This window comes from Acinonyx jubatus, chromosome A1 (assembly GCF_027475565.1).
Source record: "Acinonyx jubatus isolate Ajub_Pintada_27869175 chromosome A1, VMU_Ajub_asm_v1.0, whole genome shotgun sequence".
Lineage (NCBI taxonomy): Eukaryota > Metazoa > Chordata > Mammalia > Carnivora > Felidae > Acinonyx > Acinonyx jubatus.
In genome coordinates this window covers 9,573,867-9,644,949 of record NC_069380.1, presented here as the reverse complement: position 1 = coordinate 9,644,949, position 71,083 = coordinate 9,573,867, and the positions used below count along the sequence as shown (strand labels likewise).

Here is a 71,083-nt window from a genome sequence, read left to right as displayed (position 1 = left end):
GACCCGCTCACAAAGGAATCAAATACCGGAATGAGGAATTCGGATGGACCTTAATCTTTTTCACATGCCCACCTACCTGGGGAGATAAAGACAGTATCTTCCGGGGTATAGTGGAGGGTTTTCAAACTAGGGGTTTTGACCAGCATTGGGTTTTTTGGGTTTGTTTTTGGTTTTGTGTTGTTTAATGAAAGAGAAAATTTCACAATGCTTTGCAGATAGCAGGTAGAAGTCTGGTTGCAGTTGCATGCGTGTGTGTGTGCTGGGTCACAGCGTGAAATGCAATCAAAAAGCGTGAAAGACACTGGTGTAGAAGAAACTGCACGGTTCTGTTACAGATCTAAAGTACTGGGAAGCCCTAACATTGAGCCACATCAGACTGCACCACAGTATTGTGAAGTCCTCAGGCTGTGGTGACACAGATGTCTCCCCATGCTCCAATCCCAGCTCCTCCCCGCAGGGGACATTACAAGGGGTACTGGCTCCAAGAGCCTTTGCTCCGCCTCACTCCTCGCTTCTGTTGAAGCCTTCACTCGACCCCCCTGAAGGTGGATCCATGCAGTATGTAGCAGAAAGAGTACATGTTTTAGTCTCAGCGGATCTGGGCTAGTTCAGCCACTTACTAACAAAGTTGTGAAGCCATTCTGAGCCCCAGTCGCCTCTTCTGGAAAAATGGGGAGAAATAATACCTATCGCATAGGGTTGTAGGGAAGATTTGATGTCCCCGTCAAACAAGCTCTATGTCTTCCACTTCTGGGAGGGTATCTATGTAAGTCTTCACATGCCAGGATTCATATGAGTGGATGGTTGCTGGCAGTCTTTCTTACAGAACCAAAACTTGGGAAGCATGTAAATCCGTAATAGGGGATTGGTTTTTTTTATTATGGTATATCAATAGAACAGAATACTGTGTAGCTACTAAAAAGAGTAAGGTAGAGGCCCCTGGGTGGCTCAGTCGGTTGAGCATCCGACTTCGGCTCAGGTCATGATCTTGCAGCTCCTGAGTTCAAGCCCTGCATCGAGCTCTGTGCTGACAGCTCAGAGCCTGGAGCCTGCTTCCGATTCTGTCTCTGTCTCTCTCTCTGCCCTTCCCCTGCCCACACACTGTCTCTCTCTCTGCCTCTCTCTCAATTGTAAATAAACATTAAAAAAAAAAAAAAACTTAAAAAAAAATAAAAAGAATGAGGTAGGCCTAGATATGCTGATATAGAAAGATATCTGCAGCACTATTAAGTGGGAAAAAAATAAGTTGTAAAACCATGATCCCGTTTTAAGAATACATAGATTTTTGGATATGTGTCAAGAAATGGCTATAGGAGTTTCTTGAAGTCAGAGTTCCGAAGAACTTTAAATGTCTGTTTTATCAGTTTTTCTGTTTTTACACTGGGCATGTGTGAATTTTATATTTAGAAAAAAATTAGCTTTTATACATATATAAAAAATTATATATGTATAATATATGCATTCACATGCTCGTATTACCTGGCGTAGTAATTCTGAGCAGATACCTAGACATTCTTTGTAGTTAGCAGTTATCGTATTTGCTTTCAGCGTAGGTGTTCTGAATCTTCAAATCAAATATTTCTGTAGCAGTGGAACCATTGTGCCTGGGGGTTCTCGGTGAAAATATACCCATTTTTCCTTCCTGGTAGACTGATTATTCTAGTTGAGGCCTGTTCTCTTTTCTCCTTTACTCAGTGGGCTCGGGGCACCCCTCGCAGCATGTGCCGTCATTCATTTTAATTTTTAAAATTATAATAGCAATTTAAGCTCATCTTAAATATTTAAACAATACTGCAGTTTATAAAGTAAACACTGAAAGTCCCCATTCTTCAGTCCCGCTACTCAAGAATGGAGATAGTTCAGTGTATGGTCTTTAGAACTTCTGTGCGTATGCAAACGTCCGTGTGTATTTTCGTTACACAAATGAGATCATATCATGTATACCAATAAGTATCCTCCCATATCCTAGATTAGGTTGTAATTACAGTGCATCCTTTCGAAGAAGCACCTAATAGTACCCTTCGTAGGTATATCGTAATTTATTTCACCATTCCTTCTATTGTTCTATTTCTGGCCATTGCTAGCAGTGCTCCAAAAATATTTTTACATGTATCATTGCCCACTTCGGTGAGCAGATCTGTAGGATAAATTCTAACAAGTGCAATTAGTGTTGTTCAGAAGATCCCTACATGAGTAATAATTGTTGTCGCGTTGCCCTAAGTTACACTTGTCCCAGCAGTGACTATATGAATTCCTTTCCCCCCCCCCACACCTCCTCACCAGTATTGTCATTATTGTCATCCTAAAGTCCTCACCAGCCCGATGTATGAAAAATGGATCTGACTGTTTCATTTGAATTTCCTTGGAGTGAAATTGAACATCTCTGTTGCCACACCTGTTGGGAGATGTCACACGTGTCTGCAGATCCAGTGGGAAGTTTGGTCTGGAGTCTGTGTTCTTGGTTCAATGGTGGTACTCTTCTATTAATATGCTTAGAAATGTGGCCCAGGGTAGAGCATTAGGAAGAACAGACGGAGCAGATGGTATGATCTAGTATATCCATGGTTTCCTATTTGGACATCCATGGCAGTGGGGGAGGACAGGTTGGATGGTGGCATATTTCTATGCATAGAAATAATAACCGGGCGGCTGCTGATTGAGCAGTCCCCAGTCCCTGACCTGGCTGAAATATTCCAGTTCAACCTTTTCTGAAACTACAGAAATCTCGTCCATTACTCTCTGTGTCCTCTTGCCCACAGAAATCTGGCACGGTGTTGATTCAGCCTCTGGAAGAGCCAACACCAGTTTATCAAACCTGCATCCCCTCACCTAGCAGTGCCTCATATGCCTCAGGGATTTCACAAAACTTCCTTTTAGAATCACTGCCTGAACTGGTCACGTTTTAAACCTCTGTAAAGGAACGTGTTAACGCGGCAAAATGTAGGCAGAGCGTTCGATGCAGAGAGTGTTCAGATATCTTTACCATCAGCTTTTTGGTGATCGCTCGGTCCCCTCTTATCCCCTTATTGGTTTCTCCATCTTAGGATCCAGAGGGACCTACTTGCGGAAAGGACATGATTCTTTCTGACTACTCAGGACCTCCCAAAACATTGCAGTCTCACGCAGATCTTAGTTAAGGAATTTTGTGCTTTGTTTTGTTTTGCAGCTTCCTGAGGTAAGCCCAGTGGTTCTCCTCTGTTGTTGTTTTTTTTAATTTTGTTTTAATGTTTATTTATTTTTGAGAGAGAGAGAGAGAGAGAGTACAAGCAGGGGAGGAGCAGAGAAGGAGGGAGACACAGAATCCGAAGCAGGCTCCAGGCTCTGAGCTGGCAGCACAGAGCCCGACGCGGGGCTCGAACTCACGAGCTGCGAGGTCATGACCTGAGCCGAAGTCGGATGCTCAACCAACTGAGCCGCCCAGGCGCCCCTCTCCTCTGTTTTTATACCTATCAGCTTTTCCCCCACGCACTTCATGTCTTAAGATTTCATGTCTTCCAAACACACTGCACTCACAATTAATTCATTATTCTTTTTTTTTTTTTTTCTTAAGTCAAGCAGATATATAATGTAACTGCACATAGGGCTTCTGGTCAACCCGCGACAACCAGTGTTAACTCACACAAGAGTCAACTCAACCAAAAGCAAGGGAAGGTGATAGTTCAGTACTTCTGTAGGTAGACTTGAGCTTACCCTCCCCCACCACACTCGTTATCTTCTTTGTTTTCCTAAAAAGGGAAAGATTCTGGGCTGAGAACGCCTTAAGTTACCCCCTTCTAAAAGATAACTCCCTTCCTTTATCCCACCCCTCTGACTTTCCTAACTAGTATGTGGTTGACCGTGAAAGAGGGTGAGTGGTTCACGATCACCCACTTCACCCCTGCACCAAAACAAGACAGCGCACATTTACATTTCGCTGGCAAAGGAAGCCCCGCGTGGAAAGTTTTATGTAGAAAACAGCCTTGGAGGTGAGTGATGTGTCACCGGCCCTGCAGCACACTGAGTTCCCTGTTTGGGATCAGGTTGTGAAGACCACATGCGGATGAGGTGCCGTAAAAGTGTCTGCCTTCTCCAGTTCAGTTTTCCCAGAGTACATAAATCCACTGACAGTTTTCTTTAAACAGTTGTTCTCAGCTTCAAATAAAATTTGAAAATAATTAACACCTGGTTTGCTTTTTAAAAAGTCTGATGTGTAAAGTCGGGCACGGGGAGGGTGTAGGTTTGGGGGTTATGGAAGGCATTGTAATATCGGGAGAGAACACAAGTTTCTCGTGATTAGGCATGTTTGACTTTGAACCGTGGCTTCACCAAATATTTGGCTATGTGACCTTGGGAAGGTTACTTTTAAATCTCGATTTGCGTATCTGTAAGTAGGGATACTATTTCCTTGAAGTCTCGTTTCTTTGAGCCTTGAATAACGGAAATGAAGAGGCACAGCATAGTGCCAGAAAAGGCAGTGGTCGGAGCTCAGTGAAGGACGGTCACCTATCCATTCCCATCTCTCTGTATGACTCATAGAATCAGAGCCTCCTTTTTTTTCCATTTAACTTGAACTCCGTTAACTGACAGTGTAGTGTTGGCTTCAGGAGTAGAACCCAGTGATTCATCTCTTAAGTATAATGCCCAGTGCTCATCCCGAAAAGTGCCCTCCATAATGCCCATCACCCGTTCAGCCCATCCCCTCACCCACCTCCCCTCCAGAAACCCTTAGTTTGTTCTCTGTTTTTTAAGAGTCTCTCATGGTTTGTCTCCCTCTCTGTTTTAATCTTATTTTTCCTTCCCTTCCCCTGTGTTCATCTGTTTTGTTTCTTACACTCCACATCTGAGTGAAGTCGTATGATAATCGTCTTTCTCTGACTTATTTCACTTAGCATAATATGCTCTGGTTCCATCCGTGTTGCTGCAAATGGCAAAATTTCATTCTTTTTCATCACCAAGTAGTACGCCATTATCCATTCATCCGTGGATGGACATTTGGGCTCTTTCCATACTTTGGCTATTGTTGATAGCGTTGCTATAAACATTGGGGTGCATGTGCCCCTTCGAATCAGCATTTTTGTATCCTTTGGATAAGTCCCTGGTAGTGCAATTGCTGGGTCGTAGCGTAGTTCTATTTTTAATTTTTTGAGGAACCGCCATACTGTTTTCCAGAGTGGCCGCCCCATTCGCATTCCCACCAGCAGCGCAAGAGGGGTCCCCTTTCGGAATCAGAGCCTTCTGTTCCGTGTGCATTTAAGGGAACCCTGGATGCCACGTGGTGATGCCGACTGAGGAAGCCACAGTCCATGAGGGGACAAGGGGGTAGAAGACAGGCCATGCCATCGTACCCCTAGAAGCAAGTCCCCTGAGCCACTGCAGACTAGCAGACCTCTGAGGGGGGTCAGAAGAGGCTCAGTGGTGGGAGCTCTTGCCGTATTCAGGCTCTCCTCACCCCATCACACTGCCACGTCACGTGGCGTCTGGCCGTCCCCTACAGGGAGGGGGAAGCAGTGCCTCCTGGGATTAATTCAAGGGCCAGGTGAGAGTAGGTTGAAGGCTCTGTCCATCGTCCTGCCTCTGGCCGGCGCCTTTCTCCCCGAAGTCTCTCTCAGAGCCCAGGCTTCAGTTCTGGCAAACAAGGACCAATGGACCTACCTGCTGGGTCCCAGCAGTTACCTCCCCAGGCAGGGTCCTGCCTCCCTTCTGAGAGAAATACTCCTCTCAGCTCTCTCTCCTACCGTCCCCCGGAGAGCGAGGAGACTCAGCACCGGACCCACAGCCACTATAGACCCTACTGTGGTGAGGATTCTTGAGCTGCCCAGTACCTCGGCTGCTTGCCGACGTGCAAGCCCTCGGCCACCCTCTTGACCTAGCTGGCCCGGAAGCCTGCACGGCTCTGGGATGCACAGAAAAAGACCCTCAGCAGGACGTGCTGGAAACATCGAGATAAGCGATGAGTGACTTCTGGGAGCACAGACCTCAGGCTGACTGTGACCTGAGAAGCTGAGACAAAACAGCACCCAAGTATTTCAAAATCGCTAAGACGACGGTGGAACACAGCAAGAGAATGAAGGTGCTCGATCCTTTGACCTGGCCCCGCCACGGGAAGGCAGTGTGGTACAGCCGGGGGTGGGAACGCAGGCCCTTTGGCGTCAGGCAGACCAGGCCCCTTTCTGGTCTCTGTTTTGGGCCAAGTACCTTAGCGGTGACGGTGGAGGCAGGACCACGGCAGTAGTTCTCGCTGTTGGCAAGTGCTGAGGTCTTACTCTGTGCCGAGCAGTGTTAGGTACTCTCTTCCCTGCGAATTGGGAATTAAAAAATACTCTCTCGCAGAGTTGGGGAAATAACGGGTGGTTCCCATCAAGTCAGCGGTATACAGCAGGTGTTCGGTAAATGCGAACTTTCTTCTAGGAGGACGGGTCCTAATGAAATAATAAAAAGGAGCAGAAGAGATTCCTTCTGTGCAAGGACGTAACCTGGAAGCCGCCGTCTCTTTTTAGGTCTGTTAATATTTGCTTTACATACTTAGGTGCTCCTGTGTTAGGCGCGTTAATATTTACCGATGGTATGTGCTCTTGTTGGATTGACTCCTTTGTCATTATGTAATTCCCTTCTTTATCTTTTATCACAGTCTTTGTCTTAGAGTCTGTTGGGTCTGATGTAAGCATAGCTGCTTCGGCTCTCTTTTTATTTCCTTTTCCATCCCTTCACTTTCCGTCTGCATGTATCCTTACATCCGAAGTCGAGGCTCTTGTGAACAGCATATAGATGGGCCTTCTGGAAGCCACCTTCGTGTCCCACGCCAGGAAAATGTGTAACAGATGATGACAGGGTGTTATGCAGCCACTAAAATATTTATGAAAAAAAAAAAACGTCAAATGGAAAGCATTCATGATTTTATGTCAGGTCAATAAAGCAAAATGCAAAATCGCAGGTGTATATCAATGACCCCTACATCGCTTCAAGTGTAGACAGGGGTTTGGAAACAAAATACAATAATTAAAAGTTCTTAGACGTAGGTTCTTTAATGTTGAGAGGTACTGCCTTCCAGTTTAAAACAAAGCAAACAAACCAAAAAAGCCCAACAAGAACAAAAGCGGTGCCAGGGGCCACAGGTAACAGCTGCTGTGGGCATGATCAGGATGACCTTAGCAGGTGTCAGATATGAAAAGGATTCCAGTGCTTTGAACCACACCAGCCTCTGCAGAGAGTGAGTGGGCCCTCTCAATAACATCTCTTTGTTGTTCCTATGCTAAGAATGGAACGCATCTTTCGGACAAATCCTGAAAAAAAAATTTTTTTGGTTTCAATAGATACACCACACGCTCATCGACCTGCTGGACTCTGTAAACCCAACACAAGGTCACGGTCCAGTGTTGAGAAGTTGACTTTGCTAGTGAGGTAAGGAAGCTCTCCGTTTAGAGGCCTTTACCCCCGCTCGGCTGGGGTTTAGTAACATGCAGATTTTCTTTGACTAGAAAAGAGTGGTGCTGTAGAGCTTATAACCTCCAAGGAGATCATTTCATAAAATATTGATTTTTTTGCACATAAAGGAGATAGTTCATGAATAGAAAATGTAAGCATCAGCAAAAATTCTTTCGCACTCTCAGTTCATGAACACGGAAAGTAATGAATCCCGCTTACCAACTGAGGCTGACATCTATTCCTTCTGGGGGGGGTGGGGTGGGAGGGGCAGAGCTAGAATATTATTCTTCCTCAATGTCATAATTCCAAGAACAGATGTGCCCAAAAGAGACCAACCTGGATTGTACAGCCTTTTACTACAAGCTATGAACACCGCCCCATAGACTTTGCTGCAAGTCATAGATTTTGTTTTGCCTCTGTACCTCGCAAGCTACAACCGGGCCTTTTCCCAAAATCAGATTCGTCTTAGTGAGCTCTTCCTGGCCAATGTGGTTTACTAGCTGTTGCCGTCTTGTGAAAGCCAGCAGCGGTATCACAGCATCTCACGGGGTGGCGCCATGCTGCGTCCTCCCCACACTCCCCAGCTTACCCCAGATCTGTCATCGCCCTTGTCCCCACTCTGTAGCAGATAGCTCTCCTGAGGTTCCAGTGGCCTGGTGTGGTGAAACAGCAATGGGCCCAGAATCGAAGAAGCATCTTACTAGTTGACGTGCTGTCTCTAACTGAGCTATCTTGAGCAAGTCAATGAATCAGTCTTCGTGTTTGCTTCCTTGACTGTGGGTAAGGAATGGGGACAGATGTTGTGTGGACCGAATGAGCAAATGCAAGGGAGAAATCCTTTAAAAATAAGTGAGTTGGCCACAATGAAGATACTCGTTCACACCCACCAGGACAGCAATAAGCAAGAAGACGAGGTAATAACAAATGTTGACAAGGATGTGGGGAAATTGGAACCCTCATATTTTGCCAGCTGGATTGTAAAATGGTACAGCTGCTTTGGAAAACAGTCTGGCAGTTCCTGAAACAGTTAAACATAGAGTCACTGAAAGACCCAGCAATTCCACTCCTGGGGATGTGCCCGGGAGAAATGAAAACATCCATTTACACGAAAATCTGCACATGAACGCTCGCAGCATTATTCACGATAGCCAAAAAGTGGAAACAACCCAAGCGTCCATCGGCTCCAGTAGATAAATCAAATGTGGTATATCCATACAGTTGAATATTAGTCAACGGGAAAAGGGTGTGCAGAACTGATACAGGCTACAGCACGGGTGAACCTTGACAACGTTATGCAAAGTGAGAGGAGCCGCATATCGTGATTCCGTGTATATAAAATACCCAGAAGAGGCAGATCCGTAGAGATGAAAAGTAGATTAATTACCAGAGCACTGGGAGTTGGGGGAAGAATGGGGAGAGGTTGCTAATGGGTCCAGGATTTCTTTCTGGGGTGATGAAATTGTTCTAAAATTGATTTATTGGTATACATCACAAAGATACTGAAAAGCATAGAATGTTGCACTTTAAATGAGTGAATTGTAGAGCATGTGAATTTTATCTCGACAAAGCTGTTATGGAAAAAAAAATTAGTGCAATGCGAAGGCCGTTAAATAGTAATCCTGTGTTTTCTGCGCTTACCAGAGCGGAATCTCAGCAGGGTTCCATTCAGGGCCTGATTGACCCCAACGTCTGTAAAATCGCGATGCACCTTATGATCGAAGATGCCTCACAGTCTGTTGGCCAGGCCACAGCCGTCGTTACCTACATGTCCATGAACTTCAAATGCAGCAGTGTCCAAACTTGGGAAATGGGTGTCCGTTGCTTGCAGCCAACTCCCAGAAGGAAGGGTGAAGCCCTCTTTAAACCCCAAGAGCCAAATGCTTATGGGAGAGGGAGTGGGGAAAATGAGAAGTCATCACATGCTTGGCGGTATTCTTGAGGCAGGAATCAAAACTAGGCCAACAAACAGCACAGCCCCAAGAGCGTTTAGTACTGTAGGATTCTCTTAAGAAATGCTGCCTCACCAGTACCCCCGACGGTACCAAGGGTGATACGGAGTTAATAAGCAATGACACACACTCTGAGTCAAACAGGGATTCGGAAGATGGGGGCACTGAGCGTGAAGACAACATAGGAATATTTCTTGTAATATTTATTCATTATTTTGAGAGAGAAAGAGTGAGTGAGCATACGCACAAGGGGGTAGAGGCAGAGAGAAAGGGAGAGAGAATCCCAAGCAGGCTCCACGCTCAGGCAGAGCCTACGCAGGGTTCCATCCCACAACTGTGAGACCGTGACCTGAGCCGAAATCCAGAGTCAGATGCTTAACCGACGGAGCCACCCAGGCGCCCCACGTAGGAACGTTTTAAATGACTTTATTTTGCCTATGTTTTCCTTTTTATGTGGGCAAAAGGATGATAAATGTTTTAAAAATCGAAGTCTGAAAGAGCGACTTCATAGGGTCTGAAATGAAAATTGCAAGTACAGATAAGAAAGCATCATCTGATAGTTTAATTGGCAACATTTTTTTTAACCGCCACATAATACAGTGTCGCGTCTTAGGATCAGAGGTCTTATATTTGATGATATTTGGTACTTATTCAAAGTAGCTCATGAGGGTGGTGGGAACCTCTAAGTTGAAGGTAAACCTCTCTTAGCTGTCTCATTGAAAAATAATCGTAGTGAGTCCAGGCCCGGGGGGCCAGGGCCAAATAATAAACATACAAACACACAAATCAATCAATAAATATTTAGTGTAATTCTAGCTTCTCAAACGTTAAAATTGATACCTGTTCTCGGACTTTCGTAGAATTTTTGTTAGTAGTTAAGGATTGTTTGTGGTTTATGACCCCTTATTCTGTGTGCTTTTCGTACATTTTCTCATTCGCCCCTAACAACGATATGTAGAAGGTGGAGCTATTGCTTATCTTATAGAAAAGGAAACTGAGATTCAGAAATATTAAATAACTGGGGCGCCTGGGTAGCTGAGTCGGTTAAGCATCCGACTTTGGCTCAGGTCATGATCTCGCGCGGTTCCTGACTTCAGACCCCGCGTCGGGCTCTGTGCTAACAGCTCAGGGCTTGGAGCTGCTTCGGATTCTGTGTCTCCCTCCCTCTCTGCCCCTCTCCCACTTGTGCGCGCGCGCTCTCTCTCTCTCTCTCTCAGAAAAAAAAAAAATTAAAGAAAAAGAAATATCAAATAACCCTCTCAGAGTCATTCAGGAACAAATGACAGAGCTAAGACTTGAATCCATCTGACTCCACAAGATCACTCTTGACCACTCTTCCAGAGCACATTTTACGGCTGATTGCAAATTGAATCTTAAAACCACAGACAAGGAAACAAATGGACATAGAAGTCGTATGGTAGTTGCAGACTTCTGGGCATTCTCTCATTACACCGATGGTCAACGAGGCCAACGCTGCATTTCCCGTGTTCTGGATGGAGGTGGGAGCAAGAGAAGTGAGAATCTGTAGTTTCAGGCTCCGGCTTTCTTCTTCTGCAAATTCTGCCAACAGCTGTAAAACCAAGTTTTTGTCTCCCACCTTCATTCTCTGAGCATTCTGGCTCTGCTTTCGTGTGCTGAAATACCCAGGGAGGGAACTGCAGAGGATTTGAGCTGCAGAGCCAGAACAAGGATCTCCTGTGACAAAATCCCCAAACACCGAGCTTTAGAGCTAAGTGGGATCTCGGAGATTGGCACACATCGAAACCACCTCTGCAGCTTTTCCCAGACCTGTTGAGTGAGAATCTCAAGGGAGTCGGTATAAGAGTTAGATTCTCTGCGGTGCTCAAAATAGGGTTCCTGGACCAGCAGCTTCAGCGTCACCTGTGAACTTGTTAGAATTGCATTCTTGGCCCCCCACCCCCACCCCCCCCCCCAGGCCTGTGGACCAGTGACTCTGGGGCTGTGGTCCAGCAATCTGTGCTTTATGAAGCCTTCTAGTAGTTCCTAAAACCTCCTAAAGTTTGAGAACCACTGACTTAGAGCAGAAATTTGGACAGGATCCTAAGGTTAGTCCTCATTTTTGAAGTATATAGCAGCTCTGTTTCAAATTCAGTAAAAAAAAAAAAATATATATATATATATTTATTTATTTTCAGTTTTTTCTACATGAAATTTCTTTTAGAATTTATAGTACTTAAAAGCACAAGAATCCTAGCCTAAAATTCTGATCTTATTCTCCTCTCTTCCATGGGGCTTTACTCGACTTAATTATCACTGATGAAAAGTATCCTTTCTTAAAAAGCTGTTTAGTCTGACATGTTTTCTTTTTTTCTTTTTAATTTTTTTGAATGTTTGTTTATTTTTAAGAGAGAGAGAGAGTCAGAGCATGAGCGGGGGAGGGGCAGAGAGAGAGGGAGACACAGAATCCGAAGCAGGCTCCAGGCTCTGACCTGTCAGCACGGAGCCTGACGTGGGGCTCGAACTCACGAACCGTGAGATCATGACCTGAGCCGAAGTCGGACGCTCAACCGACTGAGCCACCCAGGCGCCCCAGTCTGACGTGTTTTCTGCATTGAGTTGTAAAGTATTAGATGACAGAAACCACCTTGCTCCACTTACGTTTGAAACATGTCCACTTTAGTGATGCACAAATAGGTATGGCATCACTTTTCTAGAAGTCTCCTTGGGAGATTCATTTTGCCATATAGGTATTTTATTAATATAGTTGTTAAAAATCAGTTTTCTAGCTCATTGACACTAGGGAGTATAGTGAAAAGTTGTGACAGCCAATAGGAAAGAGGCAAGACACTCTCCTGAGTATCTTGTAATCGATTCAGTTTCTGAAACATTTCTTTCCGGACTAATATTTTGATTTGACATTTGGTCTGGGAAAGCGAGGGATTTGTTTAGGTCAGCATTTCTCAGATGGTGTCGCTAGATGTCAAGCCCTGTCCCGAAGCAAAGAATCTGGGGTAAATACATCTGCGAAATGCTGTGTTACAAAAAAAGTAACTAGATTCACTTCATGGCTTCTTTGAGCTCTTAGTACGGTCACATGCAGCGTGTCTCTCCAAGGGGGTAGTTAATACACAGCCTTTGCCAGATTCCTCAAATAAAAACTTTTGGAAACGCACCAACACAAGCATCATTTCTAAGGATCTTCTGCGTTGACGTGGAGATAGAATTGTGACACGGAATCCTTCTTTGTAATGCTAATTTATGCAAAGAAATGTTACCTGTAAATCCCTTTGATGATTACCTTAGTTGGTGACATATTTTGCTAGCTGGATTTTGGTGTCCTGAAACTAAGATATAGCCCCTGGGTGTATGAAATGTGTAGCTGGTGCATCTAGCTATAAGTAATTCCTTTTTATGTTTTATAAAAACATCACTTCTGGAATAATGTATTTTAAGCAATTTAATACATATAAAATGAGCATGTCAGATATTGCCCAAATTAAAATCTTTGTTAAATCTCTCTCTTTTTTTTTGATGATAGAGAAGACTAATTGACATTTTGACATTACTGGTGATAAGGTAGTTATTTCGATTATTAATGTTTTCTCAGTGGGTATGTATTGACAGTAATGTTAAATAATATATTAATAATTAAGACATTTAAAAAGAGGTATTAGTCTTCTGTTGCTACATAACAAAAATTGTCACAAATAGAAGCACCTGGGTGGCCCCGTCGGTTAAGCGTCCGATTCTTGTTTTCCACTCAGATCATGATCTCACAGTTTGTGGGATTGAGCCCCGTGTCAGGCACTACACTGACAGTGCGGAGCCTGCTTGGGACTGTCTCTCCCCTTCTCTCCCTCTGCCCTTCCTGGCTCAGGCATGTGCTCTGTCTCTCAAAATAAATAAACATCTGGGAAAAAAAAAATGCTGAAATCAAGACGTTGACCAAACGGAGCTCTCCTCTGGAGGCTTTGGGAAAAACCCACTTCCAAGCTCATTCGGGTTATCGTCGGAATCCGGATCCTTGCCACTGTATAACTGAGGCCTCTGTCTTCTCGCTGACTCTCTTAGGGCATTACTCTCTGGTCCTCAGGCTGCTTTCAGGTCCTTCCTGTGTGGCCCCCGCCACCTTCAAACCCGCAAGGGCATGCCCACCTTTTTCCTGGGATTTGAACCTCTGACTTCCTCTTCTGCCTCTAGCCAGAGAAAACTCTCTGCTTTTAATGATTCAGTATAATTAGATCTGGCCCACCTGGGCAGTCTCCCTTTCGTAAGGTCAGCTGTGTTGTCTACCATAACCTGATCATGGGAATAATACCACATACACAGATGCCACCACATTCAAAGGGGAGGGGATTCTACAAGTAAGAGGGTTACGTGGGGTCCTCATAGAATTCTGCATACCACAAAACATAAGATACATTCCAGTTCTTCAATATCTAAAAATTAGTATGTGGATTTCCAAATATGAACAGAATATACATTTTTATTTGTTTTTATCTTTTTATTATTATTTTTTAATGTGTATTTATTTTTGAGACAGAGACAGACAGCGTGAGCAGGGGAGGGGCAGAGAACGAGGGAGACACAGAATCAGAAGCAGGCTCCAGGCTCCGAGCTGTCAGCACAGAGCCTGACGCGGGGCTCAAACTCGCGAACTGTGAGATCATGACCTGATCCGAAGTAGGAGGCTCAGCCGACTGAGCCACCCAGGTGCCCCCAGAATATACATTTTTAAATGAACAGTGCAATGAGTGCAGCAGCAGTTTATAGAAGGACAACATCCACAGAATCAGTTGGTTAGAAAGGTCACATAGAGTTTAAAAAGAAATTGCTCTTGACCCTAAGGGATAATAGTAGCAATGGCTAACATTCATTGAGTTATAAGCCCTGGATACTGTGCTGTGTGTGTGTGTTATCTCATTTGATCTTTACAAAGTCCAAGTATAATTATTCCTGTTTTAAAGTCGAAGAAACAGAAGCTTACAGAGGCAAAAGCACTGGCAAGTGACAGAACCAGGAACAGTGCCAAGCCAGTGTGCTCCTTGTCACCATTCAGTGTGACAGACCTTTGTTAGGTCATTACCCTGCTGCAAGGCACTCTGCTAGGTGCCCTTAATACAAAAGTGAACCACAATTCCCGCCCTCAGGACTTCACAGTAAGAGACAGGGTCAAGGAAGCAAATCATCACCCTGGAGTATGTAAAGCACGTATTAAGTACAATGGCTGCAGTAAACAAGGAATGATCAACTCCACTTGAGTGGGTCACCAAGAGCTTCTCAGAGGGGTGACACTCGAGATACATCTGAAGAATGAATAGTTCTCCAGGAGAATGTGGAGTGTTGTGATGGACAAGGGAGAATCCCAGATAGGAGCAAAGGCAAGGAAGAATGAAACCGTGCATGAATCCCAGATAGGAGCAAAGGCAAGGAAGAATGAAACCATGAGCATTTAGGGAAATGCTCATGTACCTCCTGGTTCTGTAGGGCTGGATCTCGAGGAACTGGAAAAGATAAGAGATGAGGCTGGAAAGGAGGCCAGGGGTCCATTCATAAAGGGACTTGCATGACATAATGGCCAGTTTGGATTTACCCCCGTAGGCAAGGGATCCATTGAGTTGTCTCAAGCGGGAGAATAACATGGACAGAGTTGTATCCAAAGATGGTAACTTTAGCATTCATGTGGAGGATGTATTTGAGAAGAACAGGCGTGGAGCAGGGAGACCAGTTAGAAGATTACCATCACAGTCTAGATGAGCAACATCAAGGACCTGAGGTAAGAGCAAAGTGGACAGACGTGAAGGGACAGTGGGTGAATGAGATTTAGTGACTGATTAGATGTGGGGCGTGAACAAGGAAGGGGATTTAGGATGACCCGTAGGTCTGACTTAGCATGTTCTTTGGGTGATGGTGCCATTAACTGGCATAAGGAGGGAAAAGCAAATTCAGTATTGGCTCAATGAAGGCTGGGTTATCTGTATCACGTCCAAGTAGAGACGCCCAAACACACGTGCGGATGGTTGCAGCGTCACGATGGGCACACGCACAGCATACAAGAGCATTCATGGGGAGTGACTTCCGAAAACAGGTGGTTCCAGCGGGATAGGAGTAAGAGCAGGAAGGAATAGTGGAACGGATCTTCTCTAGAGCAAGCGAAAAGTGACTAGAGAGCAAAAAATGGAGGGGGAACTGAAGAGAAAACAGGATCCACGTGAAGATAAGTTTGGTGTTTCGTGATGCGGTTTCACAGTGGTGAAATCAACATGCGGTGACTGTGCCCAAATAGTGAGCAGACTCTTCAGTCTGAGGCTTTCCCTGAACCCGTTTACCTTGGTCGGTTCACTGTGGTCCTGAAGCTCTTCCTCGGGCTCAGAAATGGGATTTATTGTATTTGTTATCATTATTGTTGGACTGGAAGTGGTTCCATTTCTCAGCAGTGGCCTCACATTGACCCAACACAGCAAGACTGATTACTCACATGTAAGCACACGCCTGAACGCGGTGCATTGACTTGCAGGGGCAACTATCGTTGGCTGTCTGGCCGGCCAGGACCCAGTCCATGGGAAGCCAAACGCTAGGAGCTTGCTGTGGGATCATGGGCTAGTGATGGGGATTGTTAGGTGATTCCAGTGTTCTCTAGTGGCAGACCCTGAGTTATCATGTTCTCCCTCAACAGGCACGGATAGACATTCCAGTTGACCTAACACGCAGGCATTGCCTACTTCTTACTCTTTGGGTTCCCCTTGCTGGCCCTTCTAGTCACACCTTTTCTCTAAACCAGGCTCATTGTTTGCTTCTGCTTGCCAAGTGACAATCACTTTTTAGCCCCATTTCCCTGGTATGACTCACAGGTTTTGATTGGAGTTTGGCGTTATCCCAAGCTCTTAAGAGTCCCTCATTTACAGAGTAGGCAATCGTTTGATTCCCTCCTGCGGGTTACATCGATTGTGTAGTTTTACCCAGGAAAATCACGATGACAACTTCCCAGGTCTCACGGGGCGGTCCGCAGTCACCCCCCTGTAAAGAAGAGTTGCAGAGAGCTTAGATGAGGAGCATCGGCTTAGATGTAAAAGTCTTTGAAAATCTGGCTAAGGAGTGTGTGCCTTGTCCTGTAAATACTGGGAGCCCCTGGAGATGTGGGTTGGGGCAGTGCGGATGGCTTGATGAAATCCACATTCGGGGGACATTGATCTGGGGCTGGGGGTGAAGTGCATTCACATAAGGAGAAACCAAACACCAAGAGCCCAGCCAGGAAGCTGAGATCATGCAATTGGATGAAATATGCAAGGCTGGAACTAAAATGGTGAGAAGGTACGGCATGGAAATGCCACGTTGAATGGTCATTGCAAAGACAGAAGCAACAAGACTTGGTGACCCAAGGGCTAGAGAGAATACAAAGGAAGAAAACATTGGTACGCTATTTTTCTTGAGTTGTATGATTGTTCCTGGCAGTGTTTCAGGTACTTAACTATACTCACTTTAGGTGTATGTTTATAAGCACTACGTATGTAAAACTGTGGTTTCAGTGGGATGAACAGTCTGTCAGAGTCTGGCACTCCCACCCTGATTTACTTAGGACATTTAACAGAATGAGCATTTTATAGAATTATTTTTTTTTTTAAACTCCAACCTGTAGGCTAATCTGGAATATTTTCCTCTCTCAGATCTCTTCGGAGGAAATGTTCCTGATAGAAGCAGGAAGTTTGGAAGAATAAGGAATAGAATTCTGAGAGAATAGTGGAGAGGGGAGTGGGGGGGGGGGCAGTCATTCAGTAAGCTTTTAGTAGTCACCTACTAGATGCCTAAGGTGGCGTGAGGTGCCGTGGAGGCTACAAAAGCTACATAGCTGTTTCATTTTGCAAGAGCTTAACGCCATCTCTGGAGCCAGATCCTACTCTAAGAAATAACCAGAAGCAAGCAACATAAAAGAGTGTATAACTGAGCCGCTAAGCCGTGGGTACAGATTAGCGGTATTTACGTACAGATGAGTGATGGGCCTCTGGAAGCCATAGCAGAGAAAACAGCAAGGTTAGGAGGACAAAAAAATCATAGCTTGAAAGGAATAGGCAAACTGGGACTGGTAAGTTTAGTTAACAGATTCCAGAAGGATTTATCCTCTCTATGTTGTTCCCCCCAGAGGTTTATTCTTTGCAGAACACTTTTATGTGTATTAATCTCATTTTAGCCTTGACACAATCCAGCAAGGGAGGCAAGGTAGGGATTATAAGGGGAAGGATGGGGGGAGGATTTGGGAGAGATTTATGCTGTAGAAACAGCAGGATTTTATGACCAATTAATCTTCTGGTTGAGGGTGAAGGACGAGCTGAGGATGACCCGCCCCCACTCACTCATTCACTCATTAAATCACTTGTTCAAGTACTTCTTGAGGGTCTATTGTGTGTCTGCTCTATGCTCCAGCGCTGGGTTTCCAGATTCCTGGCTGGGACTATCAGGTGGATGAGAGTGCCTTTGCCTGCCGCAGGCAGCAGTGGAGGGAGGATGCCTGATGCTGACTGTCCTTCAGATTTCCACCCTGTGAGTTCGGGCCGCCTTTGGGACACCCAGGTGAAATTGGCAAGTAGGTAATGTGACAGAACAGTTTGGCTTTTTCAGGAAAGAAGTCTGGGACATGAAATAGATTTGGAAATCGTTAGCCTGGAGGTGAGCGTTAAGACTGAGAACGGGTTAGGTGACCTAGGGAGATCTTGGTTAAGACATTTAACAATTCTGAGTTTTCAGTTTCCTTCTGTGGGAGATGGAGAAGATATCTTATAGCACAGGATTGTCTTTGATCAGATGAATGTGAATGGGCCTGGGAAACAGCAAAGTATTATAGATATTGAAAATGCTATTACTGAGGGGCGCCTGGGTGGCTCAGTCGGTTAAGCGACCGACTTCGGCTCAGGTCATGATCTCACGGTCCGTGAGTTCGAGCCCCACGTCAGGCTCTGTGCTGACAGCTCAGAGCCTGGAGCCTGCTTCTGTTTCTGGTCTCCCTCTCTCTCTGCCCCTCCCCCATTCGCACTCTGTCTCTTTCTGCCTTTCAAAAATGAATAAATGTTAAAAAAAAAAAAAAGAAAATACTATTACTGATATTTCATTACTATAGTATCTGCACCTTCTCTAACCGAACAGCTTAGCAAATTCCTTAAAGAAGACCAAATTTTGCACCAATACCCCTCTTTTATCTTATTATCATCACACCTCTAGGCAGAGGTCAAGAGCTAAATATGAATCGGTGTTGATATTTTGGCTTTGAATAGAAAATCAAGAATATCAGACTAATTCATAAATGCGTTTTAGAAATGAGAGATGTATCTGATCAGGAACGAAGGCAGGAAGATAATGCAATGCAGAAGGTTGTACTTTCATTCAGCTTGATTTCTGAAAACACAGCTAATGAAGAATGAATAGGAAAGAAATATGTTCAGAGAGCCTGACCATTGAAGAGTGAGGAAGAGGGGAAATTTATCAAAATTTGAGAGGAACATTCAAGTTATGACCAGGAAACCCCCTGATCGTCAAAATGAAAGCCAGGGGGAAAGCCAGGATACCTTTAGAAAAATACTCAAAGCAGACTTGGAGGAGACTAAATTTAGGAGTGCTGTTTTGATTGAGTGCAGGGATGAAATAGTGACCAGGAGGGTTTTTCCTTTTCTTAAGATGTGTTTTTTGTGTTTGTTTTTGCCGTTTCCGGCTGGCTAAGACTATGATTTAAAAACAACTTTCTTGGGGCGCCTGGGTGGTGCAGTCGGTTAAGCGTCCGACTTCAGCCAGGTCACGATCTCGCGGTCCGGGAGTTCGAGCCCCGCATCAGGCTCTGGGCTGATGGCTCAGAGCCTGGAGCCTGTTTCCGATTCTGTGTCTCCCTCTCTCTCTGCCCCTCCCCCGTTCATGCTCTGTCTCTCTCTGTCCCAAAAATAAATAAACGTTGAAAGAAAAATTAAAAAAAAAACAAAAAACAACTTTCTTAGGGTAATCTGTATTTTTCAGATGATGTGACTACAGCTAACTTCATGTGTTAGGACCTGACTGGGAATGATGAGGAACACACCTACGCTCAGTTTTTAATTTTTTATACAGGGTGATACGAGAGCGAAGGTTGGGTGCCGTGGCCAGTCGGCCCGTCGCGTTTTCTGGCTTGTGTTAACGGATAACTGGGAGCATTGGTTCGTCTACTGAGCAAGTAGCCACTCTACCTCAGACGTTCAACACGAGGAGTAAGTCGGGTTGCCACATACTACAAAAGGGCTTACTCTTCTACCGACAGAACACCGTGGGTAGTTTCCTGAAACTTTAATTTTGGAGACCTCACATACTCAAACGGCAATGCTAGTCTTCCTCAGACTAGAGGAAATTAGTGTGAAATGTCTGTGTTATTTGTGCTTCTGCCGTGACAGAAACTGAAAGAACCGAATGCTTTATTTCCTCGTGCAACCTACGCTGAGGTGCTCATACGTGCTAGACATTGTGCAAACTGCTAGAAATACACGGATGAAGAAGAAGGCCTTGCTCTTAGGAACCTTCCCGTCTAGAGGAGAAGACAATGCCAGGGTTAGGCTCAGGGCACACTTCACACAGGTGTCAACACGAAAACGGGAGTCTTCAGGGATCAGCAGGACGTGGCCAGTGGGTGAAGGGTTGAAATCCCAGGCAAGGGAGAGAACCCACAACATGAGAAGACTCAGTAGGGGGCTTCGAAAAGTTCACGTTGCAGTGGGAGGTTGTATGCTTGTGGGTGGAAGGTTGAGCTGAAGAGCTGGTTAGGGCTAGAAGGGCCTCACCCTCTAAAAAAAAATCTGGAGTTTTACCGTGAATGTAATGGGAAGCCTCCTAAAGAACAGTTAGCGGGCACTCTGATCTCCTTGCTTTGGGGGAGACGCTTCTCTGTAGGCTGAATTACTTTGAGAGCAGAGGTGGTTTTGTTCATCGCCACTGTTTCCCCTCAAATATTCGAGCGCCTTCTGAACGAGCACCTGAAAGCCAGGGATGCAGGAGAAATTCGATTCAGCCCCTGCTGTCAGGGCGCTTGGGAGAGAGATGCTAACGTGCACCTGCTCACAGCGGAGCGGTGAGTCATGGGTTTCCTGAAGAAGGGGAGGCTTTGGAGAATCAGCAGTCCAGGGAGGCAACGGAGGGCTGGGGGACATTCAGAGAGAGGAGAGCGGCAGGCGCAGCCAGGGGAGGAAGGACAGGAGCCGGAGTGCGCGTGCATACCTGTGTCGTGGAGCGAGTGCGGAATGACCGCAGGTGCAGGACCCCGGAGCGGGTGGGAAGGAGGCTGGGGGGGGGGGGGGGGTTGCTGAAAGGAGACATGCTGGCCAAGAACAAAGAGGAACATGTCCTCCAGCAAGATTGGAGGAAAAGGAGGGTGGATGTGACTATGGATTGGTTTCAAGAGGGGGTCAGTGATAGATACAGTTTCAGTAATCATTTGCTTAGTCAATCATGTAATAGTATGTATACCCTTAGCACCACAGAAGCCAGATGACCACCAGCAGATCTAAAATGCTTCTACCCAGAAATCTGCACCTACCTGCTCTGGCCCTCCCCGCTTCAGAGGACCTCTATCAGACATCCCAGGTGCCACCGACCTGGGAAGGGGGTGAGGAAGCCTTCACAGCAGCTCTATGTCCCAGCCCAGGGAGAAGCTTTCCTCCGCCTCCTCCTACACGAGTCCTGATTCAAAGGGCGTTCACTCACTCACTCCCTTCCAGCCAGTTTGGTATTTCCGTGGAGACTGCTTTCCTCTCTCCTCAAATCTGTCTCCTTGTCCTCAGATTACTCGTCGAGAGGATGGGAGTGAGTGAAGGGAAAGGGGGAATCCAAAAGGCACGCTTGCTTTAAGATGATTTTACTCACTGAAGTCATTACAGATGACACGGTGACCTCCGAATGATCCAGTAAATAAATAGAAGTACAGGTGAAAACAGGACTGGCCGTGGGCCGACAGCTGCTGAAGCTGGACGATGGGTTCACGGGGTTTCATTACACTCTTCTCTCTATGCCTTTGCCTGTGTGCAACTCACCGTGATTAAAAAGTTGAAAAATAAATAGTTGGGATTTGAATTGCGAATTTACAATAGTACTTCATTTTTGCCGGTTAAAGTGAAAGAACATACATTATTTAGCAATGTAAAAAAAAAAAAAAATGCAGGAAGTGTCTTATGAGAACATTGCTGGGTCGGATCTCTCCTGCCCTCTCACCTCTGGCTCCAGTCTTTGGTGGTGTTATCTGTACTCTTCCTTCTTGGTCTTAATCAGAATCACCAACTTCATTCCTTCTGTCTGTGCATGCTTGTGAAAGGAGCACCCTCCTTTATCTCTGTTAAAAATTTGAAAGGGTAGGGGCGCCTGGGTGGCTCAGTCAGTTAAGCGGCCGACTTCGGCTCAGGTCATGATCTCATAGCCTGTGAGTTCGAGCCTCGCGTCGGGCTCTGTGCGGACAGCTCAGAGCCTGGAGCCTGTTTCGGATTCTGTGTCTCCCTCTCTCTGACCCTCCCCCTTTCATGCTCTGTCTCTCTCTGTCTCAAAAATAAATAAACATTAAAAAAAATTTTTTTTTTTTAATTTGAAAGGGTAACCCTATTGTAGGGAAGTGGCCATTTAAACCTTAACCTAAGCCTAACCTTTCCCTGGTCTGGACTCTTCTTTCCACCCCAGCTGTGACGTTGAAGTGATGGGGAGTTCCTGGTCATCCTGTTTTTCAATTACCCGCCCCCCACCTTGGGCGTCTCAAAATTAAGCCTCCTTTGTCCAGCTTTTTCATGGGTCTCTGATGTTTTAAAAAGAAGTGTCTAGAACTTCTTCTGCACCAAAAAGATGCTTAACCATATGGGCATGCAAAACAAATTTCAGATACAAACGATTATTTTCAGTTGAGATCACATTTTATTGAGAAACTTGAAGACAAGTTATGAGTCAAAAGATAAGGAACCAACTAGCGAGAATAGCAGATGTTTTGGGTGGAGCCTGTGTCACGGGCTGGGGCAGAGTAATTCACATTCAGCCTTGTGAATGTCTTTTCCTCCGGGCCTACCCTATTCCATTTCACCTTCTTAATGGCTCTGCATTTCTTCAGGATAAAACGGGAATTTCTCAAAGAGCACGTAAAATTAGTCGAGATCGGACTCCATGTATCTCTCCACTTAACACCTCAAGGTTTCCTTCCCAGAACCCTTCCTTGATGCCTCAAAATCATACTGATTTCACCATTGGGGCTTCCAGAGCTTCCATCTATCCCCCCCCCCCCCCCATCTTAACTCTTGTTTTCCCTGCTACAAGTTTTTTGGGCTCAGGTTTAGTCTTGGTTGCCTTTGTGTTCGGCACCTGCGAAGTTCCCCCTAATAGCCTCAGTTCCCCTGCAGAAGGGTAACAGCCCCAAATGAAGACAAGTAATTAAACAAACCCTTAGGGTGGCAACAGAACTATTACTTTTCTAGCAGTGGAAGAACACTCAGCCTAAAATATATGACAGAACATCATTGTTTTATTCATTTTTATGGTGTGCCTGCTAGGATCCAGCCACTGTGCTGAACACTACTTCACCTCAAGTATTTTTATCCTACTCTCTCTCCTCCACCCACCTGCACCGCCACGTTCCATCAGATCAGTTAAAGAGTGTAAGCTCTGAAGCCAGCCTGCCTCTTTCTAGCTAGTTTAGCGCACAAATTTCCTGACCTCTTGTGCCTTAGTCTCCACATCTGCAAAATGGGTTTGATAATGGTAAATACTTAATAGAACTGTCGTGAGAACTTGAACAGTTACGATGTGTTAAGGTTTTACAACAGCGGCTTGCCCACAGTCTAGGTTATAGAGCTGTTGGCTATTTATTTCAAAATACATACTCAAAGTTGCTGTGTTTTGTGTATGCATTTTAAAATATATTCTATACCCCCCCCTTTTTTTTCCCCATTTTCCAGTTCGTTTTTGGACTCTTAAGACTTTGTAAATCAACTGACTTCTCTTTGTCTATTGAAATCACAGGATTACCAAAACAATTCAATCTAATTGCAGTCTTCAGGCATTTTTTTCTAAGGAAACTGACATGGAAGATGGCCTCTCTTTTTAGAAAGTAATCAGAAATCTCTCCATGCTGACATTGAGAGAACATCGTCAAAGTTTAGTACTAACTGTAAAATGAAAATTATATATACCTATATATCCATGTATCACCATAACCTGAAGAACAAAATTTTTAAATAAATTATCACCTATACAATATTATATATATTTAAAATTTTTATTTTTTTTTAATTTTTTTTTACATTTATTTATTTTTTTTTTTTTTGAGAAACAGAGTGAGACAAAGCGTGAACGGGGGAGGAGCAGAGAGAGTAGGAGACACAGAATCTGAAGCAGGCTCCAGGCTCTGAGCAAGCGGTCAGCACAGAGCCTGATGCGGGGCTCGAACCCACAAACTGTGAGATCATGACCTGAGCCAAAGTCGGACACTCAACCGACTGAGCCGCCCAGGCGCCCCTAAAATTTTTAAATCCACTAACCTAGATTATGACGATGGTTGCACAGACCTGCACATTTACTAAATATCCCTGAATTGTGCACGTGACACAAGTGAACTTTACATCAAGTCGCAATAAAGGTGGTTTTAAAATCCTATATAAGGTATTCTGTGTAAAGAAACGCAACGTCAGAAAAATATTAAACTGTTAACAGTATTGTATGTATATTATATAATTATTATGATAGCAGTTATTATAAGGAAAGAACTGAGATGAGCTGTCCCGAGGGCAGCTTTGATTTTTTATTCTATACATTTCGGTAGCGGGATGCTTTAGAGTGAACCTGTGTTTATGTATTTTTCATCTGTTTTGTTCACTGCTGTTACTCCAGCACCTAGATCGGTGTCTGCATATAGCAGAGGATCAGTAAATATTTGTCAAAAGAACAAATAAATAAATTACATTGTAAACGTAAAACACAAATAGTGTGCACAATAACTTGATAGGTTTGTGTATGGCTGACTCAAACTTGCTAATTTCTAAGATCCATCTCCAAGATAGATTTATGGCGGTGATGCTTTCCAGCAATTTGAGAACTATTCTTGGAATACTCTGAATGGGCCCCGGCTTTCAAAATTCAGGCTCTGAATTTGATTTTTGGCTGCAAAATTTGGCTCTGAAAGGAGTTTCCACAGTATGTCTTTTAATCAGTCTGTTATAAGGCATGCAGAATAATTTATTCTTCTTGTCTAATACGGGAAGATGAGACTGTAACTGAGGAAAAATTGTGATTTCATTTGTATTCAGTATTACTTTTGAATTACCTGGTTAAAGTTTTTCTTAGACATCAGATAATAGTGGAAATATGGTAGTTTTAGAAATAGTGGAAAATCAGGAGTTTTCAACGTAGTCTAAAATAGGTATTTGAACTTCTCTTTCCCAGATAAATTTGTTTTATGTATGTTAAGGTAAATACTTGTGGATAAGTATTAGAAATGCTGGAATGGTATTATCTGTATTAGTATTTAAACATGGCCACTGGTCATGTATGATTAGTTACAGGATCTGACATGTTTTATCTTGTGGTTTGCTAAAATGGAAGTTTTTTGCTATTTTAATGCATTTGGAAATATATAAAATAATAATATCTTGATTTTAATCTTGGCTTTCCTCTAAAACAAAAGTTCTTAAATCTTTTATAGGCCATAAACCCCTTAAACTTTTGTACCAGAAAAATGTAGATGTTTGAAGATGGTCCAGACCAGGGTTAATAACTCCTATTCTAAAATCATTAAAATGCATGCAGCTCTCCATAGATATCTTCACACCCATAGTTTCCATATATTGATTCATAAATATTTAACTTAAAAGCATGTAATTTGACCAAGGCTTCTAGCTTATGTATGGATGGCGACTTTCATCTTTAACCTGTGGCTCTTCAAGCTAGCAAATTCCGTGATTAGAATATCGTACTCACTTCTCCAGATAGAGCTGTAGGATGATTGGCAGATGGGCTTCAGACTCACATTAACCAAACTCCAGTGGCTTTGGGCAGATTTTAATTTTGTTTAAGTGAATTCAATAGTTTTCTGAACTCTTCGGAGAAAGTCATTACATAATTATTTAAAGGGAGTATAACTAAAGGATCGGCTTCTCAAGATTCCCTTTTTGGGCTTATGATGCTAAGAAGTTCAAGACTAGCCATTCTGGTTTTGAAAGAAGTGGGAATCTACAATCAGTGAAGGGTTATTTCTCATACTTTGCGCTCTTATGAGAACAAGGGAAGGGTGTTGTGGCTTTTAAAAGTGGTTTGGGGAGGGGCGCCTGGAGGGCTCAGTCTGTTAAGCATCTGACTTGGCTCAGGTCATGATCTCACAGCTTGTGAGTTTGAGCCCTGCGTTGGGCTCTGTGCTGACAGCTCAGAGCCTGGAGCCTGCTTCAAATTCTGTGTCTCCCTCTCTCTCTCTCTCTGCCCCACCCACTCTTGTTTGCACTCTGTCTCTCAAAAATGAATACACGTTAAAAAAAAAAATTCTTTTTTAAATAAATAAAAGTGGTTTGGGGAATGTTTATGATCATGGAAAGAGCGTTGGGACAGGCTACAAGGTTGCCTGAAACGCAATGATACAGGGGCACCTGAGTGGCTCAGTCGGTTAAGCATCCGACTTTGGCTCAGGTCATGATCTTGCAGTTCGTGAGTTCGAGCCCCGCGTCAGGCTCTGTCCTGACAGCTCGGAGCCTGGAGCCTGCTTCGGATTCTGTGTCTCCTTCTCTCTCTGTCTCTCTCCCACCCGTGCTCTGTCTCTCTCTGTCTCTCAAAAATAAATAAACATTAAAAAAAAAAAAAAAGACAACGATACAGAGAGAAACACAGTTCAAAAAAAGGAAACTGGAGAAGTCACTGGATTGAGGGTCAAGGATGGGTGAGAGCAGCAATCCTTGAACTGACGATCCAGAGACGTGCTAGTCCAGAGCCATCCAACCTACAGGTGAGAGATTCAGCGGGCCCATCACAGACCTAACCACAGCTGTCACTCAGTTAAGTTAGTGGGGCAGGGAAGGGGTTGGGTGATTACTGACCCCCATCTTCAAAACAAAGAATTTGCTGGTTTCCTGCTCTAAAAAACTTTTCTAGATTCGTGGTATTTGGGGCAAGAAGTATTGGGCAATACTTCTACCTAGTTATAGGTATCCTGCTCTATAACTAGACTTGAACAGTGGGGGAACCCTATGGGGAATAGAGTGAATAATGATGATTTTCAGAGGAAAACAGACCCAGCAATCTCCCTCATGCCCCCAGCAGCTATTACTCCTCTCAAGGCTCTCCCAATCCTGCTGGATCCTAACAGGAAAAGCAAAAGTATATGAGAAGACAAATTCCAAAAAGCCATTGAATTGGTCCAACCAAAGGTCCTTATTCACCTTAGGAAATATATTTTTGTGGGTTAGTGAAAACGGAGTACGTGCTGAATCCGGGGTGGGAATAAATGTTGGATAATCATTCGAGGTGTTCCGCAAGTGAAAAGAGAGAGAGAGGGAGAGAGATGGGTTCGTGCAGTGGTTTTGGATTGAGATACGTCTTCCACATTGGAGAGTCCTGGTTATATGTAAGGGGGAAGAGAAAAGAGCCCACGGAAACTGCTAAGGGATAATTTTGGAAGAAGAAAAGGAGACTGAGGACCTTACGGTCTGTCTCTAGGATTGAAGGGAAGGAGGGCCGAAGAGTGAAGGGGATGGTTTTCCTGTGTGGAGGAATATTAGCACCGAACTTCTAAGAGTAGAAAAGACACGTCATGTGAGACCCTGGGAACGATGAGCATATTGGCGATGGGGGGGAAGGAGGGTGTGCAAATGACCATCAGCCTGAAGTTGACCGTAAAGAACAAAAGTGCCAAAACACATTCAATTGTCTTTTCCTCTTAAATGACTCAAAGTTTCAAAGAAAATTGCCTGGAAAAGCAGTGCTTCTTTTCGCCCGTTGAATATGTTGGTACTTTACTTTTGAAAATCCAAGAAACAACTGCAATGCTCCCAAAGAATCTTCTCCTCCCCCATAGCTTAGCTTTTGAGCTACCCAGAGAAAGCAAGCTGGGAGACCAGCTTTTTGGTCCATTCCCCTCCACATTTTTTGGTAAGGCTTTTATTTGAGGCTCCGTGTCTGATCTGGCAGGTATTTTGCATAAATGCATTTCCTGGATGTGTGTGTTTTGTGGCCATTGCCAACAATGTCTGCTTCTAATCACTTGCTGCAAGCGCCCAGTAGCTATCAGGGATAGCACTGACGGTGCGTGGAGGAGGCCCATGTGTTCGATTGTGGGTCTTGGCAGATTGTTGAAAAGGCAGTTACTTTCCTAGGGTCTAGAGTTTGGTAAGTAACCGATAGGAGGCCCAAAGTGGGGAGTGGCTGAGGCAGGAGCCTGCATTTGCTAGCAGGAGCCATCGACATTTAATAAAGAGGCAAAACTGTTGAGGACACAATTTGGCCACTCCATTCTTCAGGTGCCCCCTGGGATCATCAAAATTTATTTTGGGGAAAAAAACAAAACAAAACCCACCCAAATGTTCGAATTCGCTGTAGGTTAATATATTATCAGCTTTGGAGGTAAAAATTGTCCATGGCACGTTAGGCTGAACTGTTGTAATAGAGCAACGGAAGAAAGGAGATGGTGGTCCACCTTCCATCGGTAGGATTATATTGTCTTAGGCGGCCCATTTTGAGAGGGACACTGACCAACGTGGGTCACGATCAGCGAGGAATAGCCAGGGCCACCGTGTTATCTGAGGAATGAGCCAAGGCCTGGATAAAGAAGGCCCTCAGGCTATCTTCAGGTATCTCACGGGTTGTCCGCCATGTTGAACAGGGAAGTGTTGTTATTTGGCATTCCTCTGGAGGCCAGAACTGGGAGCAATGGGCCGAACTGGTGAGGAAATACCTATTGGATTAAAATAAGAACATTTCTACTAATCAGAGTTGTTCAAAAGTGGAATGGGGCAAAAACCAATTTCAGAACAGCATGAGACATTTGCTTCCATTTTAGTTTGAAATTGTGCGCAAAGGTCTTTTGGGTAGTGGAGGGACAGAATCGTTGCAATAGCAAAACGATGCTGGCAGCAGGTGAGAAGATGCGTGAGAGAAGGTGGCAAGGATGGCCAGTTAACAGACTGCTAAAATAATCCGGGCAAGAGATGGTGAGACCCTAAGCTGGGGTAGTAGCCATGGGCGTTCAGAGTTGTAGATGCCATCAACAGATGGATGGTTCAACAGCCTCTGCTGTGTATACATGCATTGGAATATTACATAGCCTTAAAAAGGAAAGAAATTTTTTAGTTAAAAAAAATTTTTTTAATGTTTATTTTATTTTGAGAGAGAGAGAGAGACATAACAGGAGCAGGAGAGGGGCACAAAGAGAGGGAGACACAGAATCCGAAGCAGGCTCCAGGCTCTGAGCTGTCAGCCCAGAGCCCGACGTGGGGCTCAGACTCCCGAACCGTGAGATCATCACCTGAGCCGAAGTCAGATGCTTAACCGGCTGAGCCACCCAGGCACCCCAAGGAAAGAAATTTTGATACATGCTAGGACATAGAGGAATGTTGTAACATACGTAAAATAAAGCCAGTGTTACAAAGGACAACTATTGTGTGATTCCAGTTATAAAAGTACCGTGAGGAGTCAAATTCATAGAGACAGAAAGGAGGGTGGTGGTTGCCAGGGGCTGGGGAGGGACGGGAATGGGGACTTCTTGTTTCATGAGGACAGGGTTTCAGTTTGGGGAGATCCAAAAGCTATGGAGATAGATGGTGATGATGGCTGCATAACACTGTGAGTGTCCTTAGTGTCACTGAACTTTACATTTTTAAATGGCTTAAATGGTCAATTTTATGTTATACACAACTTTTAAAATACACTGTTCTGAGTTTTTTTTTAAGAGAAGTAAATTCGAGAAGGACAGTAAAGGTGTGAAGGAGGAGTGAATGTGGTTGCCAGGCTGTCTAGCCTAGCTACTGGGTAGAGGATGCCATTAGTCAAGAGAGTATTAACCAAAAAAAAAAAAAAAAAAGGAGAGAGAGAGAGAGAGAGAAACAGGCTTGGAAGGAGCTCATGAACTTGGTTTTAGAAATGTGACATTTGAGTGGCCTAAAGAACATTCAGTTGGAGATTTTTAATTTTTTTTTCTCTTTGAGAGAGAGAGAGAGAGAGAGGGAGAGAGAGAGGGAGAGAGGGAGACAGAGAATCTGAAGCGGGCTCTGCACTGACAGCAGCGAGCCCGATGTGGGGCTCGAACTCACAAACCTCGAGATCATGACCTGAGCCGAACACGGATGCTCAACTGACTGAGTCTCCCAGGAGCCCCTCAGTTGGAGATTTGTAAAATAACCTTATGGAGTTGTATACAATGTAAATTGCATCTTAAATGGTACAATTCAGACTTTAGACAAATGCATGTACCCACGTATCCATCACAAGCAAGGTACTGAACGTTTCTACCATCCCAAAAGTCTTCTGGTCCCCCTGACCCTCTTCCATTCCTGCCCCAGGCAATGACTGATCTGCTTTCTGCCACTTATAAATGAGTTGGCATTTTTTGCAATTTTATATAAATGGAATCAGTCATACAACAACGTACCTGTTTGTGTGCGTGTGTGTCTGACTTATTTCACTTAGCGTGATGATTTTGACAACCATCGTATTGTTGCCTGTATCTGTAATTCAGTCCTTTTTATTACCGACTGATAATCTACTGTACGGGTACACACAACTGATTTATGCATGCACCTGTCTGTCATCGGGCATTTGGTTTGTTTCTAGTCTTTATTAACAAATCAAGCTAAGTGAACATTCCTATAATGTCTTTGAGTGGACATCCCATTTTCCTACCCAGCAGTAGATGTGACTTGGTTGAATGGGAGGCATACCTTTCACTTTTTAAGAAACTGTTAGTTTTTCCCAAGTGTTTGTGCTATTTTACATTCTCACCAGCAGGTGTTCCGTATCTTCATCAGCACTTGGTATTGTCAGCTTTTTATTTAAAATTCTGATAAAGGTCAGTTTATCAAGTTTTCTTGTTTACGAAAATTTGTTTTTATGTACCAAGACATTTTTGTCTCCTTCAATATTGAATAGGTTTTCTCCTCCGTGTAGCCCGCCATTTAGTTTGAGGTTTTGCATGGAGGTCTATCATTAGTTTTTAGTTAATTTCTCTGTATAGTGTGAAGTCAGGGTCAGTGTTCATCCTCCCCTGCCCCCTCAATATGGCCGTGTAGTTACCTGGCAGAATTTGTTGAAAAGATCTTCCTCTCCCCCATTGAATTGTCTTACCACCTTTGTTGTAAATCAGTTGACCATTTATGTGTGAGTCTGTTTCTGGAGTCTCTCTTCTGTTCCAGGTGGAGGCATCTAATGAGATGTTTGAAATTGGGAATTAGAGAGATATTTTTTGCTGAGTATTAGCCGTGCATCTCTGCCCAGCCCCTGGAGAAAGCATCTTTCTTTACCTCTGTCAAGTTTGCTTGTCGTTTCTTAAATTCTTTTGTTTTTAATTTTTGTAAATGTTTACTTATTTTTGAGAGAGAAAGACAGAGAGACAGAGCATGAGCTGGGGAAGGGCAGAGAGAGGGAGTCACAAAATCCAAAGCAGACTCCAGGCTCCAAGATGTCAGCACAGAGCCCAACGCGGGGCTCGAACCCACGGACCATGAGATCATGACCTGAGCTGAAGTCAGAGGCTTACCCGACTGAGCCACCCAGGCACCCCAAGACTCTTAAATTCTTGATTGAAATGCATGTTTCTTACGGGCTAGCATTAGAGGCAAGACCCACAACAATAAGGCAAAGGGAAATATGAAAACGTGAATCTAGACTTGGTCAAATACACCATGTCACAAACTCTTTGGAGACCTAATTGTTTACAGCGCTAAACTTATCTGTGTATTATTTCTGTGGACAGATTTACAGGCTAAAGAGCTGGACATGCCTGAAGACAGCTTAAGGATCTGGGAACTTTCTCTGCAAAGATAATCAGGAATCTGGACGTTGGCAAAGTACCCAGCCTTTTTTTATTCCTCATGTCACAAGAAGTCGTGTGTCAGGGCACCGGATCACTGGCCCTGTTTCCCTGGCGTTGGTGTAGATGGCCTGAGAAAAGAAGGAAACTAGTCCAATTTATTGTAAATAAGACTTTGAAATAAATATGAGAGCAGTATGGAGGATGTAAGAGTAGAAGAAACTAAATATGAAACTCAATTTTAGTGGGTCATTTAAAAGGATAGAGGAAGGGCGCCTGGGTGGCTCAGTCGGTTAAGCGCCCGACTTCAGCTCAGGTCACGATCTCACGGTCCATGGGTTCCAGCCCCGAGTCGGGCTCTGGGCTGATGGCTCAGAGCCTGGAGCCTGTTTCCGATTCTGTGTCTCCCTCTCTCTCTGCCCCTCCCCCGTTCATGCTCTGTCTCTCTCTGTCTCAAAAATAAATAAACGTTAAAAAAAAATTTTTTTTTTAAATAAATAAAAGGATAGAGGAATATGTTGAAGAATGTGTATTCAGAAGCATGGGGCCCAGGGGTCCAGAATTTGCATTTGATTTGGGCGCACACCTTAGAAATGTTAACCTCTCTCCCCTCTCTTAATGAGAGCCACCATGTGGTTAGGAGCGGGACATAATGATTGCTTCACTATGCGTATTTAATGACAAGTAAATTTAGAAATATATTCTAGACAAATCCTTTTTTACTTCCACCAGCAGTGTGTTTTTTTTTTAATTTTTTTTATGTTTATTTATTTTTGAGAGAGAGAGTCAGAGTGTGAGCGGTAGAGGGGCAGAGAGAGAGGGAGACATAGAATCTGAAGCAACTCCAGGCTCCGAGCCATCGGCACAGATGCGGGGCTCGAACTCATGAACTGTGAGATCATGACCCAAGCTGAAGCAGGACGCTCAACCGACTGAGCGACCCAGGCGGCCCGGCAGTGTGTTTTGTTTTGTTTTGTTTTGTTTTGTTTTGTTTTTTCTTTTGTTTTGGTTTTGCTCTCACACTTTAAATTCTGACCCTCTTTCCATGAATTCAGTTACATCTTTTTGGTAGGAAAAAAAAAAAATCAGTCAACCCAGGAATTAATCTTATATCCTTCAACAAGAGTTTTTGAAAGAACCTGGAAGGGACCCCTGGGTGGCTCAGTCGGTTAAGCATCTTGGTTCGGCTCAGGTCATGATTTCCCCGTTTTGTGGGTTCGAGCCCCGACCCGCATCAGGCATCAGACTCTGTGCTGACATTGTGGAGCCTGCTTGGGATTCTGTTTCCCTCTCTCTGCCCCAGCCCCACTTGCACTGTCTCTGCCTCTCTCAAAATAAATAAATAAATAAAATTTTAAAGTGCAAAAAAAAAAAAAAAGCGCCCGGAAGTTAAAGTTACAGGGTTTTGAACTGTTAATGATCTTCTGAAGAGGGTCAGGTCCACCACCTGCTAAGCCTGTTCCTTTAAAGACACTCAAAAATGTAGTAAGACTCCTCTTCTCAAGCCATTATATATGTGTGGTGTATATAATAAATATATGCTAGGGGTATGGAGGTTGAGTTTCTATAATTGCAAAAGTCGTCAGCTCCCTTGAATCACGCTTATCTCCATGGCGACTTCGATCCATTTCTTAATGATGTTGTAATAATTGTATCTTAGCATCTAAATTAGAAAACAAAACTAATGCTGGTAGTAGTTTGTTTTGTTTTGTTTAGAATGATAGTTTCCAGGTGCAGTTTTATTATTTAAAATTTGCCAGGAATAGGATGTAATTACTTCCATTCTAGACACCATTTAATATATAAACATCAAGTTTGTATGACCACCTGGTATATTTGGTGGGGTCCAAAGGTTACACAACAGTTCTGTAACTCTTTAAAGACTTTGGCAACATGGGTTTTTTTTTCCCCCTCCGTTTTAAATCATTATTTTGTAAGGAAAATTTAATTAGGTAAAAAATGGGTTTTTTTCTAAATGCAGGCCCCTCCATTGAGCCAATAAAGAATTTGTTTGAAAATAATTCCCAGCGTTTAGAACTACTAAGAGTATAAATTTTTCCCCTTTAATTAGTATCTTAGATTTTTTTTTTTTTAACCAATGCCAAATGCAATGTGAGCTCAAGTTTTTTAGTTCAGTTCTAAACTTAGAACCCGTGATTTTCAAGTGGGTTCTAAATTTGGCAAAATGTCTTCTCTCTGCCATAGTAGCTGGTGTTTTCCCATTCTTCAGGGTTCATACATCTTATTTTCTAAGCAAGCAGTACTGTTTTTCTTCGCTTTTTAATAATTTTTTTTTCCTCTCCCCTTTTAAGGAATACCAAATGTGATGCAACCTTTTTTAGACTGTAAACTAGATATGGCAGCTTTCTGAACGGGAAGGAGAGTGGTAAGGAGGGGTGGGGGGAGTCATTTAGCCTCTTCCTTACAATGAAATGATAAATACTGTATGCCTTCGATGCTGAGTTATGTGAAGTTTAGGTGTAGGTGGGTCAGAATCACCAAGTCAGAATTCGGTTCAAATACTTCTCTTTCCTGCACATTTCTGCGTACGTACAAATGAGCCCCAGCCCCTTCCTGAGGAAAACGTGGGAAACAGCATCCTATTTGGTCACCACTTCGAGAAGGGTGTCCAACAAAGCCGTCTCCTGTGGTCTGCTCTGTGCTAAATACTCCATCCCCCTCCTGGGAGATGAAGACGCCAGGCAAAGCGCTCAATGCAAAACTTCCCGGGCGCGGAACTCAGACCCTGGCCACCGTGGGTCTAGGCTGTTAGCACATAGATGTTGTTGGCAGCTGAAAACAGCCACTTCCTCATTCTGCAAGGTGTCGGAGGGAGGGAGGGACACCAAGACCTCTCCCCAAACCAGGCTCACACACGCACTCCGCACTCACCTGCACTGATCTCTGTTCTTCCGACTCCAGGCTCACATCTCTCCCTACCACGATCCTCCTGGCCCTTCTTCCTGCCACTGCAACCATCTTTCCCATTAAAAGAAAAGGAGCCGGAGGAAAGGGGACCAGCGTGAAGGAAACTGAGCTCTGTTTCCCTCCGGGGCCAAACTTCTGGAATTTGACCCCTCAGCTGCGCGCCTCTGCAGCCGCGCGTGTCTGTCTGAGCAGCTCCCTTTCCTACCCGTGATGATGTCCTTGAGGCATTTGTGATGATGTCGTTGAGGCATTTGTGTGCGCCGCCCCAGCCCAGAACGCGAGGCTCAAGCTGCGTGCGTTCTCAGGGAGCGTTTCCCAGCACCTCTTGGAGATCTTGGCCACTGGCATCCTGTTCACGCAGGTCTCTCCAGCCCAAGCTCAGGCCTCTTCTAGCAGGTGGAGGCCTCCAACGACAAGCCAGCCAGCGGGCGGCCTTGACGGTCCCGTCCGACAGGTTCCTCTGCTTTATACCCTCTTGCCTCTGCAGTGCCAAGAGGGGAGGACTGGAATACTTAAGATATTTCCCAGTCGCCGCCGTCTCCCCGGGTGCTAAGCGTTCTGACTCCCAGACTCCCAGCAGAATTTTCTGGGATGGACAGCCCTCCCATCCTCCGTGCCACTGCCACTGGCAGCTGTCTCCCCTCCCCACCCTGCAAGTGTTGGTAGAATTCCATTGACCTCAGCATTCCTAGAATGGCTGCAGTTGGCTTGAACATCCAACCTTGAAGGGAATGTAGCACAGTGAAGCGGCCGACGCTGTGCTCCCGTGGACAGGCCGGATCGCTGGAGCCCAGGGAGTAGGTGCTGGGAGTAAGAAACGCACATCGGTTGGGGGCTGCACATCATCCTGGCCAATCTCCTGCCTCTGACAGCGGCATAAAGGGCCGTGTTGTGAGAAAACAGTGTTGCTCTTTCCCACGTCGGCCTCAGGCTTTCCCGGTTACCAGACAACCTCCTGGCTTTCCTTCACCATGTTATTTATCCGGCCTTGTCTCCAGATTTTCTATTTGGGGTCTCAATCGTCTGTCGCAGGGTCTTGAGATTAAATAATCTAAAGGAAGGAGCATTAATTAGACTAGGAGTGAGAAGTCCCGCGTTCAATCTGTAGCCCTGCCATACGGTGATGGGTGACCTCCAGTAAGGCCTCGTTCCGAGTTTCCTGAGCCTGCTTCCTTCATCTGAAGCATGGACGGGGGGTTGAGGGGGCAGCTGGAAGTGATAATAACCGGGTACTAGAATTCCACGAGTCTTGGGGCTCCTGGGTGGCTCAGTCGGTTAAGCGTCTGACACTTGATTTGGGCTCAGGTCATGATATGGTTTGTGAGTTCGAGCCCCCCCCCCCCTCCATCCGTGGGGCTCCACGCTGACAGTGCAAAGCCTGCCCTGGGATCCTCTCTCTCTCCCTCTCCCTCTGCCCCTCCCCTGCTCACGTGCTCTCTCTCAAAAATAAATAAATAAACTTAAAAAAAAAACAATTGCAGGAGTCTTCTTTAAACTGCTACTTAGCAGTAGAGTAACTGGACATCTAAAATGCTACCATAAGATAGTATGTCCCCCACAATTGTCCCTAAATTACTTCGGTCAAACTTGGAGGAGCAATGCTATTTCCAGTCTTACAGGTCCCCCCCCCCCCCCCACCAGTCGTGAATGCAGTCTCTTCACGACTGCATTCGCTTTTTCATCCTCCTCCTTTTCTTCAGCGTTTACAGATTGCAGATGTACTGTCTTGTTTTTCTTCTTCGTAAGTCTGCTTTTCTTTAGAAAGTCTCAAGGGGCTCCGTTGTCTTTGCTACCCACGTCTAGTGGACACCCCGGCTCTGAAGAAAGCAGTACCTACCCTGGGCAGGATGACGGTGTCTCCCCTTTTGTTTCTTCGTGACACTCCGGTCTGGTGGCTTTGTGATGGCAGCAACCTGCCGAGTTGGTGCCTTTTGGGGGCCTGGCCACGATGTCTCCCAGGATGCCTTTCCTATACTATAAACAGGAGCTCACAGTCCCTCATCTTCTAAGGACATGTGAGCTCTTTTTGCCCAAATGCCTGGTAAAGCAAAGTGTACTTTGCCACATGAATACCTGTCTCCCACTCTTTGCACATTCACAGAGCTTTGGGAGATCTTCTGGCCGTTTATCCCCCTGCTTCTTCGTCACCGTGCAGGAAGATCATCTACAGAATTGAAGATGGCACTGAGGAGTGCGTGTCATTTTTTTTTTTTTTTTAATGCTGAAGGAAAAAAAAAAAAAAGAAAACAAATCAAAACCATAAACTCTCATACTCCTCCTGATCCCTGGGAGAGAATAGCAGCTGGTGGGGGACCGTGAGTGAGGAACGAGGTGAAGATCCTTCTTGAAGGATGGGAAAACAGCATTTCATTTTAGCATGGGTTTTAGTAGCAGGTTCTACAGTGGTTGGTGGCAAAGTCATGATTAGACTCCCATCTCTTCACGACTTCCTCCACTCTGTCGTATGTGAGCCTTTGCCCGTGAATTGAGTGGCTCCTACAGGCCGGGCTCCAGGCTAAATGCTGGGGGGAAAGGTGAGTACCACACGGCCTGCCTTAGAAGGACCTACAGACGAGAAGTATGGGCAGTTGCAGGCCTGGGTGAGCGTGCCGTGATAGGAAGGGACACAGAGTGGAGTAGCAGCCTGGCAGGGAGTGCCACGCCCAGGATGGGCTCAGATCGGGGTAGTCAAGGAAGGCTTCTGGGAGCGGTGACCTCTAAGCTGAAAGGCCAGTGGGAGTTGGATGGGTGGAGGATTATTCTAACAAGAGGACTTATAAGTGGCCGAGGGAGCATGTCCGTGCCAGGATCTCTCAGTGGTTCAAGATGGCGGGAGCTTGGAGCGTGGGGCTGGAGAGAGAGGCAGACGCTGACTGGGAAAGGCCTAGGATGCTCTGCTAAGGAGTTTGAACGTTCTCTTGAAGACCATGGGACGTCCCAGAGGGATGTTTTAAGGAGAGATCTATCGGGATCATATTACCATATTTACTTTAGAAGAAAAGCCATCTGAAGTTTTCTGAGGCCAAGGCCCAGAGACATTAGATAGTTAGAAATTGTTCGAGTAGACTAGGCAAGAGACCGTGGCTTCGGCTAGGAGGGTGGCCTTTGAAATGGAGGGAAGTGGGTAGATCAGAGGCATAAACGAAAGAGGCAGAATCCACAGGACTTGATGGTTTGATGATTGTTGGGAGTTAGGGAAAGGGAGGAGTCCGTGATGAAACGATCGGGTTGGGGCACCAAGCTACTGAGCTGGAAAGCACCACGAGAGGGTATTAATGGTAAATGCAGAGACGAGGGAAGTTCTGACTCTCACGGCTCCCCTGAGGCAGTACCAAGTTCTTAAGTCCTGGTGGACCCAGAATGATGAGGAACTATTCTAAGAATGAAGTGGGTTTTCTGTGCCTACCTGGCGCATTTACCTTTGGGCAAAGCGTGCTGGGGCACTACCCTCTTGGCTAGATTCTCTGATCTGTCCTCTGTGCCATGATTTCTCCTCCATCACTGGCAAAGAACATAGGGTTCCTCACTCCGCACAGAGACTCTAGAAGGAGGTGGTGCTGCACAACTTCTACTAACAGCTGTCATCGTACTACCTTTGGAACGTATCTCTTTGTGACGGTTGGATTTTAGAGCCAAAGCAGAGAATAGGAGATACCCATGGTGTCGTGGCTTTGGAGTCAGAGAGACCAACTGAGCAAGCCCTAAGCAACCTTAATTCCCTCCTCTGCAAAACAAGGAAAGTAGCACCAACTCCAAGGACTTGCTGTAAGCCTTATAATGCGGTAAAACGTGTATGGTGCCCAGCAGATGGTAAATGCCCAATAAATATTACTTTCTGCCCCCACAACCCCCATCCGTGGGCACTTACATTCCAAACAACGCGGCCTTCTCACCCTGAGAAAGGAAGCTCCCTGATGCTCTTACCTTTACCATCTTGCTAATAACTGGTTGGTTGTTGCTGTTACTGTTGCATTCCATTTCTTAGACAGTGGAGAGAAAGAGAGGGAGGGGAAGGGATCCAAATTCAATTTAGGAACTTTTCTGAGTGGAAGTTCCGCCTGAAAGAGTTCCATCACGTGTCTGACGTCAGTTCTTTCTCCACTGCGTGTGAACCTGTGGCTTGTGACAGTCGTGCGTCTTAGTCTCTTGAGACTAAGAATACTTGGGTTGGGCTGGAATATCAGGCTAATGGGATGGACAGTTCCCATTTCCTTCAGAGACTGACTTTGACCCCCCACTCTTTGTCCTGGAAACTTACAGTGTGAAGCTGTAATGCGATTGGCATCTCACTTCAGAAAAATGCAGGTCTTCTGCCTTGAGTCTGCTCCAAATCGTTCAGCTTTTGGAGACATGCATGTAAATTCTTTCTTACTACCTTTCCTGGAGGTAGATAGCATCTTGCATTTAGGGCTCACAGGACTCCCTCCCTCAGGCCACCTTTCTTAGATTTGGATAGATTTAGGGAACATTTTTGAGTGGAACGCTCTTTGGCACTGGCTTCTACTTCTGCAGCCTTCCCCTTGCCCTTCTTGGCATTCTTTGCTTCTGTTGTTCTAGAAGTTCCTCTTCTAATCTCATTTGTACTATTTTGCTCCATTAATAGTAATAATTAAAAAAAAAAAACCCTTTGGGAAAGATACGAAGTTCAGTGTCAGCCATTGAAGAAATTTAATAGCTCCAGAAAATGTTTTTTGAGTCTTCTGTCATTAGTAAATATATAGCCTATGATGACAGCTTGTCATCACTTAGGTATATACCACTTAGGTCAGGATACAGTTTCTACCTGCAGAAAGTTTTCATTTCTTCAGGTAAGGTAAGAAAACACAACAGGAAAAAGATTGAAGAGACTACTATTATACCTCTTTTAAAAGAGACTGTAGCCTCTCAAAAATCTATTCTTCTGCCGAGGATGAGATTATTAATTTCCTTAGTTACTATTTTTCCCTGAAGTGTTGGAATAAGTGCCTTTTGATGCCTAGGCTTGAGAAAAGCTTGTTCCCCAAAGCCACTTGGCAAGTATAAATCCCAGGAACTAGGTGCTTTAAGCACTGTGTTTGTGAAGCAGCAACCATTGTTGGGAGAGAAGCAGGGTGGGGGAGGAGAGAAGGCAGGAAGGGGGGTGGAGGGAGAGGGAGGAGGGAGGGGAAAGTGACGGTACTTAGGAACGCACCAATGGTGGGAGTGACCAAAATATACTGGAGACTGGGTCCTTCCTGGGACCTTGCAAGTGGGACTCGATCAGCTTCCCTCTTTCTCCCACCACCAGCTTCACCCAGGGAAGCCACTGCTGCTGTTAAATCTGGAGTACCTTCATGCAAATATAAACAGTTGGGTTGTTTCCCTCCAAATCTAAGGCCTAGAGAGAACCCCTTGAATTCAGCGAACACACGCTTTGGTGTCAAAGTAAATGTTCTACACAAGAACAATGATAACACTTTTGAGGAGTTCATGAACTTTTGTGATATCTGGGAATATGTAGGAAAAAAATGTGTGTTAACCTCAGAAAGCATCTTTGTTGCCACACAAATGCAACCATTTAGAAACCTGGTATTTTGACCTGAAAGATTTTTAATAAGATACATGAATGAAAATATGAATCTATTTTTGACCTTATGAACTAAAGCAACACCTCACTGTAAAAAGCAGAAAAGAAAATCTGTTAAAACAGCAGTTCATAAAAACACTGCCCCAAATCATCAGGATAGGGGCCACCCTAAATAGAAATTGAACGTGAAGTTGCCAATATCCACTGATTTTGACCAACAAAAATGACAACATGACAATACATTTTGCTCCATGTCCCTAAAGCCAACATGCAAGAATGTAATTTAATCTCTGAAGGGAAGGGAATCCTAGGTGCCGTTTCTTAAAATTCAGCATCGACAGCGTGGTAGGTGTGGGCAGAAAGTCAGGCATCACCTTTACATCAGCTGACATGTATTGGATGCCCATGATGAACAAAGTGCTGGAGAAATAAAAATGAGGAAGAGAGGATGATATATAATATACTTATATAGGTTACAACATATATAATATATTGTTCTATGCACAGCACTAGAGAACCATTGGAAAGGCAGAGCTCAAAAGTGAAAGAAAGCTCACCAAGTTCAGAGTTACAAAAGGTTGGGAAGCTTTTAAAGGACAGGTTGGATTTTACGTAGAGGTGGGGGAAGGACACTACCAGCAGAAGAAACAACGTGACCAGACGCTCAAAGGTAGGACAGTACAAGGTCCAGGTTGATTGGAAAATAGAGCAGTGAAAGGAAAGCAGAGAGCAATGTGCCTTAGTAGGAGGGCCCTGAAGGCCAGGGGAAGACTGTATAGTTAATTTGGAAGAAAATGTTGTAATTAAATGGAAATTTTTTCAGCGATGGAGTTTTATGCATTAGGAAAGCATTGATAATTCCAGTTTTTAAAATAATCTAAAATAAACAGCCAACATCTGTTGATCGTCCACAGTGTTCTAAGCAATTTACATGCTAGGCTCAGCTCTTATGTATATGAGCTAGTTTAAATTCACAACCCCCCTTTGAAAAGGTGAGTATGATCCATTTTACAGGAGCAGTTGGGGCTCAGAGAGGTTAATTCACGTGGCCCAAGGTGACACAGCTAGTTAGTGCCAGGGCCAGGATTTTAACCTATGGGCGTCTGGTTCCAACGTCTCCGTCGTGACCCACAGAATAATAAGTGCCAGAACCAGAGTTGGGGCCAATAAAAATGAAAAAAGGAAATGATTCAAAGTATTGTGACATAGATATTATAGAATTTAATGTGAGGAAAGAGCTAGAAGGGGGAATCACAGACTCCTAGAATAGGAGCCAGCATGGGAAGTTGGAGTGAATGGAGAAATCGGAAAGAGGCGTCCTCTGGAGAGCAGGCAGGAAGGTGAGCTTGAGAAGTCAGTTTAAGTGGTGGGGTCCAGGAGAGAGACCAGGGCTAAAAGGGAAGTTCAGGGCTATTTACATAGAGATGGAGGTTAAGAGTCAATGTGGAGTGGGTTGCCTAGGTCTCTAAGAGAGCAAAGAAGCAAAAAGACGACTGGGGACTGAATTATGGAGAAAGAAGGAGTATCCACTAAAGAAGACACCTCAGTAGAGATGAGAGGTAAAAGTTGTTTCAAGTCGATGCTAATACTTTTCTTTCCAACAATTACCTAATTCTGATTTGTGTTATCAGGATGGTCACCTTTTGATAACAATGGAGATGCCTTTGCTTCAAGGCTATGACAAATGTGCATGATTTATGTGTATATAGTATAGTATATTTATGTATATATATATATATATATATATATATAGTATATTTCCTCATAGGGAAGAGTTTCTAGAGTAATGAAGTCTGAATTTTTCTTTTTAAAAAATTTTTTTAATGTTTATTTTTTTTTTAATGTTTATTTATCTTTGAGGGAGACAGAGACAGAATGTGAGTGGGCTAGGGGCAGAGAGAGGGGGACACAGAATCCGAAGCAGGCTCCAGGCTCTGAGCCATCAGCACAGAGCCCGACGCGGGGCTCGAACTCACGAGCCGTGAGACCATGACCTGAGCTGAAGTCGGACGCTCAACCAACTGAGCCACCCAGGCACCCCTAGGGGCTTTTATTTCTAACTATAGAAGTAATATAACTTGATTGTAGAAAACTGAGGAAATACTGAAGAGTAAAGAAGAAAACCTTTTGCCAGTAATAAACACTACTAACATTTTTTTTTGTTAGTATATCCTTCCATTCTGTTTTGGATTTACGTACACGCTTTTTTTCAAACCAGGGATCCTTGATAAGATACTGTGAATATTTTTACGTGTCGTTAAATTTAGTATTCGTAACAGTTTGGTAGCTGCATCGTGGTAATCCGTCAGAAGGATGGACCAGAATTTATTTAACCAAGCCCCTGTTATTAGATAATGTAGGTCGTGTCCACCTTGTAGATAATGCTACAGTTAGTATTCTTCATCAAACTTTTTGTGCTTTTTACTTCTTTCTGATTATTTTCTAAATAGTTCCTAGGAGCAAAACCGCTGGTGAAATGCCATGAATGTTTCCAAATCAGAGTTCTGCTTCCAAATGTGGTACCAATTTGCCGGTAGCACTTATGTTAGGATATAGCAAGTTGTGCTGTCTCCTTCCTACTTCCTTATTCTCATTCTTGGAAGCCAAAGGAAAACCTCAGAACAAGGATCAACGGCAACCTTTCCGAAAAAGTATACACATCGTTGTGTTGCTGGTTTTGTTCTTTTTTTTATTAACCTCCTCCTGAGCCACAGTTATGGGTCCGCAATCAGCTTCTGTTTAGTCCCGCAAGGCACTCTGGGTGCTCTGTGTTTGGAAACAGAAAGGCCTGGTACTTTGGGAGATGAGGCCAACTTCCCCGCCAGTCCAGTGCCTGATGGGCAGAGGGGACTCCGAGTTCTGGCTTTCGTTAGCGGCAAGTGCAAGGTGGGGAATCTCGCTCCGGTGAGGATATTTACCGGGGCTGCCCGGATGGCCCTCCTAGGCCTTGGGGACTGGCAGTCAACCTCTTTGCATTTCCCAGAGGCCTGTGGCCTGGAGCACTGGTTTTTGTCTTGGGTCTCCCTGGCAGAGCAGAGCACTCCCCTTTCCCGTCTTCAGAGTCTTGGGGGCAGTCCCACAGTCTTGGTGCCTAAACTCCCTTGCTGGGCTGCGGCACTCTGGCCGCAGGACCTGGGTGCTGGGCATGTCTCCCGGCCTGCCCGTCTCTTCAGTCCTGTCCAGTCAGCCTGCAGCACCCACACTTGTTACTAAGGGCTGATGCTACTACCCTTGTCGGGAAACAGGGCTTGCTTACAACAGCCCCAATGCAGCATTTTGCAAACCGAGGGGCCTGATGGTGGGCTGCGAAGTAAATTTAGGATTTTAAGGAGAAAAATCAGACGGTGTCACAGTAATGGTAGGTATTGTTCCGTGGAACTTCTTCTCAAATGTTAATATATACAAACTGTATTGGTCCTATCCAGAAACCTTGAAAGCCAAGGCCATAAATGCAAGTCAGGATTGCCATGAGGATATGAGGAGGTAGGCTTAGGTGGGAAAACGTGATGTTTTAAAAATGTTTTTTTAATGTTGATTTTTGAGAGAGAGCACGAGTTATTTTTGAGAGAGACGAGCTCAGAGTCTGGAGTTTGCCTTGGATTCTGTCTCTCTCTCTGCCCTTCCCCCACTCGTGCTCGCTCTCTCTCTCTCTCTCTCTCTCAAAAATAAATCAACATTTAAAAAAGAAAAGAAAAACTTCCCAACGTACCCCTGGACAGTACTCTCTTCACATTATTTTGTAGCACAAATACACTTTAAGCATGTAACGTGTAACTCCAACCATAGATGAAATCTTCACCTAACGAAGAGAACGGTTCTCGTTTTCACGAGGTGTTAAACACCAGGGGCAACAGGAAAGTTCTGGACAAAACTAGCAAGTTGGGTAGTGTTCTGTCATCCCCTTCTATGTTTGGTAATCAAAACCACTCATAAAAACATTTATTCCTTTCTTAAAAAAAATAGCTTTATGGAACTATAACTCCCATACAATTCAATGGTTTTTGGTATATTCCCGGGGTTATGCAACCATTACCATAAACGGTTTTAGAACATTTTTGGCCTCCTAAAAGCAGCCCCATCACCATTAGCAGTCACTCCCTTCCCCTGCAAGCTCCCAACCCCTGGTTATCACTGATCCAGTGTCCATTTTTATAAATGTTTGTATTCTGGACATTTCATATGAATGGAGTCCTACAATACGTGGCCTTGGGTCACTGGCCTTTTTAACTGAGTCTGATGTTTCCAAGGTTCATCCGTGTTCAGCATGCATCAGTCCTTCATTCCCCTCTATGGCTGATAATACGCAGACATATAGATCTGCCACATTTCATTAATCACTCATACACGCCACAGTTGACGGGCATTTGGATCGTTTCCGCGTTTTGATGATTACAAATGAGGCTGCCGTGAACATTCATGCGCAGGTTTTCGTGTGGACATGTTTTTGTTTCTCTTGGATACATACCTAAGAGTGGGAATTGCTGGGTCATATGGTAATTCTATGTTTAACCTTCGGAGGGACTGTCAGACTGTTTTCCAAAGCAGCTGCACTATGTTACATGCTCACCAGCCGTCTATGACGGTTCCAATTTCGCCACATCCTCACCCACACTTGCTGTCGTCCGTCTTTTTGCTTACAGCCGTCCTAGGTATGCTAAGACATTGATTCCTAAGGTTTGTGACACTTTCAATACAGCAGTTGAATTTGGGCTGCTGATGTGGTTCTTGAGATCAAGACCTAAAAGAGTGATCTTTGTTGGATTTAGATCATTGTTCTACAGGGAGGGGCGCCTGGGTGGCTCAGTCGGTTGGGCGTCCAACTTCGGCTCAGGTCATGATCTTGCAGTCCGTGAGTTCGAGCCCAGTGTCAGGCTCTGTGCTGACAGCTCGGAGCCTGGAGCCTGCTCCAGATCCTATGTCTCCCTCTCTCTCTGACCCTCCCCGTTCCTGCTCTCTGTCTCAAAAAATAAATAAATAAACGTTAAAAAAGAATTTAGATCATTGTTTTACAAAAAGTTTTGCTGATAAGCTTTCCCCTCCTCGTGTGTACCATTCTTTGGCGAGAGAACAGGCATCCTATTAAGAAAAGGTGTGCTATCTCTTCCTTATTCACCAGTGAAATATTCCAGTTCTAGAGATATTATTGGTATAAATTAGCTTCAGGACTGTTTTCTCTGCCTCCGCCATCAATGCAGCCCACAGCTGATCTCACTCCTTTCCCTACTTGCAAGCCACAGACAGAAAACTCTGGCTGGGGCAGAAATACTTAAGCAACTCAGGACCAGCTTGGCCTTCTCCACGCACTGACAAATGTAACACCACCTCTCAGCCCCCTGCCTCTGGTCTTGCCTTGTGCCTATCCCGTAACATCCTTTCGAATTAGATAAGGTTTCACTAGTCCTAAGTAAGAGTGGGGGAAACGGAGCACAGGCCTTAGGGGCTACCAGAAATCCATGTGCGTGGGGGTGGGGGGTGGAGGAGGGCACTTGGAACTCAGTGTCCTAGCTTGGAGTCCAAACTTCACAAACCTGTGCTCTTCTTTTCCTGATTTCCTCTCTCCTTTGTTTTAAGCACCCTTGAAGAAAAAAGGTTTTCAAGTATGTACGATCCGTAGTATGGTTGACTTCATCCGACATTTTGGTTTACTGTTTCTACTCCTTTTCAGAACCTGGCCCTTGTCGAGAAGCGAAACAACAGGACAATTCACATAGCTTGACTTTAGGACTCACTGCATTGGGGGAGGAATTAATATCCTTCGGCCAAAGACTTAACAGCCCCGTCTGCATTTTGTATTTTTTTACGTTAGAGTTAAGTTTCAAATGTCTGTTGGAAGCAACCTTTGGGCAGACATTCCTGCAGTTTTCTGTGATAAATTCTTATTTGGCTTGCCATAGTCCACTGTATCCAACAAGGAATAACCTTGGCCGAGTTGGAAACTGTTAACTGCTAAAAATGTGTGTGTTTGTCTAAATTTGAGATCCCCTCCAGCCCCCCAGTCCCATCTTCCCCATGTTAAGTTATAAAACTGAGATGCGGGGGCACCTGGGTGACTCAATGAAGCGTCCCACTTCGGCTCAGGTCATGATCTTGTGGTTCATGAGTTCGAGCTCCGATTCCCCCATCGGGCTAGCTGCTGTCAGCCCAGAGCCCACTTCGGGTCCTCTGCCCCTCTCTCTCTCTCTGCCCCTCCCCTGCTTGCATGCACTCTCTCTCCCTCTCAAAAACAAATAAACATTTAACAAAAAATGATGATGCAGTTGGCATCTATCCTCACTTTTAGTATCCTAACATTTACTTATTACTTATTACTCTATTTTCCTGCCTTCTGATTTAGAGAGACCCCAATGCTTATCTCCAAAGATGGAAGAGGAAGATTAAAACAATAATTTGCAGTAAGTACTCTTTCAGCTGTTAATTCATTTATTCAACAGACTTTATTTGGTGCTTGCCAGATGCCAGGCACCCTGGTAGGTGCTTGGGATACAAAGATAAGCTAGGGTCCCTGCCTTTAAGGGATGCAGTGCAGTAGGACAAGCAGACCCATAACTGGATAAGCACACTTGTGAACATGATAAATAATGCACAGAATATTATGGGATCGCTGAAGAGAGGCCCGTCACCTACCCTGTAGAGGAGATTGAGGCAGGCTTCAGCAAGGGTGTAAACTGTATTAGTGAAGATCTGCAGTTCAGTTAGCTAAATGAGGTATGGGAGAGAGCATTCAGGCTTTTTGAATTAGGTATCTTTGTAATTTAAGATCAAACACCCAAGAACTCTAACGTAAACTGTATGCCAGTTTCTGGCCAGTGATTCATGTTGAGGAAGGAAGGGGTCTACCATCATGATTAAGTGAACATCAAGGTTGCAGGATTAGAGCTAGAAGTTGTAGGGTTTCTTGAAAAGCTTCTTTCCTTGTTATGCCTTTCCCTCCCTATATAATGGAAAAACAAACATGAGAAATGTTGTGCCTGTAAGTGGAGGTTTTTATGTTCCTCTGACCTGGCCTCTGTTACACTTGGGAATATATAAAGGCATCTTCACTAGAATGGATGAAGATTAGTGTTTGAGTCTAGGATTGAAATAAAAAGGCTTCATTAGATTTGCAACCACTGCCCTCATAAAATTAAAAATAATGAAGAAAAACTCCAAGTTAACTGTACTTGATGCTTGCTAAATCATGGGTTTGAAGGGATGTGCATGACACAATTTGAAACCTTTGAAAGAAAAGTTTAATCTTTCCAACAACCCTGTGACCACCTCCATGTTATACTGAAAGAATTGAAGAAGCAACAAAGAGGTTAAAAAACTTGCCTAAAACACTCATTATGATGAGCACTGAGTGTTGTATGTATGTGATGAGTCACTCAATTCTACTCCTGAAACCAATGTCGTCCTGTATGTTAACTAACTAGAATTTAAATAAACACCTGAAGGGAAAAAAAAAAAAAAAACTTGCCTAAGATTATAAAGCTGGTAAGTAGCAGAGCTGGGATTTGAACCCAGGTCTCTATTTAAATCTAGTGCCTATTACTCACCGCACCATCCTGCTGAAATAGAAACCTGTGTGGGCCCATACTTTCCTGCAGTTCTGTGACCATGAATTTAGCCTGGCAGGAGTTAGCTATTACAGAAAACTGGTAAAAGTTGTGTCGTTGGGACAGGGCAAATCCAACATTGCTCCTGAAAAATGCTGATAGTGCTATCTTCAAATAATAGATTTTGATATCATGGACGCCGTTTAAAATGTAGACAATTTTTATCAATATTTTGTAATATAGGCCCCCGAGAAGGTAAAGCAGAATTGAGGTAGATATGTAGATTTGAATGGATCGCAAAATGTGATTCATAGAGAAAGTAGACAAGGGTAAATATGTGTGAAAATAACAAAATAAAAGTTACCTTTAGATGTTAGCTTTTTAAATATTGCATGTACGTTATGCTAGTTTATATATTAATAGTATGCTGATTTTCACGTGCATTTGTATGTATTGTCCATTCCACAGGACTGTAATCCCTGAGACCAGCCTTTTTAAAAAGGTTATCTATAGGTCAGGAAAGGTTATCGGAGCCTATTCTCAAAGAGCCTAACAAATGGGAGCAAACGCATTAGGTTATGGATGCTTAGAGTGGAGAGAAGAAATGAAATTAACATAAGAAAATGACTTGTTTTAACTTAGATCTATCACATTTGGGAAGAATTGGCTGCTGGATTTAAAAGTGTATAAACATTCCATTAGAGAGTGAAAAAGGGGAAGTCTGTTATAACCGAATAGGGGTGTGGTCTGCATAGGCTTAGGAGGCATAGATAATAGTTTCATAAAAGACTGATAGAAGTATAGCCTTCAGAACTGGCCATTATAGCTAGTACATTTTCTTTACAGACGTAATAAGTATGTCTGTTAATACCAGCCAGCTTGGTGAGTTAGAGAAACCACGGCCTGTGGATTTGGGCATACGCACTCTCTGCCTGCATCTAATCCTCGGGTAACAATACACCTACAACTGCTGTAATCCTAGAGCAGTTACATGGATGCACTAAGTGGTGTGATGGGAGGGAAAGATAGCATCACAAGGATTCGTTTGATTATAACAGTAATCCACACCAAGTCAAAGAAAACAGCCAAACAGTTAAAAATGTGGTCTCTAATGAATTTGCTAATTCTAGCAGGCCCTCACGAACGGTTCCTGCTAGAGTACCCCGTATCAGAACGAGGGAGCTGTGCTTTAATTACATGGAATAATTATTTGATTTCCAGGAAGTTAAGACAGTGCTTTGTATTTACATAAAAAGTTCTAGACATGCTGGGAAACTCGATCAAACCAAGAGAAAGAGTGAAACTGAACGCCTGTTCAGGGAGTCAAGATTTCGGCTGCTCAGCAAGCTTGTCGTTCCGGCTTATGAGCCCAGAAAAGGGGTATTTTAAAACCGGCTGACTGGATCGTGTCACTTGGTTAGAGGAAAAGCCCTGCCTTTCCCGAGATCCGGAGGGTAACGCAACCATATGCTGTTGAGGGGCTCGAATCTTGGCTGCCTTCACCCCTCTGCATTAGCAGACACCCCGGTTTTCAGGGGACGTGATCTCGTACCGTCGTCCTCACTTTTGAAGGTCTGTTAAAATTCTGGGGCCTCTTATCTCAGTGGCTTTGGAAGTGAGTTTGGGGTAAGAAGGGGGGGGGAGGCCTGTGAGTGTCTCTTTTGCCTGAGGAGTTGGAGACACTTGTGGAAAAGTCAGGCCCTTTTCGCCCCGGCGGCCGCTCCGGTGTGGGGCTGGCTTGGGTTAGACACATGCACACATACACCATAGAGCTCTGCTTTCCCGTAGCAGCTGCTGCCTCTGCCTCTGCCTCTCCCGCCTCAGCCTCTTTGCCCGGCATACACACACATTCAGATTTGCGCGCTGTTTCAATCCTTGATGACGTGTCCCCGGAGACAGCCAATAGCAAACGGGCTCTGGTCAGGACAATGGGAGGTATCGGGCCAATGAGCGAGCCCCGTGAGTTGGCGGTAGCCAATAGGAGCCGCGCTGGCTGGAGAGTAATGTTACAGAGCGGAGAGAGTGAGGAGGCTGCGTCTGGCTCCCGCTCTCACAGCCATTGCAGTACATTGAGCTCCATAGAGACAGCGCCGGGGCAAGTGAGAGCCAGACGGGCACTGGGCGACTCTGTGCCTCGCTGAGGGTGAGTCTGGGGCAGCGCCGCGGCGGGGAGAGCGCCTCCGGCAGCTCCCCACCCCGCGCGGTGGCCGGATCCCCGCGGCCGGGAGCCGGCGGGTCAGGATCCACACAAAGGCAAATGAGGGGGGACCGTGGGGGGAACTGCGCACGGAGCGAGCCTCTTCTCGGGCGCCGGGAGCCCTGCCCCGCGCCGGAACCCCGGCCCACAGGCTGCCCGAGGCGCTGCGAACCCCGAGCCCCGCGAGTTTCCACCCCCGGCGGCGTCCGCGCTGACTGGCGCAAAAAAAATTTTTTTAATTAAAAAAAATTTTTTTAACGTGTTTTCGGCCCCCGGGCCGAATGTTCGGGCGGCCGGCGTGCGCGGGGGGCGGCGGGCGGCGGGGCCGGCGGCGGGAGGGCAGGCGGGCGGGCGGGCAGGCGGGCAGGCGGCGGCGCTTCCACGGGCTGCATTGGCCGCCGCAGAGAGCCGGGCGCCGGCGGCGAGCGCGGGCGGGCGGGCGGGCGCTGCGGGCGAGGCGGCGCGGTGGGCCGGGGGCGGCGGCGGCGCGGGGCCGGGCCCGCCGGCCTGTGCCCGGGCGGCGGCGGCGGCGGCGGCTCGGCGGCGGCTCGGCGGCGGGGGGAGCGGCGCCGCTGCGCTCGCTGGAACATGGCTGACTCGGCCCGGCGCTGCTGGCTGGAGAGAAAACAAGGCGGGCGGGAGCGGGCGGGGGAGCTGGGCGCAGCAGTTCCGAGGCAACTTTTTTTTTCCTCTCTTCCCAGCCCCGCGTTCTCCGTGCGGGGGCGGCCGGGGCGCGCGGGCCCGCGCGGAGGGGGACGGGGAGCGGCGGGCCGGTGGGCGCCTCCCGGGGCGGCCCCCACCCCCGCGGGCCGGGAGGGGGGAGGGTCCGGGCCCGCGCGCCCCCCGCCCCTCCCCCCCCGGGCTGTAATGGCCGAGTGTGTGCGCCAGAGCGCGGCGCGCACCCCGCCCGCCTGCGCTCACACTCACACACACACACACTCACACACACACACACACACACACACACACACAAAGGGAAGGAGCCATATTCTCGCTCGCGCTCGCCCTCGCGGCGGCGGCGGCGGCGCAGGCGGGGAAGACGCGCAGCGGCCATTCCGTGCGCGCCGGCCCCGGCGGCCGCGGGCGGAGCCAGCCCCCATTTCGAGCGGGGCTTCTCCCTCCGCCGAGCCTGACAAAATGGGGGAGGCCTGTGGGGCCTGCGCCGGCGGGCGGGCGGGCGCACGTGGCGGCCCCGGCGCGGGCGGGTCGGGCCCGGAGGCCCGGCCGCGGCCCCGCGTCTCCTCGGCCGCCCCGCCGCCACCGAAGTTCTGGGGGTGGGGGCCGAGTGGCGGGAAGGTGTGCGGGGCCCGTCTCGCGAGGCGCCCCGACTTTCGCAGATTGAAAAAAAAAAAAAAAAACACTCCTGGCGGCGGCGGGGGGGGGGGGCGGGCAGGCAGAGCCACGAGCAGGAGTGGCTTTTGTCCCTCATCCTTGTTTACTCGAAGAAACTTCAGACCGGACGTGTTTAGTCAGAACTGAAATACATCTCGGGGCCAAACCGATAGGAAACGAGGCTGCCTCGCGGTGGCAGCCGCACAAATACCACCGCCAACCCCCCAGCCTGGGTCCCGGCGCTGGAGCTTTCTCCTCCTCCCTCCTCCCGGCAAAGTTTTGTGCAGAGAGTATTTTTAAAGTCCTCGTTGGGAAAACTTGAGATAGACGGTGGTTTAGGCCCGTAATTTGGAGACGCCGACCCGCTCGGGCTCTCACCTATTTTGTTCCCGACGTGGTGCCGATCCACGAACCGGCAGCGCCAGTTTTGTGGTCCCTGGTTCTGTTGATCACAAAATGGTTTTGTGCCTTTAAAAAGTTTTTAAATGTCCGCCTAGGTGTTCATTCGGAGCGGATACCCGCAGATGAGTAACGAATACTGTATGAGGATGCCATTGTGTCTACACTTTTTTGAGATCACACTGGAAGACCGTTTTTTGTGGGGTGTGTGTGTGTGTGTGTTTCTTTTTGCTTGGCATAGCCTCTTCTAGGCATTAGCTATCCCTGCCATTTTCTTGTTTGGTATATTATGGGAGGTTCATGCCACTACTGTGTTAAATAACCCAACTTTGGTTTTCATTCACTCCCCACGAAGTTCAAGTGCTCATAGAATCCCATAATTTCATTGCTAACCTCAACCATTTCTTTTTCTCTCTTTTTAGAAAATAATTAAACATGGGCAAAGGAGATCCTAAGAAGCCGAGAGGCAAAATGTCATCATATGCATTCTTTGTGCAAACTTGCCGAGAGGAGCACAAGAAGAAGCACCCAGATGCTTCAGTCAACTTCTCAGAGTTTTCTAAGAAGTGCTCAGAGAGGTGGAAGGTAAGGGGGCTTAAAACATAATTGAGGGATTTTTAAAAACTTAAATCCAAATCAAAGTCTTTAAAAAGCCTCGGTGCCGTTTGCATAGCGTGAGTAGGGATGTTAGAACAGGCTGCTGAGTGAGTACATGGCAAAGGATGCCGGTTTTAGTCATGTTAGTACTTTTGCGACAATTTAGTAGGATTTGGGTTACCGATTTCAGTTTACAAATGATTCTTTTGTAGACCATGTCTGCTAAAGAGAAAGGAAAGTTTGAAGACATGGCAAAGGCGGACAAGGCCCGTTATGAAAGAGAAATGAAAACTTATATCCCCCCTAAAGGGGAAACAAAAAAGAAGTTCAAGGATCCCAATGCACCCAAGAGGCCTCCGTGAGTATCTTACCTATTTCCAGGAGGGTTTTGCAGTAGAATCAGATAGAAATTTAGCAAGCCACCTTGTGGGTTTGGAGTGTATAATCAAAAGTTTCTTAGCTGGTAAGTGCCTTACATTGGTCTATTTGGATATTGTAAGTAGAATTCCTGTTGAATGGGAGGAGCATTTGAATTAGACATTGGCCTTCTTCACTTAATCTGTCTCCTAAATGTAACTTTGTTTTGCTTCTTGAGAAATACCATCTCTCCGAAATACTTAAAATTTCACAGAATTGCTTTTGGAGCTCTTGCATTTATTAATAGTACATGTTCAACTAGTAGCATCCTAAGTCAGATAGCCGTGAATGGAGGTTTGGTTGTAAAGGGTATTTAGCATATTTTAATATTTGCACCCCGTCCAGTGCCTGATAGAAATTAGCAGCAGCTTTTATATAGCAGGACAACACACATTCCACAGTAAACTTAAAATTAAATTTCTCTTTTTAGTTCGGCCTTTTTCTTGTTTTGTTCTGAGTATCGCCCAAAAATCAAGGGAGAACATCCTGGCCTATCCATTGGTGATGTTGCAAAGAAACTGGGAGAGATGTGGAATAACACCGCTGCAGATGACAAGCAGCCTTATGAGAAGAAGGCTGCGAAGCTGAAGGAAAAATATGAAAAGGTAAGAAGTGTGCATTTGTTCGGTGTAATGAGGAAAGGGGATGCCCGACATTAGATTATACTTGGTACCTCATCTCAATTTCCTACTTTCTTGCGGATTTCTAAGAATTCGGGGTGTAATGCAGTTTTCAGATTCTCAGCTCCTTTCCGTGTGCCATTGGCTGAATCTTAAATCTGTTCCATCCTTCAGAGAGTATAGAAGTTCAGATCAGTTGTTTTTGTTTTTGTTTTTGTTTTGACTCGGGTACAGCTTCCATACACTTAAGCTGGCTTTGTTATTCTCTGATTTAAATTTACTGGTAGTCACTTTTAGTCAAGTGATTATTTTAAATGGTCAGACACATAAAAATAGTCTGGGCAAGATAATGAAGACCGTGTCCTTCATAAACCTGTCTTGAAGTATTTGTGTTCCCTTCCTTCAATAACAGAAATCCCAGGTTTATTAATTTCAAAAAAGTTATAATGTTGAACTGTGTAGTAAGTTGATAAAGAAAAGGCTTTATCTCCTATACTTTGAATACGAGTAGCAAGTTGAATTTTAGCTTATTTAGTCATTTGGAAAAAATGTTGATTTCTAGATGTTTCTTAATTGCATGCTTACTGGCAGATTTACTTTTTTTTTCTCTTAAGACAAAATTTCCTTCTCTGGATTAGGGTCTGATAGAAACCTGTAGATTGCTGTTTTGCATTCAGAAGGTGGCAGTGTCTACCCTTTAATCAAAGTCTCTACATTCTAGTTTTGATCAACTAAAGTTAGGACGTGGTACCTAATTGTACTTCCGTGAGGCGCACAACACTGCAAATATTGGACCATGTCATTCCATGAGTTACGGGTTATTAATTGCAATTCTCTCGGGGCGTTCATATGCATTCCTCCGTCCTAGGCGTTTATGGGATCGGGGTGAGTGCAGATACGTGGTTGTTTTCGCGTAACTGGGATCTTGATTTTTCGTAAGTTACTTTTCCTTCTCCCCTTGCTTAACTGTCCTGTCTTTCCTTCCACTTTTTCTTGACTTTATTTTGGAAGGATATTGCTGCATACCGAGCTAAAGGAAAGCCTGACGCGGCAAAAAAGGGAGTCGTCAAGGCTGAAAAAAGCAAGAAAAAGAAGGAAGAGGAGGAGGACGAGGAAGATGAAGAGGATGAGGAAGAGGAGGAAGATGAAGAAGATGAAGAAGAAGAAGAAGATGATGATGATGAATAAGTTGGTTCTAGCGCAGTTTTTTTTTCTTGTCTATAAAGCATTTAACCCCCCTGTACACAACTCACTCCTTTTAAAGAAAAAAATTGAAATGTAAGGCTGTGTAAGATTTGTTTTTAAACTGTACAGTGTCTTTTTTTGTATAGTTAACACACTACCGAATGTGTCTTTAGATAGCCCTGTCCCGGTGGTATTTCCAATAGCCACTAACCTTGCCTGGTACAGTATGGGGGTTGTAAATTGGCATGGAAATTTAAAGCAGGTTCTTGTTGGTGCACAGCACAAATTAGTTATATATGGGGATGGTAGTTTTTTCATCTTCAGTTGTCTCTGATGCAGCTTATACGAAATAATTGTTGTTCTGTTAACTGAATACCACTCTGTAATTGCAAAAAAAAAAAAAAGTTGCAGCTGTTTTGTTGACATTCTGAATGCTTCTAAGTAAATACAATTTTTTTTATTAGTATTGTTGTCCTTTTCATAGGTCTGAAATTTTTCTTCTTGAGGGGAAGCTAGTCTTTTGCTTTTGCCCATTTTGGATCACATGGATTATTACAGTGTTTATCTTTTCATATAGTTAGCTGATAAAAAGCTCTGTCTACACCCTGCATACTCATGATGAGGGTAATAAAAGTTGAATTGAGACCGTTTTCATCCATAACTGAAACTCCAATCTTGATCAGTTGATGGCAGATTTCACATAGCCCAGTCACATTTACGAAGTGAAGAGTAACCACAGCATGGGATTAGTAGAATCAAACATTTTGAAAGTCTGTCCTTGAAGGACTAAGAGAAAAAGTATGTTCTAATCTTTACATGAGGACTCTACATTCTTTAACTCCCATTACCATGTAATGGCAGTTATATTTGCAGTTCCCACATTAAAGAAGACCTGAGAATGTATCCCCAAAAGCGTGAGCTTAAAATACAAGACTGCCATATTAGATTTTTTGTTGACATTAGTCCCAGCAAAGGCTCTGGAAAAAAAAAAAAAAAGTGCTGGCTGTAAATGTCTTCTATTTCTCTAAATAACGGATTTCTTAGGAAACTTGACTCTCCATTAAAGGTATTTTTAATTAATTGGGCCAACTTCTAAAATGTATGCCACACTGAAAATCCGGTATATTTTCCTATATTGTAGTTTGCTCCTTTATATAAATCAAACAGGCCTAAGGGAAGAAGACGCTTAAAACTTTGTATTTCAGTAGGAGTTATCGGATTTGAATTTGATTTTTCTTTACGAAACCCAAACTCATTCATTAGAGTCATGTTTATCTACTTAGCAGTTTAGGGAACAATTTGGCAATTTTGTGGTTTTTGAGATTATCGTTCTCTTAAAGTGCCAGTGTTTTAAAATAGCGTTCTTGTAATTTTACACGCTTTTGTGATGGAGTGCTGTTTTGTTATATAATTTTGACTTGGATTCTTTCCATTTGCATTTGTTTATGTAATTTCAGGAGGAATACTGAACATCTGAGTCCTGGATGATACTAATAAACTAATAATTGCAGAGGTTTTAAATATTAGTTAAATGGCTTTCACTTAAGATTTTAAGGTTTTGTTATATATACATATTTTAATCTTTCCAATAGTATCTCTCAGCCGACACCATTTAAACAAGTACAAGGTCTGGCAAAGTTCTTCCCTTTAAAAATACTTGGTTTATAACTACAAATAGCTTAATGATAAAAAGTTTTTGTCAAACATTGAGCCTGTTCTCAGAGGATGCTATAGATCTAGGTGCGGAAAAATTAAATTTATTTTCAGTATGTTGGGTTAAACAAGATACTAGCTTTTCAAAAGCAAGGCACCCGAAGCAGTTAAAACACAATAGTGATCATAAAGCTGAATTTACCAATTTTCTAAGTCCATGGAGATGCCTCAATTGTGTAAAACTTCATTGAATTCTTAAGTCAAGAGGAACAAGCCCGTCTCCTGACTTTCGTGCGCATCCTTGCCATAGCAGAGGCACCGCCACGGTCGACATCTGTTGCTAGTAAGGGATCCAATTAAAAGTGGATTCTGCCTGAAGGAAACTTGCAACTTGGTGGGTATGTCATCTACGAGTTTTGTCATGCTGAGAATGGGAACGAGTGTTTTGGTGTGTTAACTGGCTTCAGATCTTGACAGGAAAAAGTCTTCAATCAGGAAGCTAATAGAGTCTTGTGTAGTGTTCAGCAGTATCCCTAGGGCTTGGAATTTTAGGTAATTCAGCATAAAGCCTTTGTGCAATTGGGAGGATTTGTTTTCAAGTTTATGTACGAGAACTATTTTCATGTTTAGAAGTAGTCACAGCACGAGGGGCATAAAGATTTTCTTTAAAAAAAATTTTTTTTTAATGTTTATTTTTGACAGAGAGACAGCATGAGCAGGGGAGGGGCAGAGAGAGAGGGAGACACAGGATCCGAAGCAGGCTCCAGGCTCCGAGCTGTCGGCACAGAGCCCGACGCAGGGCTCGAACCCACAAACCGTAAGCCGCGACCTGAGCCGGAGACGCTCAACCGACTGAGCCACCCAGGCGCCCCGGGCATAAAGATTTTCTGAAGAAAGTCGGTATAAAGTTGAGGATTAAAGTTGGGGCACTTAGCATCAGAGTGTGGATCAAAACCCAAGTCCCAGTTCCCTGACTTGCCTGTTGTAAGGGTGGCACCGTGGCAGGTTAGTTGCTGTAATTCTGGTAGTCTTCCATCGAGGTGTTGATATTTGCCAGACCTGTTCATTTTCTTGAGTAAAGTCTGAGAAAGGAAGTCTTTTTTTGTGTCCTGTGCACCACAGGGATGAAAAATGGTCGTAGAGTTGTATAGCAACTAGCTATATGGAAAACTACACTGGAGAGACAAAATAGTGATGCTTTGAGTGAGAAATGCGGCCAACTCCCTTGCTTGGCATCACATAATCTATGATGAAAGTTCAGATACAGGTCAGTTTGGTACAACGCGCCTTCTGAAAGGCCCTGAAATAGCTCTCTTTCCGGTACCTGGCAGCCGCTTTTTGCATATGACGGTATCACTACGAATGTGAACAAATCGAATGCGGCCTATAGCTGGGAATCTCCTGTTGCTCGGGTGTGAACCATTGGCTAGTAATTAGGGTCTTCTATTAGTTAAGGGATGGCGGGGAGTTCAAGCTTTTTTTATTTGTGGGGTTTTTTTAATTCATTCTTAAATGACTTGAAAGGCCTTTTAAAACTACGGAAAAGCCAGAAGATGCTTTGGATCCCTATGCGGCAAAAGATGCAGGCTCGTTCGTTCTCTTGTCCTCTTCCAATAGCAAAGACACGAACGGTAGCGCTAACACTTGCCATAACTTGGGAAATTCCCTGGGTCGGAGCCAAGTTGCTCCCTGGAGTTAAAAGACAAAGATGTTGCTCTGTTCTAGGAATGCTGCTGTTTAACCACGTGCCGTGGTGTAGAAATCTACACCACACAACACCGGATGACACAAGCACGGCTTAATGGGCCGCGCCAGAATATGCAGTGCCCATATTCCGGTCTAAAATAAAATAGACCATTTCTGCCAGGAGGAAGTGTAATCAACTTGGGCCTTTGGGCATGCCCGTTGGTTTGGACCCTCTATATAAATTGAACTTACTGGCCAGCCACTGAAAAAGAGGGAGGTACTAATAAAGATCTGGGACAACATGAAGGGATTATGATAGATCTGTAAATAATGACACGAGGAATGGTAGGCAAGGGTCGAGTATGTGGAGACTGGAAGCCAGTAATGGTCAGAATATCTGCAAGGGGGGGGAGGGTGGTTAAAGAGATCCTTGTGAGTTTTTACGATGTACTTTCTTTTCCTCTTTAGTCGTACAATTCAGACATAGAAGTGACGTCACATAGTATGCTGTCCCATAATCTGATCAGTACTGATGGTCATTCACGCTCCCTGTTTTTTGCTGTGTCTAACAATACGGTGATGAGTATCGGTGTATATTCCTTTTAGGCATAAGTCTTTACACTTCCTGAAGTGGGATTGCTGACTTGAAGGATATGTGTGTTTTAAAATTTGGGGCAGACCAGAGCCTCTGGGTGGTTCTGTCTGTCACTCGGGCATCCGACTTTTGGTTTTGGCTCAGGTCATGGTCTCCTGGTTCATGGGTTTGAGCCCCACGTCCGGCTTGGGGCTGACAGTTTGGGATTCTCTCTCCTCTCCCTTGCTCTGCCCCTCCCCCACTTGGGCTCTCAAATAAACTTTAAAAATAAAATAAAATTTTTGGCAGATATTGACAGATTGCCCCCCGAAAGGTTATGCTTCCTGTGAAACATCTTAATTTTTATGAGAAATCAGGATTTTTACTGGTTATTCTTTGGGTCCACGAAATACTATCCATCTTTTAAAGATGAGAAATTCAAATACTGAAATATTGCCATTTGTTTAGAGCCACCCAAACACAAGAAGGCAGAATCAGAACTGAAAGACTGAAAGACTCTTGGGTTGGCTATTGATTATTAAGCTACCGAACAAAGTATTTCTCTCAAAAGTTACTGTGATAAGGAAATACTTAAGGTTTCCACTGTGTAAAAATGAGAAACACCCTTCATCCTAATCTGATAGTTTTATCTGAGGAGGGCGTTGTTTTTTTCTTTTTTTTTCTTTCTTTTTTTTTTTTTTTTTCAGCAAAGATTGCGAGAGATTTTGTATCGATCATTATAGGAGCTACAGCTGGCAGTTTTGGGAAGCGAGTCAGGCTACAAATTGTAGTTAGGGATCCTGTGGGCCCGATTCTGGGCTTTAGAAGGATGGCGTGTTATTTGCAAAGTGGGACGGATATTGAGAATCTGCCTGAAATGGAATAAACTTGACCACCGCTTCACCTCCTGGCCAGAGAGGGTACTTTAGAAAAGAAGGTCATACTCTAAGTGCATTTACAAATGCAATTGTGTTAAGAAGCTTTATTTTTTTTTAATTATTTTTTTTAACATTTATTTTTGAGACAGAGAGAGAGAGAGAGCATGAACAGGGGAGGGTCAGAGGAAGAGGGAGACATAGAATCTGAAACAGGCTCCAGGCTCTGAGCCGTCAGCACAGAGCCCGACGCGGGGCTCGAACTCACGGACTATGAGATCATGACCTGAGCCGAAGTCGGACGCTTAACCGACTGAGCCACCCAGGTGCCCCTGTTATGAAGCTTTAAAGTGGAATTAAACTTAGTTCCTTAAAGTTACAGAGAATCTCTCATTCCAGGCTTTACCATATTTTTGTTCATTTGGTTTTAGAGATCATCTTCTAAGATGTTCTGAACATAACCAGGTAAGAGAATAAAAGTCCTAAAACAAAATAACCATTGGGTGTGAGGGAATACTCCTAAAGGTGGAGAAAAACAGGCAGCTTCATTAAACACCCTCCGGTGCCAGTGCAATGCCCAGGAAGGGGTGAAGAGTTGAGATGAAAGGCTCCTCAGAGCAAGGACATCCAGTCCCAGTCCCCTCCCTACCCCGAAACCTGAGCTTCAGGGAGGCTCGGGCCTTGCCCTGCCATCTGAAGTCAGCCTTCCTGGGACTTGGGCATAGTGCAGGGCTAGGCACACACCGGAGAGCGGGTGGCTGCAGGAGGAACAACAGTCGTCGTGGCTTTGGTGGCCTTCGTACGGCACCTGCAGGCTCACAGCACGCGAGTGGTAAAGGCTCCAGGGCTCCGGCAGCCCCTGCGTGTCTTTGTAGATTAGTGGTGGAGAGGCCCACAGAGCTTCCGAGGCCGGCGCAAGGACCCAAAGCAGCATCAAAACAATGGAGCAGTGCCAAGTTCACAGTAGGCGCAAAAAAGAGCGGGAGTTCCTTCCCCTTCCTTGTAAGGACTATAGGAAGGAGCTGGAAGGCATCCTCCCTCCTCCTTCCTTTCCTGCCTGGGTTCTCCTGTGGATACGCAAGCACATTCTGCCATCGCTGTGAGCCCTCTCAGGACTTCCTCCTCCTATTTACTTGGACTCAGAACGCTTCCAGGCAAAACAAAAATAACGACCAATCAGAGGAACTTATAAGCTACCTGATTCTAAAGGGCAGGGAAGCATCAGAAAAATATGTGCTGCTGCTGCTGTGTCCTTAAGAATTGCAGCGTGAGGGGCGCCTGGGTGGCTCAGTCGGTGGAGTGTCTGACTGGGGCCTAGGTCACGATCTCACGGTTTGTGGGTTCGAGCCCCGCGTGGGGCTCGCTGTCAGCGAAGAGCCCGCTTCGGATCCTCTGTCGTCCTCTCTCTCTCTGCCCTTCCCCCACTCCATTTGCGCGCTCTCAAAAATAAATAAAACAAAAACGAACAAAAAGAATTGCAACATGAGCTTATACAAGTAGAAGGATGGAATGCAATACACTGCACACTGCAAGGACTTCTGAAAAACTGTTTCCCCTTATAATGAATGAAATTTGCATGCACTAAAAGATAACAAGCAAGAAAATTAAAATCTACAATACTACTAGTCAGACTTAATATACTGTGTGCCCTTCTAATTTTGTATATATAACATTGGCGTAGAGTTAATTAATTGAATATATATAATTATAATTTTAAAAATCGAGGTGAGATTCGCATAACATAAAATTAAACATTTTAAGGGGCACCTGGGTGGCTGAGGCAGTTAAGCGTCCAGCTTCAGCTCAGGTCATGATCTCATGGTTTGGGGTTCAAGCCCCACGTCGGGTTCTGTGCTGACAGTTCAGAGCCTGGAGCCTGCTTTGGATTCTGTGTGTGTGTCTCTCTCTCAAAAACATTAACAAAAATTTTTTTAATGAAACATTTTAAAGTGAATAATTCAGTGGCATTTTTTTTTCAACGTTTATTTATTTTCGGGACAGAGAGAGACAGAGCATGAACGGGGGAGGGGCAGAGAGAGCGGGAGACACAGAATCGGAAACAGGCTCCGGGCTCCGAGCCATCAGCCCAGAGCCCGACGCGGGGCTCGAACTCACGGACCGCGAGATCGTGACCTGGCTGAAGTCGGACGCTTAACCGACGGCGCCACCCAGGCGCCCCAATTCAGTGGCATTTAGTACATTCACAATATTGTATGACCACCGCCTGTCTAGTTCCAGATGTTTTCATCACCCCAAAAGGAGGTCTCATACCTATTACCCCTCCCCTTTAGCATTTGGCAGAAACCAGCCTGCATCATCTCTATGGATTTACCTCTTCTGGATATTTCCCACAAATTCAATCACGTGTGGCCTTCCATGTCTAGCTCCGTTCACTTAGCATAACGTTTTCAAGGTTTGTCCGCATTGTAGTATGAATCTGTGCTTCATTCCTTTTTACAGCTGAATGTTCCCTGGTGTGTATGTTTCACAATTCATTTAGCCACTCGTCCACTGGCGGCCCCTGAGCCTGTTCCCCTTTGGCCACTGTGACTAGTGCTGCTATGATGATATGTGGACACTATATGGTGGAATCCCTATTTTCAACTCTTCGGGGTGTATACCTAGGAGTGGAATTGCCGGATCATATGGTAGTTCTGTGTTTAACTGCTTGAGGGACCACCAAACTCATCCACAGCAGCTGAACCATTTTACATTCCCTATAGTGATGTAGAAGTGTTCCAAGTTCTGCACAACCTCTTCAACATTTCCCATGTTTCTTTCCTCCTTCCTTTCTGCCTTTCCTTCTTTCCTTCCTCTCTCCCTCTCCCTTCCTTCCTTCCTTCCTTCCTTTTCTTTCTCCCTCTCTTTTGCCTTTCTTCCTTCCTTTTTTTCCTTCTTTCCTTTCTCCCTCCCTTCTTTCTCTCTCTTCTTTCTTTTCTTTCTTCTTTCTCCCTATCTTCTTCCTTCCTTTCTTTCTCCCTCTCCTTTCTTTCTTTCCTTTTTTTCTTCCTTCCTTTCTCCCTCTTTCTTTTTCTTTCTCCCTCTTCTTTCTTTCTGTCTCCCTCTTCTTTCTTTCTTTTGCCCTCTTCTTTCTTTCTTTCTTTCTTTCTTTCTTTCTTTCTTTCTTTCTTTCTTTCTTTCTTTTTCTTTTCTTAATAGCCATGCTAGTGGGTGTGAAGTAACATCATTGTGGTTTGGGTTCACATTTCCCCAATTATTAATGATGTTGAGCCTCTTCTCATTGCTTGTTGGCCATTGTCTACCTTTGGAAAACTCTCTAATTCAAGGCCATTGCCCATTTTTAAATCGGGTTGTCTTTGGCTGTTGTATAGATACTTTTGTTTTATAAAAATGGTGACATATTCCTTTTTTGCTTAACAGTCTGTCTTCAACAGAAGTTAATGTCATGAGCTATTGCTGTTCTGCATTCTTTTTAGTGCCTGCGTGGTATCCCACTGAATAAATGTAAAATCCTATAAATCATCCAGTTAATCTCATTAGTTATTAGACATTTGTGAAGTTTCCGATTTTTTACTGTTGTGAATAAGGCTAAGATGACTATCCTCTCCTTACACGCGTACCTCTGTACCCATGATTATTTCGTGGGTTGTGTAAATATATTCCTCAAAGTGAAATTGCTGAAGCAAAGGATGAGCCAAATTTGGGGAGTTTTACCAAGCTGCCTTCAGAAAGTTTTCACCCAAATGTAATAACTTAAAAAAAAAAAAAAAGGGCTATTCAGACAATTTTTACATATAAGGGATACAGAGTAGGGTCATGGTCTCTAAGGTTTTATAAAGGTTCAAGCCTATAGAAGTGGGGGAAATTGTGAAAGGGGTAAACCTTCAAAAGCCAGCAGATGAAAAGCCTGAAAAGCCTGGAGAGCCATTGGGTTGAAATGTCCATTCCCCTTTATACTTCTGTTATTTTACTACTTTTCAGGTTGAAGATTAACAGAAAGAGCTTTTATATCCAAGTAATTGCAGGACTACAAAAGGAGAACGTGTAGATCAATTGGAATGCGTGAAAAAACCGACAATTTTGCAAAAGCCCTCGAGCTTTCTTGCTTTTCATTTCACCGTATCACTGTTCTTAACAATAATCTACATAATTTCCAAAACATGCTAATTAATCATTTGTATCAGAGTTCTTTTCTTTAAATAAGGCAAGCCTTTTTTTCACCCAAGACGTAGATCTCCAGTTTTTCTGGGGAGTCCATCTTAGCGAATGGTGGCCAACAGATCAACATTAAATTGCATTACATAAAAAGCTCATCTCGTAGGGGTGCCTGGGTGGTTCAGTCAGTGAAGCATCCGACTTCGGCTCAGGTCATGGTCTCACGGCTCGTGAGTTCGAGCCCCACATCGGGCTCTGCTGACAGCTAGGAGCCTGGAGCCTGCTTCCGATTCTGTGTCCCCCTCTCTCTCTGCCCCTCCCCCGCTCATGTTATGTCTGTCTGTCTGTCTCTCTCTCTCTCTCTCTCAGGGATAAATAAATGTTAAGAAAAAAAAATCATCCTCTAGTCAGTCCCTTAGGAATCCATTTCATACATTGATGAGTATTGGACTTGACACCATATAGATCAAACCTGCAAAGTAGTCTAAGTTTCATGTTTCTTTCAAGAACCTAAACTTTAGAGATCAACATTCCAAAACCTGATGTCATGAATTTTTATGCACTGAGCTTCTATAGATAATTATAATGGACCATTGGAAATAAAATGGATTCTGTTTTTAAAAATTAGAGATATGTTGTTGCACAATAGCTCTATTGTAAACATATGACGGTTTTCAAAAAATTAAACGTTAAGGTCTTAGGGGTTTTTAAAGAATTGCAGTTAAGAATCAACTAACCTGAAAAAAAACAAAAGATGCAGTTTGTTTACTATTATTTTTTGCTTTGTCTTCATCGTTAGGCCAAATCTAATTTTTTCTCACATTTAGGGCCAAGCTGTCTTAGTAGGCTATTATTAATAATAATGTTAACGGGGCACCTGGGTGGCTCAGTCGGTTAGGCATCCGACTTCCACTCAGGTCATGATCTCACAGTTCGTGAGTTTGAGCCCCGCATCGGGCTCTGTGCTGATGGCTCAGAGCCTGGAGCCTGCTTCGGACTCTGTCTCCCTCTCTCTGTTCCTCCTCTGTTCACACTTTGTCTCTCTCTCAAAAATAAACATTAAAAAAAATTTTTTTTTAAATAATGTTAAAACCTCACTAAAAACAAATCATAAGAATATTTCCATTTTGCGTTATTATAAATAGCTCTTCTTTCCAATGGGAAAAATTAAGAAACTACCGTTACAAACAGAAATAAATCTCAAAATATATCTTTACCAGCTCTCATGCCCCCGCCATCAAATTAGGATGAAAAGATGAAAAAAAATGAATAAATGCTCATGTCAGAGTTTAACATTTGACTTGACTTCTTTTTATTTAAACTTGTAGACAAGAAAGAGTAAGGCATGTGGTAACTACATGGACTTGTCGAGGAGCCGTGATAGGAGATGGGGGTTTGGGGATATTCTAGTCAAGCTTTGGCAGGTTAGGGGACAACATGTGGGCCAGAGATGATGACCAGAGGTACGGCGGGCCACACCTCCAGCGGGAGCTCCCAGGTAACTGACTATGCAGGACCTGTTCCAGGGAATATACATATTTTAACATCTATTTACCTTGGAGAGACAGAGAGACACAGAGCATGAGCGGGGGAGGGGCAGAGACGGAGGGAGACACAAAATCCGAAGCAGGCTCCAGGCTCTGAGCTGTCAGCACAGAGCCCGACGCGGGGCTCGAACCCAAGGACCGTGAGATCATGACCTAAGCCGAAGTCGGACGCTTCGCCGACTGAGCCTCCCAGGGGCCCATGTGCCAGGGAATATTTTCTACAGCTGTTAACATTCCCTTGATGGAAGAGACTCACTGAGTAGCCAATCAAAGCACTTCCTTTGAGATGGAACAGCCCTTTGGATCCACATCCCAGGGGGAAAAATCTAGAATCACTTTTTCCAGAGGTAGGCAAGTGGCTGCTAGGTGCAACATGTTGTGATTTCACCGCAATAGACTTTACGGGAGTAACTTCTGCTGGTTTTCAGAAATTCAAAGAAATTCCTAAAACTGTTACTCTTTCTCCTGAGGGCTCAGGCGTGTGGCTCTCCATAAAGTTTCTGGTGTCTTTAATTCCGGGGAGGGAGGCAGGCAGGTAAGTCATAGAAATTGTCAGATGACAGCTTATCATCTACTCTGGATGCTTTCCCAGCACCCAATTTTGGCTCAAAACGTAAAATAGAACCCATCCGGTGTCACTCCAGGGAGTTAAGAGGAGAAGGTCCGAGGAAGATTTTTAAGACATAAACTAGCAAAATATTTTCACGATGAGGCTGGTCAAAATTACCGTTGCAGTCTAAGTTCACACCCAGGATGAAGAAGTCTTTCGATTTTTTATACAAGGGTTTTTTTTTTTAATTTTTTTCATTTTACTTGAGAGAGAGCGCGCGCGTTCGTGAGTCGGGGAGGGGCAGAGGGAGAGGGAGAGAGAATCCCAAGCAGGTTCCATGCTCTGTGCCGAGCCCGACGCCCAGCTCCATCATTCCACAACCCTGGGATCACGACCTGAGCTGAAATCCAGAGTCGGACGCTCAACCGACTGGGCCGCCCGGGCGCCTCGTATTTTAAAATACAAGGATTTTGAAAGACATTCCGTCACCGAAATACGGCTGCTTTAAGTACATGAGGTGCCGTCAGTGTATGATTTTATTGTGTGGAGGTGTCCTCTCCCTCACTTGAATTGATCTCACATGCCTTCTAACAAAAAACGATCAAAGCAGGGCAAACGGCTCAAATGTCTTTTCCTTGAGAGAGAGTCCAAGGTATGAAAGAACGTCCCCTGGTCTGCAAATTCTGCGTTAAGGCTGACCCCGGTCTCTCCTTTCTACTCAGGTAGGTTCTGCTGATCCCACCAGATCCTTCCTCTCCCGACACAAATCTCCAGAGAAACAGGTGCCCGGGCCACTGAGGTAGCTGGTGAGGACCTCACGTACCTCTAGGGCGGGTGCACATCCTACGGATTTCTCCAAAGAGATCAATGGCTGTCGTAGCCTCACTCCCCTCACCCTGTCCCGAATTCTGGACTCCAAAAATCTGTAGGCGGTGGTGTCGGATCCACAGTTCCCTATCTCTAGGCGCATTACCTTTGTGCCAAAGTCCTTGTGCACAAGATTTCTATTTTCCAGGGGTGCCTGGGTGGCTCCGTCGGTTGCGCGTCCGACTTCGGCTCAGGTCACGATCTCAGGGCTCGTGAGTTCGAGCCCCGCGTCGGGCTCTGTGCTGACAGCTCGGAGCCTGGAGCCTGCTTTGGATTCTGTGTCTCCCTCTCTTTCTGCCCCTCCCCCACTCACAATGTCTCTCTCTCTCTCTCTCTCTCTCCTTCAAAAATAAACATGAAAAAAAATTTTTTGAGATGACGTGAAGGAGTGACGATGACACACATCAAATGAAGGACTGTAAAGACCACTAGCATTTAGTCAGGTCCCACCCTATGGGTCGCAAAAGATATAAGCCCACAAAGAATTAATCGTTTTAAGCCCCAAATAAATCCAGTTTCGTTCCATAGGTTTCTCACAACACCTCCGCCTACCGTGAAGTTGAGGTGGGCCGGTAGGCGGCTTGCTCCTTCGGGACGTTCGTTCATTTACAAACGAGCCCGGCAAGAGCGACTCCGAGAGAAACCCCGCGAAGCCTCCTTCACCTCTGCGGCCTTCTAGTTTCATGGAGAAGACAGACAACGAACGAGTGAACAAATCCACGGGAAGGAGAATCTCAGATGCCCCTAAGGGCCGCGAAGATGAGAAAACAGGGTGAATGAGAGAGCGCGCTAGCTAGAGGGTCTGGAAAGTTCTCTCCGCAGATCCAGGACGGAGATAGCTCCCGTGCAAACTTCGTTAGGAGTTCTCCAGTGGGCGCGGTGAGGAGAGGCTCTGCTCGGTGGTGACCCCCCTGGGGCCGACCCTGGGGACCCTGCAGGTCACCGTTGCCCAACTTCCCCAGGCCTTCCCCTGGTCCCTCAAGGCCCTGCCTGTCCTCCCAGTTTTCCCAGTGCCCCCGCCCCCGCGCCCCCCACTGTCCGCTGTTGTGTCTCACTCACGGCCTCCGAGGAGAGGCCCCTGTCCAGCTCTCAGGATGTAGAGAGTTGCAAATAGCACGGACGGCTGTCGGTGGGGATTGGGAGGCCCGCCAGCCGCTGCCACCGCGGGGGCCAGGCCGCCCGGGGCCTCCTCACGCCCCGGCACAACCCTCCTTGATCTAGGCCCACTCACTAGGGCAGAGCATGGCTCTTATTTTCTTACTTGTTCACGCGTGATGACGGAAGGCAGGCGAAGAAGAGGAGGAACGCCCGCCCAGGAGGGTTTTCTGTTTACCTTCGACACAGACCCAGGGGTCGCTTGCCGCCAATAGTTACCGCTCTCGTCCGGGGCGAAGGCGGGCATGACCGAGGAGAGGCAATCAACAGGGAACGGGAATCAAATCCAACCCTCTGTGCTCTCGGTGCGTGGTCTTTTCGCCTCAGGATCGGCTCAGGCTTTTTACATTATCACCTTAAAATTACGTCCACCTGAGTTTTCCCCGAGCCTCAAGACTCACTTGCTCCTCCGGCCGTTTTCCTAAACTTAAAAATAGAAGCATCATCCATAGACCCCATGGACAAGTTGTCTTTAAAGAAGGAAGCGGTGGGGGTGGCACCTGGGTGGCTCAGTTGGGTGAGTGTCTGGCTCTTGGTTTCGGCTCGGGTCACGATCTCCTGGTGCATGAGTTTAAGTCCTGCATCGGGCTCTGCACCAACAGGGCAGGACCAGCTTGGAATTCTCTCTTTCTCTCCCGCTCTCTGTTCCTCCCCCTTCTCTCTCTCTCTCTCTCAAAATAAATAAATAAACTTTAAAAAATAAGAAAGAAAGAAAGAAAGAAAGAAAGAAAGAAAGAAAGAAAGAGAGAGAAAGAAAAAGAGAAAGAAAGAAGGAAAAAGAGAGAAAGAAAGAAAGAAAGAAAGAAAAAGAGAGAGAGAAACTGGAATGATAATAAGCTGGTATATACCAAGAAAATTACCACATCAGAACAAAACAGAAAAGGAAATCTTTGACCTAAGACACAGTTGCGATTTTACCCAGAAAGAAAGAAAAAGAGAGAGAAAGAGAAAGAAAGAAAGAAAGAAAGAAAGAAAGAAAGAGAAAAAGAGAGAGAAAGAGAGAGAGAAAGAAAGAGAAAGAAAGAAAGAAAGAAAGAGCGAGCAAGAGGCATAAAAGGAAATGAAAACAGACGCCCTGTCTGCCACACACAGTCAGAGCCGAGATGGGCCCAGTCATGCGCAGCCCCAGTCAGATTTCCCCAAAGGAAAGTGGGAGAGGTAAGAGGAAGCTGAACGTGGTTGACACCCAGGGGCTTTACCCTTCTCCAAGGTTCGTGCGCATCTGCACGAGTGTGAGCTCGGCCCCCAAACAGAGGCCTGCCTGGCAGCTGAGCTGGGAGGCAGGTGTTTGACCCCCGTGAGACCCACCGTTCCGCGAGGGCACGGACTGTGTCCTCTGAGGCCCTGCCTGGTGCTGGAGGGGAGTCCCAGTCCCTTTTGAGGCCGAGGTGCCTGGGCAAGGTGGCAGGAACCCCGGGTGGGTGCTGGGGGGCCAGCCTCATCTGGGCAGTGGCCCGCTGGGGTGCGGGACAGGGCCCTCACTCCCTGCGCCCGGAGGGGGGCAGTGCTGGTTGTGAGTGAGGCCTCGGAAGGAGAAACCCCGCTCTCCTGAGGTCAGTGGGCTGAAGGAAAAACACAGCTACTGAGATTGGCCCAGATTCTGCCCTGACCTTGGTCCTGGGGGAGCTGCTCAGGGCGGTTTTTGCTCCTCGCTCAGCTTCTATGCGAAAAAGAGAAAAAAGACATAATTCAGAAATGAGTGTCACAGGAAACTGCTGCAAATGACCGTGACATTATACTGTATTTTCATCTTTCTTTCTTCTTTTTGTTTGGTTTTTCATTATGCAAACAAAACACACTGATGTTTATCATGTACGTTAAGCACTCAGCTGGTATTTAATACACGTTATTTAGGGCACCTGCCTCAAAAAAAAAAAACAAAAAAAAACTTTGAACAAACCCGTACGGGTTGACAGGTCAACACCAATGCTATTATGAAATGGCATGATTTGCCACGAATGGGAAGCCCCATTAAATTCTTACTCTTTTTCAATTAAATTTTAAACACACTTTAGCACATATGTCTGTTTCTTCCAGGTGGGTGTTTTGTTTCAGGCTTCCTTCCTGCTGCTTGGGAGTGTTTTAAGTATGCCCGAAACCCCCCTGAGACAGAAGGTGAGCTTACTGTGGAATATTAACTCCTCTGCCTATTATATCCATAGAGCCAGGCCTATCTCTCTCCCAGGGGCACCAGAAATTGCTTTGGGGCACTGTTTGGAGAGGCCTTGGCATCCAGAAACAAAAGAAAAGTGAAAGAACCCAACGCCCCAAAGAGAGAAGACAGTGAAGTCCCAAGACCTAAAGAAACAGAGTTGTAAGTGACTGGTCTTGAAAAACAATTCAAGCACAGTCACACGGCTTTGTGCTGGCACTCACGGGGCTCCCTGGTACTTGGGTATCCTTGGGCAAATATCTCATCTCCTGTGCCTCGGTTTCCCCATTTGTAAGACGGGCACAAATTAGACGGGTACTGACTTCCTAAGGTTTCACTAGCGTGCGTGAGGATTTAGTAAAAGAATCGGTGTAAAATGCCAGGCACGGTGCTTCGTAGTTGGTGAGAACTTCATAAATCGTTAGCTGTCGCTCTTTAAAATAATCATAACAAATGTTATGATAAATTATTAGCTTATAATAATTGCTACCTTTTCCCCTTCCCCAGCTTGGGCTTCACCTTAAGGCAAACCATACTATAGTGACTTTCTTCCTAATTATTTGAACTTGACGTCAGTCCTTCCCAATCACCTGGGGTGCTTACAAAGGTACCGAAGCCTGTGTCCCACCCCCAAGATCCTGATTTAATGGATCTTGGCATGGCCTGGGCTTTGGAAGTTTTGGAAACTCCTCAGGTGACTCTAACGTACAGCCAGCGCTGGGAACCAGTGCTTTGTGGTCTTGTCCTGATCAAAAAGGCAAACGGTGGGGTAGAGTTGAAATCCACTTAAAGCAACATGTCTGAGGAGCTAATATTGTGACTCATTTTGCCGCATTAGCCATTTAAGTCAGCCACTCAATCGCACTTACTTTTTCACGGAATCCATAAGTGTTGACTGATTTGACCAATTAATTCAGGAAAAAGTTTGATTCATTATAGTTAAATGGCCATAGCCTCAAGTAAATTAAATTGTCTGAAAACCAGCCATGATGGAATGGGCGTCGGGAAACTTTTAGATAATACGTTACCACAGAAGTTCACATTAATGAATTCCAGTCCATACATTTACTAAGAAGCTGGGTATTAAATAAAAATGCTGATAGCTCTGGATTGATTTGACCAATTCATTTAGTAAAAATTTGATTTTTCAGACTCCTGTAGCCACAGCCTACAGAAGATTGGATTTGTTAGGGGACCAGCTAGGATTACGAGCGTAATTTAGAATATAAATCACCACAGGAGTACACATTATTTAATTCTGTCCTGCACATTTGCTAACCAACTGGAGGTTAAGTCAAAATGCTGATCGTTGGAATGAGATTAATGTTGTCTCATCCTTTTGATCTTGTCCTGGGGGCCTTTGAAGGCACGTGGCTTGCTAGTGGATTTGTCCACCGTTGTCTGTGTATTATTAACCTCTTTAAAAATTAATGAGTGTGTCGGTCCACTTAGCGCGTTGGCCATCCTGCTCCATCAGATGAGTCATGAGTAAGGGAGCACTCACAGCCTCAAACAACATCCCATCAACATTTTCCGTTACGGGCACCAAATGCTCAATTAGAAAAAGTCCCTGAACCTCGTACCCCAGAAGTTTTGTCTGCATCTGGCCATGAACCTGGAGCATCATGATCTCTTGAACCCGCTGGGCAGACCAAACCTTTCTGGGAGGTACCCATAGTTGGACAAAACAAAATTCAACAACCACTTGTCTCCAAATGTTTTCTATTGAAAACATAAAACGGGGCATCTGGGTGGTTCAGTCTGCTGGGCGTCTGACTCTTGCTCTCGGCTCATGGGGTCACGATCTCAACGGTTTGTGGGTTTGAGCCCCTTGTGGGGCTCCACGCTGTCAGCACAGAGCCTGCTTGTGATTCTCTC

The 71,083-nt window shown here is 45.1% G+C and overlaps 1 protein-coding gene and 1 long non-coding RNA gene across 3 annotated transcripts; one reads left to right on the top strand and one right to left on the bottom strand.

Moving 5' to 3' along the window:
* Nucleotides 1-27,142: 27,142 nt before the first annotated feature.
* On the bottom strand, nucleotides 27,143-35,787 carry LOC113600893 (uncharacterized). Its single transcript, XR_003421993.2, has 3 exons — nucleotides 34,168-35,787; nucleotides 30,540-30,668; nucleotides 27,143-28,191 (listed from the first exon to the last, which is right to left on the bottom strand). It is a non-coding gene; the product is annotated as an uncharacterized LOC113600893 (long non-coding RNA).
* Nucleotides 35,788-46,121: 10,334 nt separating this feature from the next.
* On the top strand, nucleotides 46,122-54,493 carry HMGB1 (high mobility group box 1). 2 transcript variants are annotated; one of them, XM_053213447.1, is made up of 5 exons: nucleotides 46,122-46,140; nucleotides 51,634-51,796; nucleotides 52,021-52,166; nucleotides 52,656-52,830; nucleotides 53,857-54,493. In XM_053213447.1, exons 2-5 carry the CDS (start codon nucleotides 51,647-51,649, stop codon nucleotides 54,031-54,033), a joined length of 648 nt encoding a protein of 215 aa, XP_053069422.1. In that variant the 5' UTR covers nucleotides 46,122-46,140; nucleotides 51,634-51,646; the 3' UTR covers nucleotides 54,034-54,493. The 2 variants fall into 2 exon arrangements, with proteins under 2 accessions (XP_053069422.1, XP_026920430.2); XM_027064629.2 differs by lacking the exon at nucleotides 46,122-46,140 and adding an exon at nucleotides 49,270-49,426.
* Nucleotides 54,494-71,083: the final 16,590 nt, after the last annotated feature.

Excerpts from the sequence above, each read along its gene's own strand:
- HMGB1 (XM_053213447.1), top strand. The coding sequence starts at position 51,647 with ATGGGCAAAGGAGATCCTAAGAAGCCGAGAGGCAAAATGTCATCATAT. Across the intron at positions 51,797-52,020 it reads AGTGCTCAGAGAGGTGGAAG|ACCATGTCTGCTAAAGAGAA; the intron begins GTAAGGGGGCTT and ends ATTCTTTTGTAG. Across the intron at positions 52,831-53,856 it reads TGAAGGAAAAATATGAAAAG|GATATTGCTGCATACCGAGC; the intron begins GTAAGAAGTGTG and ends TTATTTTGGAAG.